The 62843-nt window shown below is 38.1% G+C and overlaps 5 protein-coding genes across 12 annotated transcripts; 2 read left to right on the top strand and 3 right to left on the bottom strand.

The window, feature by feature from the left end:
• Positions 1-447: 447 nt before the first annotated feature.
• Positions 448-9619, bottom strand: LOC306756886 (uncharacterized protein). Of its 5 annotated transcripts, none has more exons than XM_079241794.1 (5): positions 9441-9618; positions 5777-6719; positions 3637-3768; positions 3218-3561; positions 448-3127 (listed from the first exon to the last, which is right to left on the bottom strand). In XM_079241794.1, exons 3-5 carry the CDS (start codon positions 3746-3748, stop codon positions 2951-2953), a joined length of 633 nt encoding a protein of 210 aa, XP_079097920.1. In that variant the 5' UTR covers positions 3749-3768; positions 5777-6719; positions 9441-9618; the 3' UTR covers positions 448-2950. The 5 variants fall into 5 exon arrangements, with proteins under 5 accessions (XP_079097920.1, XP_079097922.1, XP_079097923.1 ...); XM_079241796.1 differs by lacking the exon at positions 9441-9618 and having other exon boundaries at positions 3637-3771; positions 5777-5880; positions 6564-8263; XM_079241797.1 differs by lacking the exon at positions 5777-6719 and having other exon boundaries at positions 9441-9619.
• A 7796-nt stretch (positions 9620-17415) lies between these two features.
• LOC306756794 (nuclear receptor subfamily 4 group A member 1-like) lies at positions 17416-23423 on the bottom strand. 4 transcript variants are annotated; one of them, XM_079241666.1, is made up of 8 exons: positions 23298-23421; positions 23026-23117; positions 21279-22096; positions 20709-20838; positions 20292-20455; positions 19987-20189; positions 19369-19547; positions 17416-19269 (listed from the first exon to the last, which is right to left on the bottom strand). In XM_079241666.1, exons 3-8 carry the CDS (start codon positions 22092-22094, stop codon positions 19007-19009), a joined length of 1755 nt encoding a protein of 584 aa, XP_079097792.1. In that variant the 5' UTR covers positions 22095-22096; positions 23026-23117; positions 23298-23421; the 3' UTR covers positions 17416-19006. The 4 variants fall into 4 exon arrangements, with proteins under 4 accessions (XP_079097792.1, XP_079097791.1, XP_079097790.1 ...); XM_079241665.1 differs by lacking the exon at positions 23026-23117 and adding an exon at positions 22223-22359 and having other exon boundaries at positions 23298-23415; XM_079241664.1 differs by lacking the exon at positions 23026-23117 and adding an exon at positions 22223-22308 and having other exon boundaries at positions 23298-23415.
• A 4685-nt stretch (positions 23424-28108) lies between these two features.
• On the bottom strand, positions 28109-39726 carry dgkab (diacylglycerol kinase, alpha b; the record flags this gene model as incomplete). Its single annotated transcript, XM_079241855.1, has 23 exons — positions 28109-28239; positions 30783-30843; positions 31035-31155; positions 31254-31434; positions 31519-31609; positions 32002-32066; positions 32197-32357; positions 32435-32524; positions 32611-32696; positions 32784-32858; positions 33030-33103; positions 34635-34685; positions 34782-34880; positions 34967-35077; positions 35841-35929; positions 36101-36218; positions 36348-36464; positions 36608-36682; positions 36953-37002; positions 37096-37170; positions 37434-37578; positions 38118-38194; positions 39654-39726. 23 exons carry the CDS (start codon positions 39724-39726, stop codon positions 28159-28161), a joined length of 2166 nt encoding a protein of 721 aa, XP_079097981.1. The 3' UTR covers positions 28109-28158.
• A 3322-nt stretch (positions 39727-43048) lies between these two features.
• On the top strand, positions 43049-51710 carry stx16 (syntaxin 16). Its single transcript, XM_079241695.1, has 8 exons — positions 43049-43454; positions 46785-46892; positions 47043-47183; positions 47312-47474; positions 47807-47895; positions 48333-48476; positions 49311-49391; positions 50326-51710. Exons 1-8 carry the CDS (start codon positions 43329-43331, stop codon positions 50425-50427), a joined length of 954 nt encoding a protein of 317 aa, XP_079097821.1. The 5' UTR covers positions 43049-43328; the 3' UTR covers positions 50428-51710.
• A 1392-nt stretch (positions 51711-53102) lies between these two features.
• LOC306757005 (EEF1A lysine methyltransferase 3-like) lies at positions 53103-55700 on the top strand. The gene is made up of 3 exons (XM_079241969.1): positions 53103-53311; positions 53448-53559; positions 55231-55700. Exons 1-3 carry the CDS (start codon positions 53150-53152, stop codon positions 55626-55628), a joined length of 672 nt encoding a protein of 223 aa, XP_079098095.1. The 5' UTR covers positions 53103-53149; the 3' UTR covers positions 55629-55700.
• Positions 55701-62843: the final 7143 nt, after the last annotated feature.

The following is a 62843-nucleotide window of genomic DNA, read 5'->3' as shown; positions in this document are numbered from 1 at the left end:
ATATATAATATATATCTACTTATTTATTTATTTATTTAACCCAGAGAAGATTAAGACTTGTTTGCAAATTACTCGAAACCTCAAGTTGTCAGAATCTATATATGCAGGAAAGAAATGCTTTTTTTTTTTTTTTTTTTTTTTTGTTCCATAAAACAGGTTTCACCAATTCCTGGAATTTACATCTGAAACCAAGATGAATAAAATTACAGGTAAAATATTCGTTGTTGTGATGCCTGAAGGCATTTCAACCTGTTTTAACAACACTAACTTCGCTGAAGATTAGAGATAAGATCACACAAAGTGAAAAGTTCTGCTATTTGTATTAGTTATTTCGGATCTTTAACCCTTACACACTCCACATCTCATGTCATAAAAAACACAAATACACACACAAAAAAAATTCCCTTTATATGGTAATCAAATCGTACTTTTTGACTGAAAAGAAAAACCCTGCATTTAATGAAGTAAACACCCTCCGCAGAACTTATATCCTTATAAACATGGAAGCCAGAGTTTGTTTTGTTTTTTTTTTTAGGTAGAGAATTTTCTTCACACCTGAGTTGGATCACAATCAGGGTTCACTAAGGACAGCTGCTTCCACCCATACTGGAAACTCAGACATGATGCATGGTGTCCTGGCAGAGCAGTTCATGAAGCAGTTTAAAAATACTTCTGTGGAATCTGGTCATGCATGCATGGACCCGTGACTGGCATGTTAGCCTACTAAGATAAAGTCCCACCAAGAACTGGTGAAGCACAACTGGTGGATGTTCCCCACCATCATGTGATTCATACTCATCTGTTATTACCAAATAAAATGATGGCTTCAGACTATTTCTGTAACGCAACAACATATTTTTTATATAATCTGGGTTAACAGCAATTTAAAAAAAAAAAAAGACTTTCACATACAGCTCAAGCTAAAAACCTTTCATTAGGAATCATGTCAGTGTCTGCATACACTATATTGCCAAATGTTTTCACTCATCAGCTTTTATTTACATGCATATGAACCAGTGACATCCCACTCTGAATCAATGTCGGCTCAGCCTTTAAGTTATAAACAGCTTCAAGTGTGTTTTGGGGAATTTTTGGCCATTCTTTCAGAAGCACATTTGTGAGGCCAGATACTGATGTTGAACAAGAAGACCAGGCGTCTCCACTCTAATTCCCCCCACAGCAGAGGTGTATAAAGTAGAAAGGCTCATCTACCTCGCAGTGGAGCTGAGCTGATTAAATTCACCTGGTTTAGTGACTGGTTGGAAAGAGCTGCTGGACAGTACTTCTACTTTATACAGCTCTGCTCCGCAGGTGTTCTGTCCGGCTGAGATCAGGACCCTGTGTAGGCCAGTCAAGTTCTTCCTCACCAAACTGGCTTTTACATGTCCTAATGGACCTTGCTTTGTGTCCCGGTGTGCAGTCAGAATGGATCCCAGACTTCTTTTATGAAGTTAGGAACATGGAATTGTCCAAAATCTCTTTGTACACTGAAGCATTCAGAGCTCCTTTCACTGGAACTACGAGGTCAAGCCCAGGTCCTGAAGAACAACCCCCCTCCATCAAAACTTCACACTTGGCACAAAGCAGTCAAACGGGTACCATTGTCCTGGCAACCACCAGACTGTCAGATTGCCAGATGGAGAAGCTTGATTTGTCACACCGGAGAACAAGTTTCCATCGTTCTTCTGTTTGCATATTGCCTGTATAAAGAGTCCACTGGTGGCGGGTTCCACACCACTGCATCTGACATTGCATTGCACTTGGTGATGTTTTGCTCGAATGCAGCAGCTCACCATGGAAACTAGGGGTGTGACGATATGATTTTGTCCCAGTTTGATTCCAATTTTTTTTGGGTGCCAATTCGATTTAAATTGCGATTCTCACAATTCTCCAATATTGCTGATTTTTGTAGATTAAAAACAACAACAAAAAAGGTATAAAACATTTTTTTTGCTTGTCATTTTCTTCATTTCAATGAGGAAAAAACAACGCAGTAGCCAGACTGCTGCTATAATGCCCAATAAGACAAGTAAAAAGATCAATAAAAAACAATAAAAATGACAAAATTTTTTCTAGTGCATTCATTTTATTTATTTAAAAAAAAAAAAAAAAAAAGATTTTTTAACAAATAAAAATAGATTTTAAAATTGTGAAGGAAAAAAATCCTAATTTCCGATTTTTCAATTCGATTTCCCCACCCCTAATGGAAACCCAACCGCCAAACTGTCTAGGCACTGCTGTGGAGCTAATCTGAAGACCACATCAAGTCCAGAGGTCTGTAATGGTTGAAAGTTGGCGATCTCAGCGCACTGTGCACTTCGGCATCTGCTGACCCTGCTCTGTCATTTTACATGGCAACCATTTCGCAGCTGAACTGCTGCTGTTCCCAGTTGCTTCAGCTTTGTTATAAAAACCACTGACAGTTGACTGTGAAGTATTTAGTCGAGAAAAATGTCACTTCTGGGCTTGTTGCACAGGTAGCATCCTATCACAGGACCACAGTGGAACAAACTGACCTCCTGAGAGTGACCCATTCTGCATACTGAGGTGCTGCATTTTAGCAGTGATCGGAACACCTGAATTGTATTATTTGGATGGGTTATTGAAGGCTTTTGGCAACATAGTGTATCTCAAGGGTGCCTAAGTTCAGTCCTCAAGCTCTACCATCCTGCAACTTTTAGATGCAACCCTTGTACAACACACCTGGATTGTTACCAGGCCTCTGTAGAGATGGATGACATGCACGACGAGTTCAACTTTTTGATTCAAGTGTGTTGGAGAACAGATGCATCTAAAAGTTGCAGGGTAGTAGAGCTGAAGGACTGGACTTGGGCACCCCTGGTGTACCTCATCATAATAAGAACAATAAACATTGTTCACAGCAACAAACGAGTTATCCTCAAGTCATCGCAGCAAAGGTCAGAAGACAACATGGGAAAGAAGAATTTGTTTAGGTGACGTGGGTGTGGAGATGCCGAAGGAACTCTCCTCCAGTGGTTGTATCTCCAGGAAAAACCGCCTGACAGAACTCACACACATGAGACTGCAGAGCCACATCTGACATCAGTGCTCCGCCAGCACCGCTGGGGAGGTCACCGGTCATAGAGGCGCTGTCGTTCCCAGGCATCTGACAGAAACATGAAGGACAGGAAGGAGTTTGAAAAGAGTTCAGTAAGAACCAGAGACAGTTTCCTTTGTTCAAGACACTCGCACTTACTTTGTACAGAGTCCTGTCATCAACAGGATGGTTTGGCCCCGAGCTTTTTGATTTGCTGGAAGAGCCTCTGTGGTGCGTTGAGGAGTCCAAAGTTAAGATGAACGGATCTATTTTCTCTGCCTTCAGATCCTGCTTCCTCTGAAAAGGCTCATTCAGCTTGAGCTTTAACATATCTTCTGCAAGGAGACCAGCAGCGGCCCCCACTTTTCTGGATGCGTGGTCAGCATCACACATGGCTGCTGCTTGATGATGAGGCGTTTCGTACAGACATACAGGTATTTCATAGGTGTACTGGACAGGGATGGACATCATTTCATTCCCTTCTCCATTATGAACAGAAGCACCTGCAGAAAAAATTATGATGTTTTTGAAATATAACGATGGACATATTGTTTATAAAGACAGAATCAAATGCAGACCTTGCTGTTTCTGCAGGGCTGTCGTGAGCTGATGGAGCAGAGCTGCCTGTCTTAGGCACAGTGACCTCAGATGTAGAAACTCCTGGTACAGTTCAGCATATGCGTCCTCCATCTTACCAACTCAGGGATCTCCTGCTAGACAAAAATAATGGTGGTAATGCTTCTGGATGGGTGAACCTCATCGTGATAGAGGACGAGGCGTTTCGTAAAAACATACAAGTACTTCAAAGAGTTGCAATGGACTTTCAGCAAATTCTCAGTCAGACCAGCAGAAACTCATGCATGCATTCATCTCCAGGAGACTGGATTACTGTCATGACGTAAAAAGAGCATTAAACACCTGCAGATGCTGCTGCTGCTAGAACTTTCACCAGGAATAATAGATCTGAAGATCTCACAGCAGTGTTAAAATCTTTACACTGGTTTCCAGTCAGGCACCAAATAGATTTTAAAAGCCTATTGATGGTTTCCAAAACCCACAACATTTTAGGCCCAGAATACGTCTGTGAGATGTTGATAGAATATAAGTCAAGCAGAGCTCTTAGAGCCAAAGACTCAGGTCAACTCGTCCAGACCAGAGTCCAGACTAAACATGGAAAAGCAGCATTTAGCTGTTAGCTGCAAACAAGAGGAACAAACTGTCATTGGAGATTAAATTCTCACCTTTACATCCAGGTAAAAACATTTCTTCTCTCATGCACCTATGCATGAAATCTGCATGGTACCTTCACTTAACTTATCTTGCTTTAATTTATGGTTTTAATGTGATTTTTCCAATTTGTTGCTGCTTTTTAAAGCCTTTCGCAGCATCTGTAATGCTCTTAATGTTTTATGTTAAGCCCTTTGAATTGTCTTGTACATGAACTTGTACAAAACAATGTACATGTATATGTTCCATACAAATAAACTTGCCTTGACTTTTATAAATTCAAACATGAAGAGATTATTGTGGGAAATTTAGGAACAAGTCCACACATATGTGGTCTGGTGTCACAAAGACCACACACATGCAGGTGTGCAGGTTATCTCTGTCATGTGCTCTTGTACAAATATAGATCCTGTTTATTTACATGATGTTTTTAAAGCGGTAAAGTATTTGCACCTGAGGTTTTGAGTGGGGTTTTTTTTTCTGAAACACATCTCTGTTTCTGTTCCGGTACATGTTACAGACCTGTTGCGAGTTAACCTAATCAGTCATGTGATGTTGTACCAGATGTTTTGACGGTAGCACTGCACAATGTTTCCAGTCTTTTTTCCATGTTGTTGAATTTGTATGTAAAAAAAGAAATGAAAAAAGTTTTAAATTGTCTACAAAACACTGGTTTTCTCTCGCTCTCTCTTTCCACTGGGACCTTTTTGTGTGTGGAGTTTTTAGGTTTGTAACACATGAATCTTTACAGGTACACCAGCTTCATCCTAAAGTACAAAAGCATGCATGTTAGGTGAACCGGTAACTCTAAATTCAGCTTAGCACAGAGGGTTTGTAGTTGTACAATCAGACTGTCATTGTGTTGGCCTTATGAAGGACAAAATAACCTGTCCAGAGTGCACAGCTGAGCTGTTACACTACAATAACCGAGTATAGAAAATGGATGTTGGCTTCTTTTTAGGTGCATTTTAGAAATAATTGGGAGTGCATTTACCAGCTTGACTATCATGATTTTAACAATAATCAAGACCGACATTTACCAGATGCATAAAGAAATAAGTATTGATTTGCGCCCATGCAGCATTCTTGCTGTTATTTCTGTTTATATACAGGCAAGATGCAGACAGAAAATATGGTGGAGAGACTGAAGGTGTACTGCTGTCATGACATGACAGAAGCATGCCATTACTTTGTTTTTTGGTTGTTGTTTTTTTGTTAAACTAACATGTAAACAGGTTAAAACCACAAATGAAACAACTTTAATGGTAAGCTGGATTCCTTGTCCTAATGACAGTCATTACAACTCCCACTGCCGTCCTGTCTTACAGCTTCAAGAGTTCTGGACTTCTCGTCTGTCCTTAGAACAGCTTCATTCAGAGATTTCTTTCACTGGGCCACAATCTCATTAACGCATTTATGCCATTACTACCTCATAATTTAGACCCAGATCAGATAACAGTCTGTCACTTATTTGTAACTTTTAAGTCTTACCTTCATTTGTGACTAAACCGAGCCAGTTAGGACAGGTCTGCCTCTTCTCTTGTTCACCAGCAGGAATTATGCTCAGTTGAGACCACACAACACTGAACTGGGAACTGCTGAACACCAGGAAGTAACTCTCAAAAAATAGGGAAGTGAAACTTCTTTAGTATAAAAAGAAACTGCACCATCTCAGTTAGACTCAAAGCGGACTGAAATAAGTTCATTTTTACAGTAAGTGAGAAAGAGTCCAGCCTCAGTCCAGGCTGGCTCTGAAAGGTAAATCATTCTTTACATTTCAGGGTTTAGGTTGATGCAACATGCAGAAAAATGTCATTAAAACAAATTTCCCTGAAAAATTCCTTCAGACATGTTTCAGTTGTGGTGGTATCCCGAAGGAATTACTCTCCTTTAGGATTTTTTTATTTATTTATAAAGTTCATGTGAGTGACCTCTGCTGACAATAAAGCTGTAAATCCACATTTTAGATCTTTAATAAGTTCCTTTTAAATAGTTAAAGTTGTCGAGTGTGCCAAACTATAGTTGTTTCCCCTGTAAGTGGGGAGTTTTGTTTTTTTTTTTTTAATATTGCTACATTATTTAATGTATGTAATTTTAAAGGACAAAAAGATCAGAGTAAGGTCTACCAAGTTAACCTGAGTCTGATGACCGTCAACCTTTCTCTGAAGGTTTGTTCTCTGTAAAGAACGCGGAACTAAACTCCATCTAGTTTTCTGTCTCTTTCCAGCATTTAGTCACGTGACAATTAAGAAATTATGATTAAATTATGTTTACTCACGGTTGCAGGGGTCGATCATTCCCAACAGGAAGTGAACATGTGGACGATCTGACGGAAGGGAAAGATCCGCCTATTTTTCCTTCAATGACGTCAGCATATCTGAGAACGAGCCTGCCGTGACGTCAATTTCTGTATGAACTCTTTGTGGAGTTGCTGCTGGGGGTTAAAAACGTGAATAATAAATCTGAGATGTTTGCAAGTTTTTGATGTGAAATAAACCTCATTTCCAGGCTAAACAGCAGCTGAATTGCTCTCACTGCTGCTTGAAGCAGGTTGTTGTTAAACATTTTGCACAGTTGTTCAGCGTTTTAGTGATATTTGAGATTTTACTCAGCCATTCTGTGCCCTCATTTGGGGTAATTCCATGATATCATGATGTGACACCTGGTAATTCATGCCCACAAGGGGGCTATAGTCAGCAAGGGGTGGGATTTATGGGTCATTGGGGGGAGCTGGATCTTGAGGAGCTGTTCATGTCAAAGAGCCATTAAAAAGACTGACTCTTGTCTCTGCTAAGGTGTTTTTTTTTTTTTTTTTCCAGTGTTTGTTTAGCAACTTTACACAACAGCTACTGGGCAGATTTTAATTATTTCTGTTCTGAGAATGGGTCTTGGTCTAACTTAGATTCTGTTAAATTTAGGGAGTGATCCAGATTACCATCTGGATCCAGGAATTTTTGGAAGGATTCTACATCAGTGTGAGATAGGGCTATTTTCAGGATGTATATAACTCCACAACAAGTGGTCAAAGTGCTTGGCCAAAAAATATAAACGCTCCCAACAGGTTTAAGATATCAAAGACAGATCTGAATCCTGGCAAAATTCTGGATACTACCATCCAAACAGGAAAAATTAGGGATCTTTAGGGAAAATCAGGGAATTTTCATCACTGCACAAGAGCAATTAGGACATAAACATGCAACTAACACCACAATATAGTCAAAATACTGTATGAAAATCACAGTTTGGATGGGAATTAGCTGTTTGGCAGATGTCTGTGCTCTTTGTGCTTTGCTTCTTTGTTTATTAATCAGAATTCAATCATTGGTAATATAAGGTAAAAATTTAGATCACAGTGACTGAAACTTAGACACCCACCCAATATATGGTTTGTTGGTGGAACTTATTCTGAAATACTGGTTATGTTTCTATTTGGCTTGGGTTTTTATTAGAACCATTCCATAAGGTGGCTCCATGCTTTGATATTGAGATCACTGTTTTAGATTTTCTCTCGCTGAAAAACTTTGTGGCAAAACAAAATCTAAGCTGGCCACAGTTCACTTCCTTCAAAAACAATTTCATTCCTAAATTTTCCACACATGAACATTTTAGTAATGCAACAAAACTCCTCACAACATATAAGGTGGCTCCATGCTTTGATATTGAGATCACTGTTTTAGATTTTCTCTCGCTGAAAAACTTTGTGGCAAAACAAAATCTAAGCTGGCCACAGTTCACTTCCTTCAAAAACAATTTCATTCCTAAATTTTCCACACATGAACATTTTAGTAATGCAACAAAACTCCTCACAACATATAAGAATTAAAACAAGTAATTATCAAATCAAATCAAATCAAACTTTATTTCTTGAGCACTTTTCATGCCACGGGCAACACAAAGTGCTTAACAAGATAAAATCAAGTCATACGGATTAAAACAAACAGTGGATAAAAAGGCATTTAAAAATATTAGACACAAGCTCTTTCCACACACTCACACACACACAAGGACATAGAGCAAAGAACCCCCCCACACACACCCACCCACATTCCCCGAAAAACCATCATTCACTGAATACTGTCTCTTTAACTGAATGCTGGTTAATAAAACAACTAAAAACATGAATTAAGTGATAAAAATTCTGACTATATATATAGTCTATAAATGTACTTTCTCTCTGTTACCTTATTATATTCCAGATATCACAAACACATTTACTTTAGTCTTTGGTATCACGCTGATATTAAATTAGGACATAAGAACAAAATCTGGATGCAAGTTAATGCAGTACATACATTTCCTTTAAAACTGTGTGCTTATCATTAATTTTTATGATACTCTTACAGTTATTACATGTAATCCTGGGTTGTTGCCTTGCAGCATCTTGGAGCTTAGAAACTGCACACCACAACTTTATGTTACAGCCTGGAGCCTCACGTTACAGTCAAGATTTGCTTTATAGCAGGTCAAGATTGTTCTTTTTCTGACCATAGACTCATGCAGTATGGTGTCAGAGTTACACTCATATCTCAGCATCATATACAGTAGTTTCAGTTAATTATTCTATTTATTATAATTATGAAAATGACAGAATATAAAATTTTGGATATTATCCCTTTCACTTTTCAACAACCTATTGTTGAATTAAAAGTCCCCATTACATGAACTCAGATATCCTATTTCTTCATCAGAGGCATAAATCAGTTTATTCTTTGTTTGATTTTTACACCAAAACATGACATTATGTATAAAATGAACATGATGATGATAGCAGTGGTGAAAAGCCACAAATTGATCAATAATTTCCTCCTCGTAACACAACTGTCTTGATCAGGGGTTTCCAGCTCTGGTCCTGCATCCTGCAGGTTTTCCATGTGTCCCTCCTTCCAACACACCTGACTCAAACCAATCACCCATTGTGGAGAACTTCATCGGATCATTTTAAATGAAGCCAGGTGTGTTGGAGCAGGGATACTTTTAAAAACCCTGCAGGAAAGCGTCCCTCGAGGACCGACTTTGGGCACCGCTGGTCTTGAGCAACTGTTTCAGTCTGAACCACAGTGGCATCACAAGCTCCTGCTGACTGAAGCCAGCCTTGACTAAATGAACCCAGCTGGTAAAATCATGCTGATCATTCGCATTTGACCGCATTACTTACATTATTTAACCAGCAGGGGATTGATGTGTTAAGCTGGAGCTTCTGTAAAGAGAACTCTTTGCCTCCGGTGAGTATTCACTGTGAGTAAGACTCCCTGGGAGTTCAGTCATGTGTTGAGTGTTGCTGATACGGATTTATAAATAGTCCCACATTAAGGCAGCAGTTGTAGGAGCAGAAGACTACCTTCTCTGCCACCCATCCAGGAAGGAGCAGCCATGAAGTTTGCCCTCATTGTCAATGCCTGACAGCCGCGTTCCCAGCCAGCACCTTGTGATTTTAGTTCACTCAGACTGGTTATTATATAACACTGTGTGTGGGCCTGCCAACTTTCACCTCTGTAACACATACTCTGAAAGACTCATGTCTTTGTCATGCCATCTCTCCTACAACTCATCAGTTTTGGAATTTTCTTTAGTTTTGTCTTTGTGTGTGAGTGTGTGCATGATGTTGTTATCATACTGTGTTGGTGTCTTCCAGTTGAACAAGTCAGAAATGCCTTTTTTATTGTAAATATATGTAATATTTCATCATCATTATATGTGATCTTACGGTCATATTCAGAAAGCGACTGACTATTTTGATAAGAAAAAAGGCTGTTGTTAAACATTGGTTTGGAAGATTTCCATTCAGACTATTAACATGAAAAGGAAGACAAAATTCTGACCTTTTGAAAGGAGCCAGTTGTGTATCCCTGTTTCAGCGTTAAAGCTGCTAATTGGCCAGGATCTTGCACACATAAGAGTTTATTTTAACGTCTTATCTAGCAGTGAGAAATCAGGTAAGCATATTTCCCAGCTTGTTAGCTGCTGTACTGAAATATGATTAAATAAACACACCTCCTGTTTCATCCTTGAGCTTCCAGTTGAGGCAGGTTGTTAATGGTGTAAGATTATCAGATGGTGTCATGGAGCTGCCAGAGATAGTGTACACCCACAGCAGTTTTAAGTTAAAACGATGTAACATGCATGGTGGGTAGTGATTTGTTCTCTGGGCAAAACATGAAGTTTTTTTTTATGTAGTGCGGAAGTCTGCATGCTGATGCAAATCTTTAACAGTTCCTGGTGTTTCTTGTTTCACATGTGATGTTTTACCACGTAACTTGGTGCAAGTTTTCACCACAGTTCAATACATATCAATGATCTTAAAACTTGATCAGTGTGGAAGAGGCTTCTCTTTACTTTTTTAGGGGTCGACGTGTGACTTGTTGTTATTTATGGATTTTGTACCTTCTGCCGTCAGCCTGTGTTAGGGTGTTTGCTGGTTTGCACCATGTGTTTGCTGTGACCTTGAACTCAGGCTTTCTCACCAACACAGACACTTACACACTGCACCCTGTGCACCAGACCCCTTCCCTACCGCCACTTGATCCCTGAGTTGGGGCTCTCTGAAGAGTGTGTGTGTGTTCATTGGGGAGGGTGGTTGCTGTGAATAACTTTTTGGCAAGCAGCTCGGATCTGTCATCTGCCAGTGCAACACTATCCATCCTGTCAATCTTGTTTTATAATTGTAACATTCTCATATTCTCCAGCCGAGCAGTGAGAAGTTTCCAACATACTGACACACAGACTACCAACTGTGCTTTACCACAAAGTTCAAATCTTGCTTAAAACTGCACATAAAATGTTTTTGGAAATAATTTTTATTATTGTAGAAAAAATTCAAAGTGTAAATGCACAAAGCAAATATACAAAAACTGCCAACACATAGCGACGGATTGATCTGATTAAAGAAATCTTAATTTTGATGGTTGACAGGCGAGAATGCAGAAAAAAATATTTTATGCAATTTAATTTGTATGCATGCAACATGTTTAAAAAAATGTTAGGACACAATTTATTCATTTATTTATAATTTTGTTATTTTCTCATTATTATTTATAACACAAATGTGTTAGTTTTCATTTGTGTCATTTTTTATTTTAAAAAGACACAATTTTAACTGTAAACGAAAGGAAAATTCAAACATTGGTCAGGAATTAAAATGTAGTACTTTAATTGAGAATAATACATATATCAAATATCACAAGAAAAAAAATGTTGTTTTGGAAAGTTAAATGCGGGTTTGTAAGTGTGCTCTAGCCCCTATCAAACAAAGCTGATACTGCTGTCTGAAAGCTCAGAGGAATTTCACGTCACACACAGAGTTGTTTGTTCATTCAGAAACACTGCAGTAAAACATGGTGGCACAAATATGGCAATTGCCATGTATAGGGACCATAGACCATTTGAAAGATGGATGGAGCCTCCAGTGGTTAAAAGTGAAGCCTATGCACAAGTTCATAAAACTTCATCCACTAGGGGCTGGCTGCAAAACAGAGCGAATCCCCATAGACTCCCATGTTAAAAAGGCCAACTTCACAGCAGAAATAAACATGTTTACAGCCTGGTTCAAAAATCCATTTTTGGTTTATAGGTCAGGTTTTCCTTCATGAAAACTGTGGAAGGAGTGATTTTTTTTTTTTTTTTTTTACTAACTCCCTCGTTTAAAAGTAATTTAATCTCACAATTCGGCTTTTTTAGGGGCGTGTCATTTTGATTGACAGGTAATCCCATTTCAAGTAAGAAGAACGTAAAACAACCGCGGTTTTTAGCCAGTTAACAACGTGATTTAGCTTTAGCCCGCTTACCTCCGTTAGCTGGTTAGCTCTGGGTTAGCTCTTAGATACAGGCAGCTCGGAGTTTGCTCGATGTCAGTCATCCACCCTCACAGCCCCCCTCTCAGCTCCACCTCTTTTCCCATATTTGTATTTTCTGGGCGAGACGACACGCATGCCCCTGCCAACATGGCGTCGGTAGGAACCGCCCACCGAGCTTCAATTCAGCTCTTCAGAAACCTATGGGTGACGTCACGGAGGCTCCGTCCATCCATGGCAAGTAAATAAGAGGAGCTCAGTCTAGGGAATAAAATCCCAACAGTTATTTTAGTAAAGTAATTAGATATAGTATTTAATGTTATCTGATTTTTTTTCTGTCATCTATCTTTATTGTTGTTACACACCACACCTTTAACCCTAGAACAGTAACATAGCATGAGTTGGCAGTCAAAATCAATGTAGCATCTGTGAAAATCACCCAACCTTAGTGTTCTAGGATATCCATAGATCCATAAATAGTGCCTCCTTCTCTAAGCCAGTACTCACATGGAAACAAAGAGGAAAACTGTCCTCTGGTCCATCAGTTCAAATGACCGTGGAAATCATTGACTCTGTGTCCTTCCGACCTAAGTGGAAAGGAACCATCTGGGTTGTTATCGCCGTTCAGTTGAAAAGTCAGTATTCGTGATGGTATTAGGGGTGCATCATGTGCATGACATGAATAATCTCTGAAGACACCCTTCATGCTGAATGACATATTCAAGTTTCAGTGCAACATATGTTGCCATTTAAACAAGACGTTGATCAGGAACACCTTGCTTATTTCAGCAAGACTATGCCAGACCACATTCTGCACGTATCACAACATCATAACTACATAAAGGGGTCCAGATGCTAACTAGGCCTGAATTCCAGACCTGCAGCACTCTGAAAGTATTTGGCACATCATGAAGCTAAAAATACTACAAAAGGGACCCCGGGCAGCAGAAATTCAGCATCAGGCAAGAAAAGAAAAAACTTTAAGAGTCACAGCAACTGTTGCTCCATACTTACAAAGTGAAGTAAAAGAAGAGTTGATGCCAATTCAATGAAAATATATAATGAAAAAACTGTAAATCTCAAGGTTATGATTTTATTTTCACATCTGCGTTTGAATGAAAACATGTCAAACATTCACGTCAAGAGTTTATGATGGGAACGTTTCATCAGTCTTTCACCTTTGTGAATGTCCACCCTTTGAGTTAATATTCAAGGACGTGATAGAGGAAATAGATTTCCACCATCACTCCCCCTGACATACCTCAGAATGATAATTCAGCAGGCTCACTAGTCACTTATGAATCTAATCCTGCTAGGAATAAGAGCTTAAGACAGTGATATGAAGTGCAGAGTTATCGCAAGAATAGCATGAGCAATGAGGTCCACCCTGTCATTTATCACTAAAGACTTTCATTGAGAGAGACCAGATCCAATTACTGAGGGCTCTGTGGGCTCAACAATGGCCTGCTATAAATACACACATAGAAGGTTTTCCATTCAGCAACCCATATACACTAACACTGTTGCAAATAGATACATGCATGTACACAACTTCACTAGTGGTGCATTTATGTCACACTCGGTAGCATACAGAAGCTATCTCGAACTGAACTGTTCTCTGAAACTGTGTGTTTATGTGTGATATTAAAGGTTTAGAGGAGAAAGACTAGAAAGGAAAGAAACACTGGAGCCCCCACAGAGCATCACACAGTGTCACAAATTTATTTACAGCTCAATCCATCAACAAATGGCAGGTGCAGCATCCTCACAAACAAACCTATTAGCTTTCCTCCCCCTGGAACAATATCATCTCCGGCAATCAGCTGCTGTTTTTCTACTAAGACACATACACAGAAACACACAGATGTTATTCAATTAGTCTGTGTTATACAGGGCCTCATTCACTTTTATTATTCTGCTGAAGAAAGGATTATTCTGTTGAAAGAATAGCTGAATTACAACTTCATTATGCATATATATTTCCCAGCAACATCAGCCACAACAATAAAAAACTACTAACAGGTGGCACAACGTCATCTTATTAGAATAATATCTTAAGTTTTTCTAAAAAGAACACATACAAAACCAGATATGAAAATGAAATTAAAAATGAAAACTACTTTATTAATCCCCAAAGGGAAATTCAATTATCAAGTAGATATCAACAAGAAATTAGTCTTTTGTTTGTTTGTTTTGTAGAAAAATGTGAAAATGACATAAGCTGTTATAAAATGTGATGATAAGTAACCAATCATTTTGTATCAGTGTGATATTTTGCTGAAAAATGCTCTATGCTTGTATTTACAAGAATGCTACTTTGACATTTCCTACATGCCCAATAATTCTGCAGCATATCACTCCATTCAGTAGCAACCTCCCTCTGAACAGGACAGCAGTGTGTTTGAAGGTGAACCAAGCGCAGTAGTTATGCGGTTCAAATATTATTATGCAAAATAACTACAGACTGGACTGGACAAACTTCTAAGTTAAACTCCTTAATTCAAATGGTTTTAAAACTTATCTTAAGACCCATTTTTATTCCTTGGCTTTTAACACAGTGTGAGTCTGCTTCTGGTCAGTGTGCTATATTTTGGTTTTATTGGTTTTAATCACTCTCTATTTATTTTGTTTTATTATTATCATTATTTTTTATTTAGCTTGTATGATCTATTGTTTGATTGTGTTATTTATTTATCTCTAAATTGTTTTACTCTGGTTGTTTTGGCTGATGTACAGCACTTTGTCCAAACTTTGGTTGTTTGAAAGGGCTTTACAAAGTATAACGTATGTATAAGGTTGAGTTAAATCCAGTGGTACATTAAAAAAATGTGGGAAAATACTTCATTTGAAATAAAAACTTAAAACTTAATCTGATTTGATACTTTTTTTAAATCTGTCGCTGCATTTAAGAAAAATATTTTCCACTACTATTTAAGTCTTTTACAACATGTACTGTTGTTTAAATGACCAAAAAGGCAGTATATGATAAAGTTTAACTATCTGTGTTACATGTTCTTAAACCTTACTTCTGTTTTAGCAATTGTTACATAAGCAAATCAAAGGGTTTGACATGCTTCTACACAAATCTCCCAGAGAAGTGTCCCACATGCTTTTATTTGCAAGAACATATCGTGAACATGCCATATATATAAGGGTGCAAGGTCACAGTTTGTTCCTGAGGGCAGTGTTGTATGTCAGGTCAAAATTTAGGGATCCAATGGCAGCTCCAGATGGTAACCTTCTTCTTTTGGAAAAAGGCGGTGTCAAGAAACGAAGCAAGTCCAAACACTAGACATAGTGACATGACAGTGTACTTTGAGTTTGGGTTTCGGCAATGTGACATGCCTAACTTGCAATGGATACATGGTCATAAAGAATAAAGCTTGACAGTCAGAAGGGATTTACGTGATTACAGCTCTGCCACCAGATAAAAAGATGATTGTAGTTACAGCCAAAGGAAACCTCTGTGTCGCTGCACTCATCCTAACTTTTGAAACCGGACCTATCTGCTCTTGCCATTACAGTACATCTGAGTTTTGTAGCATGTTTGCCATGTTGTAATGTAAGGAACCTCTCAATGCAAGCTAGCTTTCGTTTTACCCTGTCCTTTTTTCCATTCTCTCTGCCAGCACCAAAATCCAGATGACCAATGTGTGGTGTACAGTAGGATCAAGTGTCGAGTGGCTGAATGCAGGCGGTGTTGGAGTTTGCTGTGGCTGAAAGCGTGGTGTCATCTTCCTCATGAATGTTGCCAACATTAAAGTAAATACCATGTGTCAGGAAACAACACAGACTTTGTGAAAAAGACTTTGTTGGGTCAGTTTTCACTACATTATGTAAGCAGGATACTAGGCCCCATCTATGAGAAGCTTCAAAGTGCTATCCAGGCGGTCATTTCTAGTCACATCCTTTTAACAGTCTTCTAATGTTCTATATCTATTACAAACAATGAGCCGATCCAGTTGGACGTCGGATTTTGTCAAGCGGTGGTGGTTCTATGAAGGAAAATGAAAATGCAAACAGTAGCATGGTAACATGTTTACAATTGTTTGTCATTTCATTGTCTTATTGCAAGTTTTCTGATAATTAAACAGGTAATTAAGAACTCACCAGAACTGGTTAGTTATTACCTCCAGGCACACATGAGATACTTTATCAGGTTTAACGTTGGTCAAACAACATATGGCATTTAGTGAGTCAAGATAATGCATTGTTATCACACTGTAAATATGATCCTCATCATGAATGACATTTGATTCTAACTTTATAGCTGTTTTTGAAGATTATTTAGCTTTTCTAAAAAAAATATATGTGAATATTTCTAATAACTTGTCTTTAGATTCATGCACAACTATATTTTCAGCAATAAACAACTTCAGGTGAAAAAAGTCAGACTTGGGGCTTCATCTAAAGATCCGCTGTGTAATTAAAAACTATACGTAGAATTTTATTTTCTTTCACGATGTCTTGAAAGCCCTTGCTTCAACTTTCTGTTGACTATTACGATGGAGAGCATAAATGCAAGTATGCAGTGTTGGATGCCATGATGGGAGCTTTATCTGATAAGGATTAAGCTGTAATTGCCTTTGTTTATAGCCATTGTTACAAGTTTAGATTTTCTTGGCCAAAAACCTTGAAATTTGACAGAGAAAGACAGTAACAAAGTAAGAAAAAACAGATTGAAAAACATTTACCCTGGGAGTAAAATCCAACCAACTTTTGTACAAATTTATCAATGTAAACAAATAAAAATCCTTCCAGATACATTAAACAATATTTTTTACTTGAAGGAGTCATTGAGGATGTTATGAATCCCTGTATGGGTGGAAATCTAACATGGTAGACCTTGATGTTATAATTTGCTTTTCCGCCTGTTTTAAGTCGGCTACTGAAACAGACTGATATGGTTTACTTGCATAAACACCTCAAATGAACCCACTGCTGACAAGAGAGCTCTCAAGGACATTGTTGGTTCCAATTACTTTTTTTTTTTTATTGAACTTTTAATGATTTTAAGTCTTAAGACCCCAGTGGCAATACAAGATCTTTAAACTGTGAGCAATCTGTGCAAAAATTCCCAATAGATCACATACGTTAGTTCAAAGAAGTATTATTCATACTGCTGAGGCACTGAGGTGCAGCTCATCTTCTCACTGATGTTCATTGTTATTTATGTTATCGTTAGAGAAAAATCCAAACTAATAAAGGCAAAACATTAAATATATTCTTGAATATTTAACAGAGAAGGGGAAATTGGCACAATGATATTCAGCCAGAAACCAGACTATATAAAATCATATTCAAAGAGAATATAGGGAAATCTGACAAAAACTACAAATAATTACTCGTTTTCCAAATTTAAAGTGACATCAGCCAGTTCTTTATTTCCAAAAACATTTCATATAAAGAATTTCCTGCCTTTTAGCATTTCTGCACCATTTTACAAAAGGTCTGGCAGCAATTCAAATGTGCACACATTGAACAAAACATACAGTAGAGAAGAATTCCTCTAACGGTCTAAAACACTGAAGAGTTCTTAGCTGCTCATGTCATCACCACACCTTACTGTGATTCCTTAAGAAATATCATTTTAATTGCAAATAAAAATGAATCCAACACATACAAAAAAAAGAGAAAATGTCATTCTGCTAAATGTGGAAGACAGGGAGAGTTTTATGAGATGTAACGCATCTGCAGCAGACGACCAGCTGACCTCAAGCAACAAATGTCTGTCCACACATTTTAAAGGATCAGGTGTTTTACCTTTGACTTTTTTTATACAAACAAAAGATATGGTCATCTGTGTCTCATCTTGACAAAGACTATGACATCTTCTTAGATCTATTTTAATCCTCAGATGGGCAGTTTTACTGTAGTTACAACTTTCATTGCAGTAGGAGCTCGTGAACAGGATTGAGTTCTCACAGATCACTTCACAACATGTCATCACATGCTGACCTTCAAACTCACAGTGTGAATATATACCTCTGGCACTTCATGTCAAACAGGAGTTATGGTTCTAAAACCAAAGGCATCAGGTCAATCTGACTTCTATGTTTCATGTCAGTAATAAAGTGGAGTCTCTGTATGTTAGGTCTGGAATGAAAGCTCATTCAATATCACTCAGTGTGGATTGTAGACTGAGGCTTTATGAAAGGCACTTTGCATCAAGTCCACTTTCACTGTAAATGTTTAAGAGGAAACAGTTTAAAGGCTCTGCCAGCATCAGCTTTAAGCTGCCGCAAAATGGCAACACAGACATTTTTCTTTGGCTTTAGGCACTAAGGTTTAAAACTGACAGCATCAGACTTTGGTAAACTTTGGTCCAAGACCTTCCACGGCAGCACTTACATGACCACAGCTAGTTTTTGTTATAGACAGAATTCAGTGAATGTTTTCTGAGTGAAAAGTGAAATTTCACTCTTCATTATTACAAACTGGACAAAGATTTCTTTTCCGCTAAAAAACTTTACTTTCTTAGTTCAATTATAAACATTCTGAAAAAAACATGCTTTTTTTCTTTTCTTTTTTTTTAAGAAATTAGTGTGTTTGAGTGTTTCCTAGACAACTCCAATGTATCTGAACAAATATTCACATCTTGTAAGCTTCAGAGCAGAACAATATTCACATTTCCAGCACAGCAATAATCTTAGAAATGCACAAAAAATATATAGAAAATATGACGTTGTTATACATTTTTCAGCACTAAAATCAGTCTTTTATAGTGCTGAAAAAAAGTCTTACATTCATTTTTAAAATCTAACTATAAAAGAATCAATGGTCTTGCAGAGGAAATCAGCCACAGGTTAGCATACAAGTCAGTGTGCTAAGTGGATGATCAGTAGAGTTCAACGATAAACCTCACTTTAGATGCTTTCTTTGCACCTCCTTGCCATCGTGTTTAGTATTATTTTGTTTTTTGGTTTGTTTTTCTTCAGAATGGCAGTGTATCCATAAAGATTTTCTCCACTATTGGTGGAGGAGGAACCAGATCCTCCAGTTTCAGGTAGAAGATTCGCTGCAGGCCCTGTGTGCACAGAGTCCTCAGCTCGGGGAGTTTGCCCAGCAGACGAGAAAGATAGTTGGGGTGCGTCCGGCTTGGTTCTGATCCATTTCCACTCACATGTTCCCTTAAACAAGTGATAAGATTACTCTGAAAGTCCTCCACTCGCCTGGGCTCTTTCAGACCGTGGCGATCTAGGTACGAAAGACATTTCCATCAGAAACACTCTCCTACATGTGATCTTTGTAATTAAACGAGATTCACTGAATTGAAAGACGTTCACAGGCTCTTACCAGTGACAATGACAAGTGCTTCTAGGCAGGCAAACAATGAGATGTCTAAGTTCATGCGGTGAAGACTGTGAGAAAAATCCATGATGGAATCAATCCAACCACCAAAGCTGCGAGCACACTGATGTCGGTGGAGGACCACGCCGTTACAGAAGAATAGCATGTCCTTCTCTGGATTCGACCTGGACAGTTTTAAAACATTGTTTTACTGTTAGACACATTGATGTCAGGAAATGTTTGCAAATTAGAGATGTCTGATATTATCAACATAACGATATTATTGACCGATATCGATATTAAAATGCAATATCAGAAATTATCAGTATTGGTTTTTATTTTTTTCTAATGACACAACTTTTACACAATATGCACATATTATATATCAAACTCTTCAGCTAAGTCTCCTCTAACTCAAAATGACAAAATATAAGAGAAATCATGTTTAGTTTTCCAGATATTTATGTTTGTTTGGCATAAATCACTCCAAAATTATTGGTTTCGGTTGATACCGGAAATTAAGAGTGGACAAAATTTCATACCGGATATTGGTTAAAAAAAAAAAAAAAAAAAGCAGATATTCGAGATTCAAAATATTTATTTTCTGGTTGATAAAAGCCTAACCTGTATGCCAAGCGGAGGATGAAGAGCTCAACAAAAGCAGATTCAAGAAGCAGCTCCTGGTCCTCTGTGCAGAAGTCTGTGAAACCTGGAATAGCTTGAGCCCACTTTCGTATAACATCCAGGCTACCTGTCAGCAGGTCATAAAACTGCTGGATATCACCTGCATCCTCCTTTTCTTTCATATTATCCATCTTTTCCTGATACTGAGGAAGGAGACAGGAAAAGGACAAATACGGTTGAGTTAACTGTGATAATTCCCTTCAATTCAGTGGAAGTCTGGAATGACTGAAAGTCATGAGAAATACCTTAGAGTAGTCAAGTTTTTCGATGGTTGGGTTTGATTCTAAACTAGCCTTGACAAGAGAAGCTATGACGTTGACACTGGAGGTTGTGGATGAAGCCTCAACCGTATTCTTGGGTTTGGAGGGCAGGCGACCTCTGCGGCCTTTGAGGCTGTCTGTGCGGACAACTATGAAAAAGACAAGGAGATGAACATGTGTGTGATCCTTACATGGTTATCCATGCATCTCATGCTTTAAAAAAAACAAAACAACTGCTGTATCAGTTTCAGTCTCCCTTTTTCTGCAGCTGGCACTGTAAAGCTCTGGTTGCACGTCTGTGCTTCCCAGCTTTGGTTTCTCAAGACTGTCATTACACACCAAAGTTTGTCGTCGTTATACATTGGCCTCTAGAGGTTTTAAGAGAATCTGACATTGCCTTACCTTCTTTGACCATTCCCACACTGAGACATTTCTGGAAACGACAGAACTGGCATCGGTTTCTCCTCCTCTTGTCTACTGGACAGTCTTTATTGGCAAGGCACACATATTTTGCATTTTTCTGGACGGTTCGCTGTCAAGTAATAAAAATCAAAAGCACTTTACTACAGAATCATGATATGGAAAACATAGCCGTGCATGGTAGAATTGTACTAATAAATCTGCATACAGCTTTAAATTTAACTAAAAAAAAAACCAAACCATATAAAAAATTTAGACTGTTATTTTTGCAGCATTTACATCTACAGTAAATGTCCAAAGAACTGCTTAATGGGAACATATTTAATCAAACTGATTCTTCATTACTCTCATACTGATCACAGATATGTAATAAACACATCCTATGGCTGCTCCTAAGAACCATAGAGAAGTTGTCTATTGTCTGTAAAACAAACAGACAGTAAGTAAATACTGCATTTATGCATTTTTCCTACTATCCAATATTTTAACTTATTAACTTACTTGGATTGATTGAAGATGTCACAAGTAATATACTATATGCAAGGAACTTACCTTGAAGAAACCTTTACATCCCTCACAGGTGCGCACTCCATAGTGTTGACAGGATGCATTGTCACCGCAAACTGCACAACGGCCCTCATTGGATCCTGGGTTTGGGGTTTTAGGAGACATCATAGATCCTTCTATTAATCTGGAGCTTTCAAGACATCCATGCTCCAGAGACATGGGAGGGCAGTGAAGTGAAGAGATATGCTGCTGAGGAGATAGAAGGAAGGAGTTGTCCTGACTGGGTTGACCATCCTGATGCTGCCCCAAGGAACAGTGGTGCTCAGGTGCAGGGCTGAAGGTGAAAAAGGAGTGTGACTGAGTCATGGCAGCCTTATCCACTGGGGGGAAGGGGCTGAAAGGGGAATCCCAAACAGGTGCAGACTCCGTCTGAAAGCCTGGCGTTGGAGGAGAAGCAGTGGAACAGATAGGGCTGCCATAGTAGTCAGACCCACAAGATGAGAGTGTTTCATCAAGGCAGCTGAGTGCAAAAGACCCTGGGTAGCAGCCATACACCTGGAGATCATCCAGTTTGAAGGCTTGGTTCTGTGTCTGTGGGTTGGAGCTTTCAGCTTCAGTTTGGTTGAAAGAAATGGTAGAGGAGGGAGGACAGGTGGAAATCTTGCAGGAGTATGCATCAAACTCCCCCAGGTAGCCATTTCCTACCAAAGTGTTTATACTGGGCAGTGAAGATGAAGACAGCTGGTCCTTTTGGCCACTGATGTCCATCACCAGTTTGGCACTGAAGTCAGGATTTAAGAAGTCAGAGCTGAAGTAGTCGTCATGGGGCAGGGGTGCATGCTGGGTTTGTACACAGGGCATTGCTAAGAGACAGGACACAGTTGAAAATAAGTTCATGTTTGTCAATCAAAGAAAAAAAAACATATTTTTTGTGATGAATTCTTTATCAAACTTCTACATGTTATATGCAATAAATCAGAATCACATACGAGATGCATGAGGTCTTTAAATCAGGTGACAGACACTCTGACACCTGCATCATTTGGGCCCAAATCCTTCAGCTCTACCTCTGTAACTATGCAATCAGGAGACAGTGTTAACACCATGAAGGTCCTCTGTCTTTCAGCTGAAATGACATTTCAAACCCTATCAAGCCTCATTGGAAAATCTAAAGAGAGATCCAGTTGAGAACTAAGATATTGTCAGATATTGTGTTACTGGCTGTTAATACTTTGAAAACATCCTTCAGAGGAGGGCAACCCTCTTTTACAGCAGCTGTATCAAAGAGGTGTTCAGATTGTATTTCAGGGTAGGCTGGTTGCCAGCTGAAGTGCTAAAGGTGCCACAGCCTGCTTGTCTGTGTGTGTTGAATGGGTGTGTTACCATCTACATGTTCCATGTTTTTCACCACATGTGTGAACCACATTCAGAAAAGAGGTCCTAATAATTATCTTGCACATATCCAAATTAAAACTTACAATTAAACTAGTTTTAAGCGGAGTTAATAGTATGATTTTTAATGTCTTGTAATTACACAACTCTCTACATATATTCTGCTGTCCAGCAACAATGCAAGATGCCACATATCAATAAGATGAACACACATAAATAGGGGTCAACAGGTGATCACACTTGCAGCAGCAGGTTAGTACTAAGACTTATTCTTTAAAATAACCTAACATAAAAGTTGTTACTTTATCAAACAAGCTTTAACACTTCCCCCATATTTTTTTCCTACTGTCAAAACTTTAATTGTTTTTCTGGTATGGTGTTTGTAATATATGTTGCTCACCTCAGTGATATCAGTGGGTCTGGCACTAGTTTTCATTTCAACGAGTTTAAGGTCGGTGTACCCTATGAACTTGCGTCTGAGACTATACATTACTAGAAAAAAAGAACATAAACTCATTTGATTCAGATCAATAAATAATTTAAAATGTTTCATAATAACAGTCCTGTCAGTCTTGTCTTTGGAGCTTCATTTGTTATAATAAAAACAAATAAATAAAAATCCAAAGTACTGAAAAAATAATAGTTGCTGTAGTAAAAGAGTAGTCAGCTCACCTGTTTCATGCAAATATCCGAATTGGCGGAGCTTTTCGTTTATTCCAAAACCAGAGACAGAGATTAAATTACCTCTGCCAGCTGCTGTCAGTACACACACCCATTCAATCACACTCAAACACACACTGGGTTAGACCAACTCAGGCAGGTCCATACGCTCTCGCTTTATCTGGACTGCGTCGCCAAAAAGGCGGGTCTATGCCCAAAAATGGTGATGGGAGCAGTGGAACTTTCCGGGTCGCCAGCCAATCAGCTTCTCGCTCAACACGCAGACGTTCTTCCGTGTGACGCACGCACGGGATTCCATTGACGCAAAACCCGAGAGGCGTGCGTTGTGCTAAATATAACCTGACAACGAAAGCGGTGTTCACGTGGGGCTATTACTGAATGAAAAATGCTAAAAATAACTGCAGTTTGGAGGTGCAGACGTTTTGTGACTGGAAATTAAGCTTTAATGTACATTTGAAAAAGAGATGCGTGTTATCACAAGTCAGACCAGGAAACACCTGCAGTCTTTTTTCTTGAGTATAATACACCCCCTTAGTGCTGTTAGTGTCTGCCATTGATCTCTCATCTACACTACAAGAAGTAATTCTTACAGGTATAAAGAAAAATGGAATATTATTATTTATATAAAACTTAACAGCAGACATTGTGCCTTTTAATTCAGATTTAAACTCTATATAACTACACTAAACTTCCCCAATGATCCTAATGATCCCCCAATAGCTCAAATTAACTACATTTATTGACAAACAATCTTATTTCAATTTTTTTTGGTGGTTTTTTTGTTTTAGTTACCAGAGGGTTATAAATAAATAATAGACAATATGTTGTACATCTTCACTCCCCCAGTCAAACAAATGACATAAAATAAAAGAAACAAAAACAGACTAAAACATCACATTACGCACAAGTCTTAGTATTAACACCATGCCTTAGATTGGATTTAGAAAATTCTTCAAATCAAATTCTATATGAGATTGCCAAATTTTAAGAAGTTCTGAGGATCTGCCTTTATTCTTATAATAAATTGTGTCAAATGTAACATAGCTTGAGAGTTCATTCTACCAATGAGCTAATACTAGGGGTTTAAACAATAATATCTAAGTTCAAGTTCTATTAGTTTCAGATGTAGAGCTTTCAATTATCTCAAACCATCTCCAACTGCTGATGGAGTTTGCCAACTGTACACTGAGTCCAAGACACACTTCCAAACAGCCCACTTTAATGATGCCTTCAAATCTAAGCCCATTTCTATCTTGGCTCTAGAAACATCCGTTGACAACACAGATCACTTCAACGATCATTTAGTAGCTCTTGGGAGAGCTTTCAATCTTACAAAATGGCCAAAACATGCTGAATTCAAGTTATTGGAAATTTTAAAATGTAGCAACATCATTTAATATGACAGGACAGTGAGACTCGGAAAGTGACAGTAAAATTAAGTAAGATGTGATATTTTTAAATATCTTTATTTTGACCTCTTAAATATGATAATTACAACCACTTGGAGTCAAGTGATGCCATCGGTACTGTAATGTCAGCATTAAAGAATTTGCACTATGGGTGTCCCAGTTGCAGCTGCTGACATCCATTTGTCTGCATCAATTTAAGCATCACCTAATATCCTTTATGACATAACATCTCCACAACAACCAGACAAACTAACACACACTAACTCTGGAACCCTCTCAGGGGATATTTGGGTGTAATCCAGCTTGTGTAAAGAAGGCAACTGGTATCCTTTGCAGAGGCAGCTGAGACTTGCAACCTACCCAGATGGCCTGGAGTTACTAGAGATAATTACAGCGGTTTGAGCTTAATGCACTGCTAAGAATGCATTTAAGTAACTAACAGACTAGACATATAATCTTTCTATCATTTTCACTCCCTCACATCAGCTCACACAGAAATGTATTTGTAGAAAATTGTGCACACTGTTTTGATACATTGCAGCTGTCTATTACATCTATAATGTGGTTATATACATTCACCACATATTTCAGTAACTGTAGTAAAATATACTTGCATTTCAGACTCTTAATGATGCTGAATCCACTTAGAGAGGTCGCTGTAAAACACAGACCAGTGTGCTACAGATTCTGTGAAAACATACTCTGTTGAGGAGGTGCAGATCTTACTCAAGTATACCCAGTTTGGCATGAATCAGGGCTATTCATTTCATTCCCAGGAGGCCTGCAGTATCACAGTTTTGCAGTTTTTCAATGCTTTTCATCTCCAACGGGCCTGACTATTTTTACTGAGTCATCGTGCAGAACTTCTTAGACTGCTAGATCCACTGAATTTGAGTCAGGTGTGTTGGAACAGGAAAATATAAACAAAACTGTAGGACTGTGGCCCTTGTAGGACTGATTAACCCTGGCATTTTTCTTTGTGGGCTGACTGCAGTTCAGATGGTGAAGTGTTCATACACGTATTGTAACGTTGGTAGTTTGTAACCTGTCCCAAGCATGTAATGAAATTTCCATGCAAGAAACTAAACCCCACATTGTGTGCATGATAGAGAAAATGGTACAGATTCTACATTATTCTGTCTCTTTGTTGTCTTTGTATGTCAGAGTTTAGCTTTCCAGCTACACGTTTCCTTGTGTTTCAGTTGAGTTTAACCTTTCTTTGTTTTTGTTTTTGGCTTCCTCTTTTTGCCGCATCGCTCAAGCGCTTTACATTTGCTCCTAGAGTTTTGACATTTTGCACTTGTTGACTGACTCGTTATCTCTTTGAAAAGGATTTTTAAACTGTTTGTTTCCGTTATTGGGGTCTTTTACCTGTTTTCACAAACGTGTCTAAATGAATGGGTGAATAAAAATAAACCAAGGAGCACTTACAAGAATCCAGCCGGTTGTAAAGATAAGTTGAAAGGTAAAATAAACCCAACGGTCATTTGGACTGCTAACAAGTTTCTAAATACCTGAAATTTACCATCACCATGAAATAATCACTTATGTTCAGGAAAATTTATTTCATGATTGAAAAAAATGTTCCATTTGAAAGCTACCTCAAAACAAAAAAGAAACAGGCAGGATGAGGGAGGATGGGTCTTAAAGCAGTTCTTCATGTAACTCATTCAGAACTATAATTATCTTTCATTACAATCAGTTTCCTCTATGCTGCTTTTCTTTATTAACCACATTTCTTTTTGACAGTCTTCTCCATATGTTCACAGTACTCTGAATGTTTGCTTGTCATCTTGTTGTCTTCACCTCTGGATTAGCCTCCCTGCTCTCCCTCCCACACTGATGCAAAGCCTGCCTCACTGTGGGTTGACACTTCAATAATAAGATTTCACCAACTCGGATTTAGAATTTCATTAAACATTAACTGAGAAGATAACTTTCTCATATGTTCTCTGATCAATAAATGCACTGATTTGATCATTGCAAAGGTCTGGCACACATTCCTTAAGTCACAGAATGAATATACTTGGAATGCTTAGACAAGAAGTGTGTTTTTTTTTCTGAAGTATACTGCTGATTATCAAAAGTCTCTCCATAGCATGTAAATTAGAAGCTTGTCCTGCTTCTAGGGGTTATAGTCTTTCCACTATCTAAATAAAATATGTTACAAATACTCATGTTGAAAACTTAAATAGATGGGGAAAAAGAACATTTTCAGACAGTAACTACACTTTTTGGCTACAAAACACTGCAGGGTAATCATATATTTAGCTGTGATACGCAGAGAGAGAGGAGAGAGAGTCAAAAATGTCATAAAACCAATCAAGATAAGACATAATGAGAAAGCAGGTTTGCACTGCATTTTTTTCTATGTATTTGCTGTTTATTCCATCTTGTCAAGGTGAAGATGTACAAGCTTAATTAAAGATGAAAATACAGTCAAGACACATTCAAATAACACACAATTTGACAACATGACAAGATATTACATGAACAAACAAGCATGTTGCATATAAACATAACAACACTGACTTTTGGGAGCTTAGACAATAATAATAATAATAATAATAATAATAATAATAATAATAATAATAATAATAATAATAATAATAATAATGAAATCAACATATGGAATATTTTGGCTTGTTTAAAAACATTTTGGCATTGGTTTATGATCAGAAGTTTTTCATTCTGTGTGTGTGTGTTTTGACTGAACTTTTTTGGGGTGGGGGGGTTATTTTAAAAAGAGAACATTGCAGCTGTGCTCAGCAAAGAAGTAAATGATAAAACACATAATTCCATATCATCAAAGATGCTTATATAATTTGTGTGTGGAGTATGTTTCTGTTTTCAGTGTTAAATATTGTGATTCAGCTATAAATCCACACTCAGTTACATTCATTCAAGTCTTTCTTGTATTTTAACGGACATTATCTTAACTAGCTTCTTTTGTTTCACACTTGTATCACATAGATGAACACTGATGGTAAAAGACATTTGGTGGGACAGAGCTGGTGATCAAGGTGAGCTGCTGTGAGCTTCTAGAGAACAAACAAAGCCATTTCATTACAAGCTGCAGATGAATCTCAGCAAGACATTACTATAAGCATGATTCACCACAAAAAAAACCCCCCAAAAAATAAAACAAGACAACATCAAATCCAGTAATTGAGTTCATATTCCTCAGTAATGTACTACTGTAACACAACATTCTTTGCATGTACTGCATCACATTTAAGTTGGCACACAGTGGCAACAATCAGACTAAAGACTCGCTGTTTTCATTTGTTCAAGTGAAAATGTTAGCAGTGACTTAAAAAAGTAATAAGGGCTTAAATGCAAGGGGAACACACAGTAAAACACACTTACATGCTCAGCACTGGATATTTTCTTTTAAATACTCTACATGTCATCTCTGCAGACTGGAGGATCAACTGGAACCATTACTTGAGGTGAAAGAAGCCTGATGGTTTGGTTGGTGCAGCCATTAGCATGTTAGCTTGATTCTTGTGAGTTATGTGGATCTAAAATCAAACCAAAATCAAATGTCATTTATTAGGGGTGGGAAAATCGAATAGAAGAATCGAAAATAGGAATTTTTTGCTTTACAGTTTTTAAATCGATTTTTTTTTTTGTTAAAAAAAAGGGGTTTTTTTTCTCCAAATAAATAAAAATTATCGATTAAGAAATTTTTGTCATTTTTGTTGTTTTTATTGATCTTTTTACTTTTCTTCTTAGGCATTATAGCAGCAGAATTATTATCCGGCTACTGTCTTGATTTTTCATAATTTCCTAATAAAAAAAATGACAAGCAAAAAAGTTTTTTTTTCTTTTTTTTGTTTTTCATATACAAAAATCAGCAATATTGAAAAATTGTTAGAATTTTAATTTAAATTTAATCGGCACCCAAAGAAATTGGAATCAAATTTAATCGAGACAAAAGCATATCGTCACAGCCCCTATTTTTTATACACTTTTCATCCAAGAAATCAGGACAAGGTGATTTACATTAAAAAAAAATAATAATAAATAAATAACACCAATAGTTGGGAATCTATCCACACGGGAGAAACCCCACCCTCAACATACCGCCAACACTGTTACCATTGGGCTACTAAGGACCCCAAAACCACCCACACAAGCATGATTACCACAGCAGGGACAATGATCGAGCAGACAAGCCCCCTGGCACGCAGGATCTCAATAAGAAACACACTAAGGTTTTGTTAAATGAATTTCTTAAGAAGAACATTTAATTAGTAGCCAGGTTAAAGTAATTTCAAAATATCGTAACTACCGAGCTATTAGCTGCTACCTTTTTTTCTCATGATCAAAACCCTTTGGCTTAAACAATGATGTCTTCAATGTAAGAATTTTTACTGGCCCTCATCATTGAAAACACACAAAGAAATGCATATGATGCAGCCTTCAGGTTAAAGACGATCAATGTGGCTGTTGAAGAAGGAATTAGAGCTGCTGCATGATTCATGAAGGTGCAGCTTATAATCAGGTGCGCTATTAGTCTGGAAATTACAGTGATGTTAACAACACATATGTGACAAGTTAACTGTTAATCAGAAAAAAAACCAATGCAGTTAAAGTCAGAGGTACTCGGATATTTCCTTCGTAACATTAGAAAGTTCACAATCTACTAAAACTGCTTCACCAAAACATGAATTTCCTTCAGTCTGTGATTAAGTTAATCATGCTGAATTAGCCTACCTCAATTTATAAGCTATTCTGATGTTAAAGATGACTGAGGTTTTATCTAATTTATTTCAAGGTGGACATTACGACCAAACATCTAAGTGTGTTCAAGCTTATTGTAACATAATTACCCCCAATGAGCCATTTCCATGGTCCAGACACCTTTAAGCTAATAATTGTGATGAATGTGACCTAAAAGTCAAAGTTTTTTTAGATGTTGAGACTTTGTCTTAAACATTTTTAGACAGATGCATTTACTCCACATTTCTCTAAGTGACAATGTGATTCATGCACAGCGGGGATTCAAACTCTAAAGTTTCACATTGCAAACACTTCTCATTATTTACTGAACTAAAACAATATTGTTTGTATTCTGTCTGTGGACTAACTGAAGTTGTGATTATGGAATCAAGCAATTAAAGGATTGCCTGTTTATAACTTTTATAAACTTGGCTGTCCTGTTAAAAATCACCCAGTAGCTTCTTCCTGGCAGCTGCAGATATTTTAGCTCAGTAACATTTAAAATAAAACTTTAAATCCAATAAAAAACAAGTATAGAAAAATATCTCCATATAAACTATTAGTCTTCCTTCCATCTCACCACTAAACAACAGTTTATGTAATTTGTTAGTATATTACGTGTAGCAATGAAATTTAGAAAAAAAGGTAGGATTTAATAAGTTTTGTATTTATTTCTACTCCTTTTCAAACATGTAGATTAATTTTTTGTTGTTTTTTTTCTGCATCACATTGTGTGACCTTTTAATTTTACTTGCTTTGTTGTTTTGTAAGTATGTTTGAGTCATAATTTAAACTACTGTTTGAAATAAAGGAGTCATTTTTATGATTATTGTGCATCTTTGAAGCACTGATGTAACAACAGCAAGGCAGGTATAGGACCGCGGGTTTGCAAAACACAACACTAAAAGTCATGTTTGTGTTGTCTGGAAGTTTAGCCTGATTTGCAGCTTTTGTTTTGTTAATATTTCATATTTACGGTTGTTGCTGTGTTGTGCAATACCAGTTCATAATGTGAACTTATTCTAAATGAAAGGGGGGACTGATGCTTTATATAATTTACATAATCAATAAGAACTAGACTGTTTAGGATAAAAGTGGTCTAAATTTACCAGGAGATATTCATGGCTAAATGAGCTACATCCACTGAGTAAAATATGACTTCCATTCTCTGTGCTGCAGAAGTTATGTGGCGCCATTCGTGATCAATACGCATCAATGCAAGAGTTGAAATCATTGCATATTGCATTGCACTTTGTTGTCACCACAGCACTTCTGAAATAAAATACACACTCATAAAACTTGATTTTTTCTTACTGGTAAAGACTATTTGAACACTTACAGTACAAGGAGGCTGCATCCAGGGCTCCCCATCTATCTGCATGGGCAGAGCTTTGGTTGTCCTGCACGTGGAAAAATAGAAGACAGTGATAATCAGTTTTATAGTATGGTTTTCATGCAGATGCCAGTTCCTAAAGGATAAGCAAATAAAAACAAAAAACTTGACAAAATGACAACATAAAGAAAGAAAAAAAGACTACAGACCAGATCTATGCGGCATTAACAAATATTCTTGTTTTTAAGAGCTTGTAACCTGATGGTAATTTGGGAAGTCTGTGCCAGCCTGTGCCCAGCGCTCTTCAGTCCAGTATAGATTTGTCCCATCTCTATGACTCCCTCCAGCCCCACCACCTCAAAACGCTTATCGGTCATGTCTGAGGAGTCATGGAAAACAGAGATTGGATTCAAAGAGTTTGTAAACTATGAGTTTAAAAACTGATTTAGAAGAATCCATGAAAAAAGAAAGAATCACCTTGTATGACTGTTTTGAGAAGTTCGGGGTCAGTGATGACATCACTGTGCCCTGCTTCTGACACACCGTCCGGCTTCTTGGATTCACCCCAGAGGTTGGAGCCGCCGTGCATGCTGGGTATGTTGAGGATCGCTATGCCCTCTAAAGATGAGTTGCTCAGGTCCAGATGTCTGCCGCAGCACTGTTATCAAAAAGAAATTAAAACACTAATCACACATTGTTCTACCTGGTGAATCAGACAGATAACCGTAGATTAAGCTCTAACCTCAATCACAAGACAGTCCTTCAGCTTCTTGCAGGAGGCAGAGATGGACTCTGAAGTAGCAAACTCAAAGTACAAAAGTTTGTTCTTCATTCTTGAAAACAGAAAAAAACATTTTCATTTTTGTTTTTGTTAAATAACATTAACACATTACACAGTTTTTGAGAGGATTCAAAGTCTTTACAGTGTAGGATGTTTAAATGTAAAATGGAAGAAAAAAATATGATTTACTTATATAAGACTCTTTTTTTTTTTTTTTTTAGAGTAGTCAAAACACTTCTCTTCAGGCAGTAAAGCTGGTAAAATCTGGTGTTACCATCTGCCTAGTTTCAGTCAAAGTTATGATAGAGCCTTGTGAAGCGCAGTATAATGTAGCTAAGGACTGTTTCTATTTTTACTTTTGCAAAAGTACACAAGTGGAGCCCCAGAATAAAAATGTTCAGCAAAAAAAGAGAATAACAGATCAATTTTCATGTAAATACTCACCTGCTGTTGAACCTTTGGGGATGTTTTTCTCTCGTGGAGTGGAAACGGTGAGCAATAGAGGCATCCTGTAAACACACACATTGATGCAATCATAATAAATAAAAAAATAACTGTGTGTGTCAAAAATAGTTTATGATTAAAGCAGGCAGTGAATACTGTGTGACATTTAGACTCCCTGCTTAGTTAGCAGCTTACCACTCCAATAGAGAAGTAGTTGTTAATGATCTCAAAGGGTACAGGATCTCCTGCCTCTTGAGGGTCGTTTGGGATCACCTGGATGCTCCAGCGATCCATGGCAATCATCTCACTTGTCTCAATCTCCTTCAGGATTTCCCTCAAGTCAGACCCCTCATATCCTGTCATGGTATTACAAGAAAAATGCTGTTATTACCCAATAATATACCTGAGTTATATTTGTTGCATTAGAAATTACCTCCTCCCCAGCGAAGACAGCGAGCCAGGTCATTCCCAGTGCCAAGAGGCAGGACGGCTACTGGGGGATGCACCTGGAGGCCCGCTTTGTCTGAAATTACAAGTAACAACTGTTATTTAATTCAAGAGATGGTTATCTCAGTTTGCCTCTCGGGAGGTCTGAAGGATGTGGATTACCTATGGCATCCAGGAGCCAGCCGACTGTTCCGTCTCCTCCGCACACCAGGATCCGGTACTGACGAAGACTACGGAAGAAGTGCAGCCTAAAAAACATCAAAGTCACGCTTAATAAAAATGAGCTGACATGATTTAGATATTTAAATTACAAGCTTCTTAGCTTTATTAGTTACCCTGGAGCAGGGCCTCCATTGGACAGGTTGTACACCTGACGAGGGTTCAGCAGACCGTGAAACTTTCTGAGGACTCTGCAAAAGAAATGCAAAAAACACTTTTATATGAACTGAAATTATAATACACAGGGGGAAAAGCTTTCATGGAGATTATACATTTATGACATAATGCAAAGAAAACTGTATGTTGTCACTGGAAACATTCCCGCCGTTCCTTTAAACTATACAGGAGTATGTCTTACTTACCGTTCACCTTGCTTCCCTCCACTTGTAGGGTTTACAAACACCAGAAGAGGGTGGGTGTCAGGAATGGGGACAATCTGGGGAAAATAAAGCAAAATACAAGAGGGAATACATTAGATGAAGCAAACTAAATGATGCCAAAAGGTTTATGAAGGCTCATGGTTCTGAATCTTCCAGCCACAGGGATCCAGGGGGGTCCTCGAGGGCTGCAGTCCTGCAAGTTATGGATTTTTCTGGCTGCAGCGTACTTGAATGAGACTGAAGGGACCCATTTCATTTGAATCAGGTGTGTTGAATCAGGGAGACATCTAAAAGCTGCAAGCTGAAGGATTTTTAGTTGAGTTTGTTAAATTAAAGTTGGGATTCTATCTTCACTCAACCTGAAAGTGCACTCAGACCTTCTCGTTTTCACAAACTCCTACTACATTTGGAACGAGTTTCTCACCACAGGACAGTGAAAAGCATTGTCAGATGCGACAGTGTCATTTGTTTCCTCAAAAATCATTAGAGCAAGTTAAAGAAATTGTAAGTAAAGCTTTTTGGGGGAAATCCTGCAGTTAAACAGCATGACAGCGACAGAAAGTTTGAAGTGTCTCTATTCTGCACATTTCAGTCTAATTTATTTTAATATGCAAGTCCAGAAGAGCAAGAAATAATCCCGCATTTTTCACAAACCCCTTCATTCATTTAGTATTGATCCTCTCAGATCAGCCTCTGCAAGAAACAAGCGAACAGAGAAAGCTCCGCCCTCTGTCCTGCCAGCAGGCTGCATCTGATTGGTCAACTGCTAGGAGTAGTTATACTGAACAGTGAAGGTCGGCGTGGCTTTCCTCTCGTGAAAGGGCACAACCTAGAGAAGATGGTCCATCACTGAGTCCCTCCCTCGGGACGTCAATAAAATTTCGAAGTAGAAAAAACTCTAAAAACATTTTTCCTAAATGAGCTGAATATTTCTGTGTCTCAATGGTTTAAATATTTTAGTTTATGTTGAATTTTATGTCAAAAACAACAAAAAGCATATCAACAAGACTGAATGCAAAATGAACATATTCACACTGATTAATTGGGGGCAAAAAAAAAAAAACAAACAAAAAAAACAATTAAGCTTTTTAAGACTGCAAGTACTTGCCGTATTTACAAAAATAAGTTTCAGGTACATTTAATCTGACTCTTGCAAATAAGGTTTTTTCAATGACGGTACTCTTTATACATGATCACCAGCAACTTCACATTAAAGTTTCAGAAATGTGTCCTGTTTTCATACATTTCCTTTTGGTTATTCAACAACAGCCATTGTAGGCCTAAATGGTGGTACAGAACAACAATAAATACTGAGGCATAAAATGAAGAAGAAATCAATTAATTCATTGAGAGTAAACAGCAATATCTAATGTAAACTGATGCTTTTTGCCTGTCCAACACAAACTGAACTGAATTTAAAAAACACTCACAGTCAACATTTAAACTCTCATCAAATATTGAAAAAACTCTGCAAAAAAACAATGACATTAGCATGAACAATTTTAAAGTGAATGCACAGGAAAAAAAAACATACAGTTAGTCATGTAGCTGTAAAAAGAAAGGTAGGAAGGTGGAATAGACACAGACCTGCAGGATGTGGCCGTCAGGAGTAACATTCAACAGACTGGTATCTTCCTCCTGCAGCCAATAAGTAACCAACAAACAGCCGATCAATGTCCGAACATCCAATTGCTCTGAAACCACATTTGATTATTCTGGTTGAGACATGTTTACCTTTGAGACAGCATAGATAGCCCATGGAGGCAGTATGTGGTCTCTCAGTGCTCCACAATCACATTTCGGTAATCCAGGCAGAACACAGTCGTCATGTCGCTTTAAAACAAAACGGGACTCGGTGAGAAGAAAAAAACGCAGAAATTCATTTTTAAAAATGGTCATCGTTGTACACAGATGCTCACCATCTCCTGACACCACACACAGCGCTTCCCCGCCAAAGTTTTGATCTTCTTGAAGCAGACCTGACACTTGCTGGAGTTACAGTCAGCCTTGATCCAGGCGTGAGCAGCTTTCTGAAGCGCACAACGCACAAGAAGGTGTCATCCCACAAGTGCTACCGATTCGGTTTTGTTTTTCTTTCAGCAATGAAATTCTGCCAACTTTATTTCCAAATCCATTGTTTTCTGCATACTTTAACATTTCTTTCTGTGTTGAATTAAAGTAACACATCACTGCATGAAAGAAGCTGAATATTGTTTTAATATTGATTTAAAACAATCAGTGCAGATAGTATTCTCCTAAAGCAGCTGTTGAGGTCCTCACTTGTTTCAGATTTGCATCAATATGGACAAGGCAGATGGGCATCTCAAGATAAAATACCCCTAAAGCGAAAGGGTAACCTCACCAGCAAAGACAACTTACTGTTGTGATCCGCTTTTAGCTATAATGCTGCTATACTAAAAAAAAAAAAAAGAGAGAAAAAACAGACACTGACCAGATCATTGTCTATGCTTCTGCAGAATTAGGACATTTAACAGATGTACAGGTCAGACTGTGGCAGCTGTAATCTGCACTTAAAAAACACTGATGGGCTGCACTTAGTGGCTAAACCACCACCATGTTTCCTGTAGTTAATGTGTTTACTGTCACTGCTGCCAGACTTTGTGACAGTGAATAAAGAGACGTTTGATGAATGCAGCCTTTAAACACACTGTAACGTCATTCAACGTAAAATGTTAATGTGTCTGTAAATGTAACTGTAAATCTGAAAAGCAGAGTTAAACTTAAACCAGCAGAAAGATCTGCCACAGAAAAAGTGATCACTGGGTTCCTTACACCAATTTCCTGCTTGGATTTGACAAACGTAGGGGCGCAAGGTTCAGGATCCTTGTTCGCACACTGGCTGTGGACGGTGTACGTGCAGCCTGGGGAAGACAAATATCAGAGAAAAGATAAAAGTAATCTTCTTACAGGAAAGCTGACACTGTCAGAAATCAGGTTGTGCAATTAAAATGGAACTGGCCTGTCTGCTCCAGTTCACTTGTACAGTTTAATAAGTGCATGACTGCCCCCAGGTGGTGGCAGGGAGTTCTTACAGATGCAGCAGAGTCCCTGCTTCCCCAGGCCAAGCAGCATGTTCTCACACACACTACAGTAGGTCGGCTTGTTAAAATGCTTCATCCTCCAAATGTGCTGCCCGTCCTTCTCTGTCATCTGTGGGTGAAGGCGAGAAAGAGGGGAAGTAACAGAGAAAAGTGTTCTGTTCATACGAAAGTGGATGGTTAAATTCAAGCTGGACAAACCAGAGAAGGGAACATGGTGCAAATTAAATGTATTTTTCACCTTCAGGCCAAGCAGCACAAGCAAAGGCACATTGTTCATGCCTCCTTTCACCCACTCCTCCAGAGTGACGGTCCCACTACCATCCACGTCAATTGCAGTCATCATGTCTTTGAGCACCTTTCCAATCACAAAAGAAGAATCTTCCATCACACAATAACCTTCTCAGCAAGCTTCCTTATGCATCTTGCTCCCTGAAAGCCTCACAACCTGACGCAAGATTGCAAATAACATGACTGCAATAAGAAAAAGCGAGTGCTCACTGGTCTCAGTTCAGTCACATCCCAGCCCAGGTAATCAGCAGCCCGCATCATCTGCGTGATGATACGATCCACTTCCTGGAGAAGAAATAACACAGTTCTGGTAGGTTTGAAGAGCAAGTTTGGTGATAATACGACTGTTTTTATTGCCATAGCTACAACTTCTATGTTGCATATCAGTTAGTTAATTTAATGGGACTATGTTAACATAAACTGTTAAATGAAACTGCTACTTGTACGCAAATCATGCAGAAATAATAAAATAAAATAGAAAATCACCCTGGATACTTAATGATCTAAAACATATGATTGACATGTAGCTCTTTGAGAAGCCTGTCAGCAACTTACAGAACTGTCCAAGAGTCCGTTGCCATCTTTGTCATAAAGTTTGAAGGTAACTAGAACCAAACAAAGTCAGTAAGTGATATTCCAAGTTTCAATTTTCATCTTTTATTTTTAGTGAAGTAGATTGACAAAGAAAGTAGACCAACATTCAAGTTTCTCCCGCGGCTGTGCTTCCTCAAGCACTGAAAAGTAACAGGATACATCACGAAGAAAGACCGCACCTGTGAAAACAGATGCCTTTTGAACAAACGTGGAACTTTAACCAGCACTGATGTAAGATCAGTTTAGTTCTGTAGCAACAAGATGAAGGTGTGATACAGGTAAACTACACCTACAGCTTCATTCCTTTCATACTTTTTGAAGTTTTTCAGAAACTTTTAAAGGCCACATTTGGAGTTAGGCAGCACTGCTAATGACAAATTTCCTCCAAACATTTGCACCACTGTTTCAGCTGAAATACAAACAGGTATTCAAAATATTTTACCTCCTTTGGGTATGGGACACTTTGTGGACTCATCTTGCTCAACTAGTTGAAAATATCGAAAAAGACGTTGGCAGAAATCTGCAGGAAACTCCTCCACTTCCAGGTAGGTTTTGAGGAAGAGGCAGAAGCCCACAGAATCCACACACTGAGCAGGGGAAGGTGATATTAGACAAGATCAGCTAACAAATGGAAAACTTACATTCACCAAAGTATTCTTTTTGTTAGTTCTGTATAAATTATGTAGAAAGACCATTTTACTTGTAAACTAACAAGAGAAAAAGAAAACTGTGAGATCAACATATGGCAAAACTAAAAATTCTGATGAGAAATATTCATAAAATCATTTTAATTATGTACTACAAAGAAATGGAAATGGATACTATTACAACATAAAATACTTTTTCTCTGGAAAGTACTTTTTGAGATCATGAAATGATTTTCTTTTCTTTTTCCTTTTAATTTAATAAATTGATCCAATTAGGAAACGGATCTTTCTTCATGTTGCAGCTTATAAATCAGATGAGAACACAAGGTCAAGGACCTGGGACCAGATTATCACCTGGTGGTTCTGAGGTATGAACCCCAACTTGCTAATCAGTACCACAAGATGCTTTGCCACTCATCCACTACTTAAATAACTTTTTACATATAATTGCTCAGAATGAATCTGTGTGCTTAGGTTACCTCTCCAGAACTGTGCTCAGCCAGACGACCTCCAGGCTGAAAGTCCTTGATCACATCTTTCACCCTCAGATTACTCTCTGCAGGGAGAACATTGTAGAGGTCAGAAAGTGACTGGATTAAGGAGTCTAAATGAAGGAAGTGGCGTGCAAATAGAAAATACTTAATTAAACTGAAAACATGTTTGTTTTTCATCTAAAACACCAGTTAAAGTTAAAATTAAGTGTGAACCTTAAGAACATCAAGTCCAGGTTTGGAGTTTGTAGTCTGATGTAACACATTGCAATGCCACTCATGGATCCAGACAGGTGCTGTGTACATGTAATTATCTATTCATCCATTATCCAACAGGCAAATAACCCCAAAACGCTAAGAGCCTACAAACCCATTTAATTTCTTTCAAAGCCTTTGAGTGGACAGAATATTTTTAGCTCAGTTCCACTTTTTGTTTGGTGTCGACATGTCTATTTAATTCTCCATTCTCCAGGACATCCGCATGCACTTAAATTTTGTCTTTGTGCTTCTGAAAGACCCTTCATGGACATCCTCTGTCATTTATTTCACAATGTTACAAGTACTTATGGATTAAGGCAGCTTTGAATTGTTTAATGGCAATTTCCTGAACATTTACCCTGAATACCGAGGAGATTTGTCTAATTTGAGTGTGTAAACTGTTCTTGCTCTTACTGGACTTTGACTCTTGATCCTGATGCCTGTCTTATCTTAATTTGTGTTTATTAACCTTCATAAATCATCCCACTTCCAGATAGGTTTTCTTATTATTCTCTGCTACTACAGTCAAACATTTAGACACACCTAGTCTGTTAAATGACGTTGGATGGTGTCCAAACTATTTTCTGGGAGTGTATTATACCTTTTCCATTAAATATTTTATATTTACAATCTGATTAGGTAAATGAAAAGACAAAAAAGAAAAAAATAAGTAAATAAAAAGTGATGTTGATCGATCTATCCACTTTCTATACCTACTTATTTCAAATTGGGGTCAGAGAGAGTGTATCTCAGATGTTAAAAGGCAAGATCCTGTGTACACACTGGACAGGTTGCCAGTCCATCACAGGATCCGCACAGAGTCAAAAAATCAACACCAATGTAAAAACACCAATTAACCTGACGTGTGGTTTTTTTTTTTTTGGACCGTGGGAATAAGACTGAGAACCTGTTGAAAACAGATACAGGCACAGACAGAGCATGTAACTCACCAGCAGAGGAATGGCTCCTTGTCATTTTCCTATATGCTTTAATGTGCTTTTCTTAGCATTGCTAATGGTGCATTAACATAGATGTATCACTCATGTGCTGTAACCAGTCAAACTGGATTGGACTACATTATGTACAGCTGGGAGGTTTAAGCGGTGGCAGTGTGTTAGTCTTTATGAGCTGTTTGGAAATTGGTTATTGCAACATAAAAAAAAGGGGCATCTAATGATAGATGTTTGCAGGATTACACCTTCAACTGGTTACAAGTTACAATCAGCACCGATGTGGCTTTTATATCAATTAACACCCAAAACTCACCTTCCATGTAATGTTGCAGCTGGATAAAATCCACAGGAGTCAGAGAGCCTTCTGTGTCTTCGGAAGAGGCCATGTTGATCAGCTGCAAGAAAAAACAACAACTAACTTTCAGATGACTGGAACCACAACAGCCTCTAATCCTTATGGGAGTTTTCTGAAACAACGAGGTAGGTCTTTTACTTTGACTATTACTCAACTAAAACGGTTTAGTTCCATTCTTACCATTGCACATTACTCGATAGTCATCTACAAGCAAGTTTGCTACTCAGTCTTAGGATTCCTCCATATGTGAGGATCCACGTGAACTCCCCCAGTGTAAATCACGAACAAATGATTTTATCATGCAGATTTCTGTTTACATGTTAGAAAACATGGGTGTGGGTCAAAGTTTTACAACAACATCTGGACAGCTGAACAGCTGCCCAAAGTCTGATCACAAGACGTAAGTCAAACTGCTGTCTATAGTGACAGAAAATTATTTAGATAGCTGAAAACAGGCCAAGCACCATCACATTTGGACGTTCTGCTTGTGCAAGTGAATGTGTCCATCCACAGTTCCATCAGCTTAATCAGCAGCGCCAAACAACACATCGTTTTAAAACGCGCATCCATCAGACAGGATTAAAGAATGAAACAATGGTACCTAACTGACTGACATGTCCTGTAAACTTACCAGGGTTGAGATCTGAAAGTGCTGAACAGGTGTTTGGACAGGAAGAGGACAGATAGCACACCCTCCCAGACTTTTTTCTTCTTTTCTTTATAAACTTGTTTCAGAGCTTCAGAGCTCAGCTGAGCTGTCCCAAACACGCAGCAGCACGGACCTCTGATAGGTTAGCTGCCTGCTACTAGTGGGTAAATGTCTGCCGCAGTATTAGTGGATATAAAGGATTAAGACTGAAGGGAGGAGGGGCCTTCAGCGACATAATTACAGTTAGTGGCACAACCCCACGCGCGCACGCAGACGCACAGACAAATGCAACGCTCTCTGATCTGATCTGCTGTTCCCATCCAAACAAGTCATTGCATTTTCTACATATTCATACTCTGCTGTTCACAGCTTTAATATGTAAATATGTGAGTGTCTATACAAAATAGAATATGTAAATAAAATGCATTGACATGCAGAATATTAATTTATTTGTCTCTAAAAACTCTGGATAGGATAAAAAAAAATATGTTAAGTTTCAGCATATTTGTTCATTTAGCTCATTTGTATTAGAATGAGCCATCCACCTACAGCAGCTGATGATGTTACAAAATGCTTCCCATTGCAGCAATCAAATAAAAAAATAAAAACATAAGTGAGTAGACAACAATAGAAATGCAGTTGTGTGAGAACTATTTCACTCGGTATAAAAAAATTTTTAAAGTCTCAGATAAAATCTGAAAAGGATCATGGATAGAAATTAGGTTTTAATAAGATACTTTAAAAAGAAAAACAGTGAACAGATTGTTCCAGGCCTTAGGGACTTTGACAAGAAATGTTCTGGTTTAGGACCTCAAGAAGAATTTGAAAGGAATCTGCCAGAGAAGACCAGGCTTTTAAGGCCCATAGGGTTCTAAATGACAAGATAATTAAGGTCATGATGAACTAGTCAAGAGTAAGACCTTAAAGATACAGTGTGTAAGAATTACTAGCATCTAGTGACAAAGATGGGCACAAAAATTACTTCCAGTCATAAGTGCAGTTGTGAATGCACCATCACTGGAATCAAACTCTTGCAGTTCCAGTGTGTCAGGTGCAGCAATGTAAGGCTGGAAATTAGTCAGACTCTTCAAATTGTTTTTTTGTTTGTTTGTTTGTTTGTTTGTTTCGTTTTGTTTTTTGTTAACAACTTTTTTGTTAACAACTTTGTTATTTATGTATTTAAAAAAAAAAAAAGATGATAATTAAAAAAAATGCATCTCCTTATTCATTATTTAATTTTGATATCCCTGAGAAAAAAATATTTGACAAATGTTGGATATATATATATATATATATATATATATATATATATATATATATATATATATATATATATATATATTTTTTTTTTTTTTTTTTTTTTTTTTTTTTTTTTCCTGATGAACATGTAACCTCATCAGTGTGATGGTATTGGTGAAAGGTGATTAACTCTGATTATGGAAGAATTATGAGAGAAATCACCCAGATGCACTTTCAATGAAAAGGGCTTGTTGCTGCATCTGTTATTATAATTATGTTGCACATTGCATATATATACATATATATCACTGTTTTTGCACCTGTCACCATTGAGTGGTGACAGGTGCAAAAACCAGTACTTCATCAAAACCAGTACTTCATCCAAACCAGTACTTCATACTGGTTTGGATGATCTCTTGTGGAAACGTAATGGGAAGCAAGGAAGCGGAAAGTTGGTTTGGTGATTAATTGTCTTCTACTTCATCTACATCTGTAAGTTTATGAGTTTATTATATTTGTAAAGTTTACTATATGTGTCCATTTTTCTACTTGTCAGATTTTTTGTACCGTTTGTTTTATTTATAATTGTTAAATCCCTATTATTGTATCTTCTTGTCATAAATTCATAAATTTTACCAAAGTAAGTTTTGTTTTTCTTTTTTTTTTCTTTTTTTGGTTGGTTGTTTTTTTTTTTGTTGTTTTTTTTTTTTTTTTTTAACTTTACTCTTGTGTAATGACAGCTGTTCTGCCAGTCAGTCTCCATTTTGTAGTTGTTGTAGAGACTTGGGGGAATCAACAAACTGATCAAGAAAGCTGCTTCTGTGCTTGGAGTAACTCTGGAGCCGCTGGAGCTGATTGTCCGAAGAAGAATGTTGCACAAGCTGATGAAGATGATGGAAGGTTCTTCACACCCTCTCTACAATACAGTGATGAAACAGCAAAGTGTGTTCAGTGACAGGCTTCTTCAGGTCCACTGTAAGACTGAAAGATAGAGAAGATCATTCCTGCCAGCAGCCATCAGCCTCCAGAAAAAAAGACCTCCTCAAGTTATTTATATACTACAATATTGAATTTCCCTTTGGGAATTAATAAAGTATTTTTTTTATTTCATTTCATTTATTTAATTATGCATTTATTATATTTGTCAAGTTTATTGTATGTGTCCATTTTTCTACTTGTCAGATTTTTTGTACTGTTTGTTTTATTTATAATTGTTTAATCCCTGTTTTTGTATCTTCTTGTCATTAATTCATAAATTTTCCCATAGTGAGTTTGTTTTCTACTTTATTCTTGTGTAATAACAACTGTTCTGCCAGTCAGTTTTGTAGTTGTCTTCTTTTCCTATGCTGTAGGGGGCAATAACACCTTTTAGTTACAGATGGAAAGTACATTAATCTATAGTAGAAGAAGAAACGGTCTACGCAGGTGTTTACGTTCTTCTACTTCCGTAGCTCCGTTAAAGCGGAATGACGTTACCAATCTGATGTTAAAATCCAAATTTGACAGGAAACTCTTGATTATGTTACCTATATTTTAATATAATATTTAGAGATGATTAAATGGTCAATATTATTCAAATCGTTTGATGTCCACTGTTGGCGCTTTATGGCGAGTTTTCCTCGTTAATCGCTGAAAAAGCTAAAAGCTAGCGTTAAGTTAGCAGCGCGTCAGTGGACGTAATTTAATCATTCACCGGCTGATCCGCACTTTGCCTTGTGTTAATTTAGATCTCAAGCAAGGCAATCATGGCCACTAGGCGTCTGACTGATGCCTTCTTGTTAATGCGGAACAATGCAATCCAAAACCGGCAGATATTGGCAGAGCAAGTGAGTACATACGACCCCCGTCTGAGTACACGTAGCAATGCTGCGGTGAGTGGTCTGCATCGTTTTGACATTTTAATGTGTGTGTTTGCATATAGCCAGCCACTGAGCCCTCATAGCTAGATTTAGTTGTGTATAAATAGAAGATACTTATTAATCACAGCGTATTGTACGTGGTTAGTGCTGGTGTTGTCCCTAGGTTCACCTCTAGATAGATGTTTGTGGCTCTGAGGGGAGCGAGGAGGAGGATGCTGACTGTGCAGACATGTTTGCTCAAAGATGCCAAATCACGACAAAAAAAAAAAAAAAAAAAAAAAAAAGTAAAATAATTTTTAGAAAAAACAGAGTCAAACAGCAACTTAAGGTATTTAATAGGGCTGTGACGATATGCTTTTCTCCCGATTCGATTACGATTTTTTGGGTGCCAATTCAATTTATATTGCGATTCTGCCAATACTTTGATATTTCTGATTTTTGTAGATTAAAAACAAAATAAATGTATAAAACTTCTTTTTAGCTCGTCATTTCTCTTGATTTCAATGAGGAAGAAAACAACACAGTAGCCAGACCACCATTCTGTTGCTTTAATGCCCAAGAAGATGTGTAAAAAGCTCAATAAAAACAATAAAAATGTCAAACATTTTATAATGGATTATTTTTATTTGTTTGGAAAAACATTTTTTTTAAACAAAAAAATCAATTTTAAAATTGTGAAGCAAAAAAAATCCAGATTTTTTATTTTTCGATTGTATTTTCCCACCCCTAGTATTTAACGGGAGATTTATTAAAATGGACATAAAACACTATAATTTTGTCTAAATAAATTGTCACTCGAAACTTCATACATGTTTATAATGTCCACATGTGCTCCTCAGTAGCAGAAAGATAAATAACTATGTTGTGGTTTAGTCTAGATCAGTGTTTATCAATTCTGGTCCTCAGGCCCCCCTGCCCTGCCTGTTTTAGACATGATCCTCCTCCAAAACACCTGAGCCTGTTAACAAGCCCTTCATTTCATTCAGGTGTGTTAAAGTAGGGTCGCCTATAAAACATGCAGGGCAAGGGGGGCTGAGGACCAGAATTGAGAAACACTGGTCTAGATGAAACTGTACCTGTGATATGTATGTGAACTAGACTGGAGCTGGATGTCCTCTGCACACAAATGCAACATTTACTTTACATCCACAAGAAACGTACTGGTTTGGATGATCTCTTGTGGAAACGTAATGGGAAGCAAGGAAGCGGAGAGTTGGTTTGGTGATTAATTGTCTAATTTTCCCACACAAGCAGCCACAAGATTTCTGTTCAAACCCACAGCAAATGGGCCTCACATCAGGGAATGAGACATGAAATAGGAACTTGGAGATGCAAAAAAAAAAAGAAAAACTCCAAACAACTGCAAAGACGGTCTCTCAAAATATCCAGATTTCTCTGCTTTGTTTTTCCTGAAGTTTAGTCAGCCTGATGAGGCCGATGTCTCAGCTAGTACTGCTCAATCCTGAAATTTATGTCATCATATTACATTGTGCAAACAATATTATTCTCTCATTTTTAAGGTAAAACTTTATTTAGAGAGTAAAATGTAGCAACACAGTCTCATCTTATTCCCTGACACTTTTCCTGAGCTGCTGAAACCTTGCAGGTGTAGCCTACATGCGACTAGTCTCACTCCGTTGTGAATGTTTTAACTAGTTACATCCTTGCTGAGGTCGATTCAGCTGTTAGTCTTTCACAGAAATAGTTCACATGTGAGGATATTTACAATCATTGGCAATGAAAACAGGCTATTTGTATTCTGTCACTCATAGCACAATACAAACAAAATTACGAAGCAATCTTTGACAAAATGAAAAATACTTTATTAAGCCCCACGGTAAAATTCAATTTGAGCCATTAAAACAACTTAAATAAACATGCACACAAACAGAGTGAAGTCTTGTGTGCATCTATACAAAGCACAATGCAGATTGGCATTTTTGGTTTGTTACTTGAGGTAAACCAGCAAGTAATCCCTGATGAGAGGAAGATGCAATGAAAATCCTTCAGTAGAGCGTTTTTGAGCTTCAGATTCCTGTTTGATTTTAAAGGTTATGTTCAAACTCTGCATCACATATGAATTAGATGTAATGACACTATTAAAAGTGATCATATTAAGGCAAATCGTAAGTAGAATCTAATCTGTTTCTGAAGGAGGTCACTGGTGAGAACAAAAGAAACGCTCTGCTCGATCTTGTGACCACGGGACCTTCTTATAAAAATCTATTCACGCTACATGAATCTTTCCTTCCGCATTTATTACTCTGCTCCAACCAAACAAATTGCGTGTCTGAAATGGAGAAAAGTCAGAAGTCACATGTTCACAGTGTCTTGCTTACAGCCCCCCTTTTCTTCAAGTGTCTGTGTTCTGTGTTTGTAATCATTGTTGTAGATTTTATGTAGTTATTCATCAGTGTTACAGAAAACTGATAGTTTGTGGTGAATTGAATTGATTCTGTGTTTTGTTTTGTTTTTGTTTTGTTTTTTTAGAGCAATTTGCAATGTGGAAGGTGTTTCAAACTAAAGCTATTAAATAGTTTAACTGAGATGCTTTTTGTTGTCTTGTGACAGAAGAATGAAACACAAAGTGTACAGACTTAATTGAACCTGCTTATTTTGCTAGTACGAGATGAGCATTCAGCTTATTGTATCTGTCAGGGGTAGAATAGCCGAGTTTGCGAGAAGCTGGCAGTTCTGTTTGTAAGTTAAAACAACACACACAAACACACTGGAGATGCAATTATTCCAAACAGCTCTGAAATTTTAGTGCTCCTTCTGCTACTGTGGGTGAGATTGCATTGACTATACGAGACATATCCTTATTTTAAACACTTAAAATTCTTGTTTCATTCTTTTAATATCCACTTTGGACAAGCCTTTCTTAGTCATTTCTGCCTCTTTAGTCTCTATCTCTTACATGTTATGATTTAACCTGAATTTATTCAACTTATTGCAAAGTTCTGCATTTGTTTCTGCATCCACGCCAGCTGTATGTCTCTGGTTACGGCTAGAATGAAAACAAGCAGCCAGACTTGATTTATAGTTACGGTTTCAATTGTTTTGAGCTAGATGCAAAAACATCTTTTTTTCTTTTTTTTTTTTGTATTTTCCATTGACTTTTGGGCCTCTGTTTCTCTTACATCTGCCTTTCTCTCATTTTCCTCTCTTTGCTGGATGGAACAACTCTCCTCTCTGACAATCACATTAGGAGCTTGATGAGGTATTGTAGCCGCTTCTCTTCATGGTAGAATAACCTGCTTGGCAAAAATGGGACACCATTGTCATCACAGTTTTGCATTATTATATAAAACATGTTGATCTTTTTTTTTTTTTTTTTTAAAGTTGGCTGATGATCGAATGGCTCTTGTGTCTGGGATCAGTCTGGATCCTGAAGCTGCCATTGGAGTCACCAAAAAACTGCCACCCAAATGGATAGAGGGGGTTGATGAGGTAAAACTGCAATTAGATGAATATTAAAAAAGAAAATAGAGATCAGTAGATCAGTGATTATTAATTTGACTCATTCCTGGAGTCATCAAAGCACAAAGTGATTCTGTTGACAGTTTTTTGTTTAATTAATTGCTAATCATCGCCTTACAGATCCAGTATGAAATCACACGGATTCGGCAGAAGATGAAGGAACTGGCCTTACTTCATGACAAGCACATGAATCGTCCCACACTCGATGACAGTAGTGAAGAGGAACATGCTATTGAGATCACTACTCAGGAGATCACACAGGTGCAGCCATTCTACCAGCAGTGCAGCCGGAAAGAAGACTTTTTCCTCCACTGGAATACAAAGAGACTTATGAGTGCACGTTGCATTGATTCTGCTGTTTAAGCTCGTAACTCTTTTCTTCTTTGCAGATGTTTCATCGATGCCAGCGAGCTGTGACCAGCTTGCAGTCCCGCTGCGGCCACTGCACCGAGCAGGAGGAGAGACTCTTAAGAAACGTGGTGTCGTCTTTGGCACAAAGCCTGCAGGAGCTCTCCATCAACTTCAGACACACACAGTCGAGCTACCTAAAACGTAAGAACTGGTCCAGGCCTGGTCTCTAGGGCAGGGTAAGTCAGCTCAGTCCTACGAGGTCCAGCAGGTTTCATATGCATTTCTGCTTCAACACACCTGAATCAAATGAAGTGGATCAAGCAGCCTATCATGTTCGGCACAAAGGCTCAGTAATTTGAGGCAGCTGTGTTGGAACAAGGATACATAGAAAACCTGCTGGATTGCGGACTTCGTAGGACTGAGTTGAATACCCCTGCTCTAGGGGAAACTTACTCCTTTCTGTGCTGTCATTACTGCCGAATCTAAGACTACATTTCTTTTATCATCAAGTTTCCTTGTGTTTCATCCACCAGGTATGAAGAATCGTGAGGAGAGATCCAAGCACTTTTTTGACTCTGGGCCTTTAATGGAAGAAGATGAAGATTTAGCTCTGTATGACAAGGTGAGAGGCGTTGCCATATTTGTTTAAATAAACACAGTTAGATTTGGACAGTTTTACAATGGAAATATTACATGCATGAGCACAAAGGAAAGAAAAATCCATTTACTTTATTTTGTTTGTAAATGTAAAGCACAAGTGTCAAACTGCTGACCTCGAGGACAGGTATCCTGCAGGTGAGTTAGTGTCTCCATGCTCCAACTCACCTGGCTGGTGTGTTGGTGCAGGGAAACAACAAAAACCCACTGGAACTTGGCGCTTGAGGACTGGAATTTGACATCCCTGGTCTAATGCAAGAGCTATCATGACTTTAAATGAGCTCAAATGGATTTTAAAATAAAGCACTCTGAGTGTTTGCTGAGGGTTTCTGTGAGGAAGGAAGAGGCTTCATCTCCCTGCCGTCTATTTGTGTTAAAACTGTATCGTTTCCTGTCTTCCAGGGGTTCACAGATGACCAATTGATGCTGGTGGAGCAGAACACAGTTATGGTTGAAGAACGAGAGAGGGAGATCCGACAAATAGTGCAGTCCATCTCAGATCTGAATGAAATTTTCCGAGACTTGGCTGGAATGGTGGTGGAGCAGGTATTCGTGATGCAAACCAACATGCAGTTGTGTTTTGGAAACGCAGCTTTCTGTACTTGTCGCTGCAGAGCGAGAGCTGTATTCATAGGAACTCAAATGTAGGATGTTAAGATCAAGATAAGCAAGTCCTTTCTTGTTGTCATGCGAGTTGTCTTTTGGGAATGTTTCCTAGGAAATCCAACATACTGGAGATTTACTTTTCTGACTTCGTAGTCGGATTTAGAAAAGTCAAAGTCTCAGTTGTTATTAAGTCAAAAGGACTACAGGAAGTCTGAAAAACTGCATTTAAGTCAGAACAAAATGCTAAATCATGAATAAATACAATTTGAATTTATTAAAAATTCTTTAATGAAAACACTTTAAAACCAAGCATGTCTGTAGCTCCACATAGCTTACGGGAAGCAGCCGTCCACAAACTCGCAGCTCATATGTTGCAGCTCAGAAACATCCTGAGCAAATTTACACATTTCTATTCACTTTACACTCAACTGAAACGAATTAATGTGTCAGTATGTTGTTTTATGGCATATTTAACATAATATACCTTTTTTAAAGTAACTGATGACTATAAAGTCACTGAGATGCAAATGTTTAAAAACAAAAACTGTTGTTATTCACTCTGTATAAATGTGGGTTTCTTAATAAGTGTCATGATTTGTAAGATGTGTTCTGCATTTTTCATTTTTTATGTGAAAATATGTGAAAGGAAAAATACTTTTAGTTTTAAATGAAGCAGCTGTAGCAGTGACTAACATGACTGCGAACCTCCAGTACACTACATAACTCATACCCCGAATGATTTTCCTCTGCTAATGAAATCTCTTCCTCATTAAGGGCACCGTTCTCGACAGAATCGATTTCAACGTGGAGCAAGCTTGTGTTAAAACGGAAGATGGATTGAAACAGTTACAAAAAGTAAACACAGTATGGTCTCACTCACCTGTTATTGTATTTTACAGCGTCTGCCTGGTCAAATAGATGTTTGGATTAGGAAGGTTTGAAATAAACTAGAACAGGAGTGTCCAGCTCCGGTCCCTGAGGGCCACGATCCTGCAGGTTTTCCATGCGTCCCTGCTAAAAAAAAACACTCCTGACTCAAATTAATCAGCCATCGTGCAGAACTTCATTGTCTCCTGGATTCATTCAGTGTAAGCCAGATGTGTTGGAACAGGGATACATGGAAAACCTGCAGGACAGCAGCCCTCAACGACTGGCTTTGGACACCCCTGAACATGAAGTATCAAAGCAAAAGCCACGATGAGCAATGTTCATATTCTATGATTGTAAAGTAAAGCACTTCTGATAACTTAATAAGATATCTCACATCATAGCTTAGTGTCAAGAATGTTGTTTTTCTCTGTTTGCATAAATGAATAATGTTTCCTTAAAGGGATACTGTGTAACTTTTGTCTAGTAGAGGGGCTAAACCTGTAACTTCCCACTGGCCGCACAGCACTGTCGCAAATATAAACCGTTTCCATCCGTGTTTTGGAATCGTGTTTGCAGACCAGTTTGACCAGCTGATAGCAAAGTTGTTCGGATTCAGGACTTTTTCCAAAGGATCCTTCACCATTAGAGGATAGGGCCCTGGTGGAGGCTGATTAGGGAGTCACGTTAGCTTTGATCTGTAGCTTTCATAGTGCTAAATCTACTGATACATTTATTATTATTTTAGCCTCATAATCTGACAACTGGATGTTGACTGGGATTCAACATACGTGTTTAATTTACCTGACAGCAAAATAATGTGTTGGAGTTTCATGTCCTAATTGAGTTTTCACATAAAATTATTTGTATTTTTATTTGGAAAATTGACTCATATTTAACAGTTGTTTTGTTTTCCTTGCAGGCGGAACAGTATCAGAAGAAAAACAGAAAGATGCTGGTCATTTTGATCCTCTTCATCATAGTCATTGTTCTAATTATTATTCTTTTTGGAACAAAGTTTTAGTAATGCCTTCCGCTGGTGTCTGCTCTGTCTGGGTGTTTGTTGTGGACTTGTGTGGACTTGGACTCTGCTTCAAACGAAGGTGTCTGCCTTTCATACCCATCAGGAAACATCATCAGTTTCCAATCTCTCCAGGTTCCTTTTGGACAGTGCTGGGAGATGTGTTTTTTTGTTTGTTTGTTGTTGTTTTTTTTTGTTGTTTTGTTTTTGACAAAAGAAACAATCAGTAGTCAGGTTGAGTTGTGGCTGTTTTACAAAGCGACAGATTGTGAGAAGGTGTGTGAAATCCTGGCCATGATGACTAAAGTCTTAAAAGCAAACACATAGGCATGGGTGAAAATGGACTACCGATGTTAAACTGCTAATGTTGAGTGTTTTCTGCTTGAACTCGGAGCATTAGCTGTGATGTCGTACTAAAATGATGCATTTTAGTCTAATATCACGAAAACACGAGAGCGCATTTATGGAAAACATGCAGCAAGTCCAGTTTCTTGCAACACAACATCGACACCCTGTCTCAGTATTGAAAGATGTAAAGAGAGTGTTTTGTATTGGATCTACACCAGGTAAGAGTAGAATAGCCATTTAGTACCAAAACATATTCCTTTGGTTGAAGGACCATCTGTTATTCTTATAGCCCTGCATTAATAACAATAATAACGTGAAAGTTGTGGTTACTCCACCGCTGGCCTGAGGAGGGAGCACAAAGCCACGATGCTCTTCAACTTCATCCTGATTTTTTTTAATTGTACTCCACATTCGCTGCGCTTTACATGAAGTGCACATTTTAAAACACTTGTTTTTGTTTTTCCATGGTCCTTTCATTAAGTGCTACCTTTTTAAACTCTTGCAGTTTGCACATATTGACGCCTGGAGGGGATGTGGGTTATGTTTGGATGTAATACTACTGTCATCTGTTTGATTATAAAATTATTTATTTTCTGATATCTTCAAATAGTCCAGAGCTGCTGTTTGTGGGAGGTTTGCTGTTTATTGAGAAGAGTGTATGTGTAATATGAGCCCAACAGTTATTGTCCACTCCACTGAACTGTGATGTAGTCCAACACGAGATCTGAACGCAGCCTTATCATTTTTATTATTATTATCATTAGGGTTGAACACATTGCATTTCATTTGGGTGTGTTGGAAAAATACATGTTTTTGTGTTTAAAAACTAATCAACTGAAAAGAAATAGCTTTATTATCTGTATTCAACTCTACACTTTATACAACTGTTAAATCATCTTCGTCATTCATGTGAAGCTCTGTGGAAGAAAAAAAATGATTTTGTCGTAGTGGTACTACATCATGTTTTGGTTTTTAAAGTAAAACAGGTGAGAAGACGCAAACTTTTTAAAAAATAAACCTGGAATAAGATGGGCTTTGTGTTGTGTTCTGTACTGTAGCATCAAAACTGTGCAACAAATGAGATATTAACTAAATAAGGCTGATTGATCTATCTATCTCTCTATCTCTCTCTGCTGCAATACCCCAGATTCAAATCAATGACTAATTAGCAGACTTGTGCAGAGTTTGATGACAAGCTCTGCACAAGTCTGCTAATTAGGTCTGATGTGTGCCAGGAGTGTTGCAGCAGAGAAACTCCTATTTGCAGGACTGTGGCACTCGAGGATCAGAGTTGCCCACCCCTGATCTAGATCTACAGATGGATATTTCTGTTAGAATTTAAAAGTCCTTGTTTACCCTTTTTATTTTATCAGTAGTCTATAATGTGCAAAGATGACACCTTTGTGAGACAGATTCAACACAGTGTTGGAAATGTTCCTCAGATTTCAGTCTAGATTGACGCGGTATCGTCTCACAGTTGCAGCAGATTTGATGCAGCCAAGGACTCAGTGGAAAAGCTGAGAATGATCTGTTCCACCACATCCACATGGTTCTCTGTTGGAGGCAATTAGAGTACAGTGAAGTCATGTTCAAAGTCCAGTGTGAGATTATTATTTTAGTTTTGTGGCATGGTGTGTTGTCTTGCTGGAAGTAGGCATCTGGAGATGGTAAACTGGTAAGTTGTAGCTTTTAAACCATGCTCAGTTGGGAGTAAGTCTCACAAGAAAATATCCCCCACATTTTCATACTGAACTAACACAAGGCAGGATAAATCCATGCTTTCATTAAGTTAACAGCAATCAGTCTATCACCTTAATGTGGCAGATTATACTGAGACTCATCAGACCAGGTAAAGGTTTGGTATAGGTGTGAAATGTAGCATTTGGTGTGGTCTTCTGCTGCTGGAGATGGTATTCTGCATACCTTAGATGTAACTAGTGATTATTTTAGTAACTTTTCTCCAACCAGTCTTTCCATCCTCTGACAGCTGCTGCTTATTGGACATTTTCTCTTTTTCTTTGTAAACTCTAGATATGTTTGTTGAGCAGGTTCAGAAATACTCAGAGCAGCCTGTCTGGTGACAATAACCAGAATCTATAACTTTAATCCATTTTCCTCTTCATTTTTATACTCTGTCCGAACTTCAACAAGTCATTTGGACCATGTCTACGTGGCTGTAGGCACTGAACTGCTGTCAGACAGGTGGACCTTGTAAACTGTCTGCAGAGTGTGAACTGGGTTGCAGCTGACCCAACTTGTGACGTTATCTAACCCGGAAACACTGTTTGCGTTTAACGTGACCTGGAAAGCGACGACTGAAGCCAGGCTGCTCATCAGCTGTCATCTCCACTGAAACCGCTTTCATTCAGCATCAGGGATGAATGCTGCTGGGGAGGAAGACGACCCGTTCCCCGCCGAGGACTGCCTGTTTGCTGAGACGTTTTCTCAGGAGACTGTGTATAATTTAATGGGTGAGGAGCTGAAGATACGGCAGGTGTTCGGCGCCGACCTCGGCGTGGCTGCGCCGGTGTGGGAAGCTGTAAGAGCTGATGCTGTTGATCCGGTGCTTTGTGGAGATTTTGTTGTATCTGTGTAATATGTATTTGTGTGTGTGTGTGTGTGTGTGTGTGTGTGTGTGTGTGTGTGTGTGTGTGTGTGTGTGTGTGTGTGTACAGGCTTTACATCTATGTCGTTATTTGGAGGATCAGTCAGTGGAGATGAAAGGACAACGCATTATAGAGCTGGGAGCAGGAACTGGTTTAGTTGGGATTTTGGCAGCTCGTCTTGGTATGTCAGCTGTGGAAGTTTTTTTTTTTTTTTTTTTTTTTTAAAGCATGCTAGATTGTACTTTTATTTCCTTTGTTATTTTTGTTTATTTATTTCAGTATTATTACACTATTAATGTCTGTATCGATCGACACCAACAAGATTTTGATATTTTTCTTGCAGATGGCTTTGGGGTTGAAAAGCTACAGAATGTGAATGAGCCAACCAATACTGGGTTTTGTTAAGCTAATTTGCACTGTTGCACTTACTTTTCTCATGCAAACAATTGTTTGTGTGGTAAAAGGGAAAAAGTTATTTTTCTACATTGTTTACCCCCCCCCCCCCCCCCCCCCCCCCCCCCCCAAAAAAAGAAAAAAAACAACAAAATATGCATTTAAAAATGTTCTGGTCTGCCATTTAGATTGCTAATAAAATATGTTGTTTGACAAATGTAATTTTTATAATTATCTAAATTAAAGAAAAAAGAATTACATTTTAGATTGCAAACAATAAGTATTGGTATTGGCGATACTTGGATTTACTTGGTATTGGATCGATACCAAAGTTTCCAGTATCACTCAGCTTTAAGGGCCATAATATAAACTTGGTTTACCCTCAGTTCACTCGGTCGTGTGCCATGAAGCCAAATCCTCTGTTTTTCTTCTGTGCTTTTCGCTGAACTCTAACAGACAAAACAGTTGAATAACGTTGCAAACAAAAGTGTCAGACTAAAATATTAATATTTGGTCTCTGTGATGACAGCTGCACACTAAAAGATACTTGAATCATAAGTTTGACAGATGTTTGTTACTTGAATATATTGTCAACATAAAGGATTTGGGCCTTAGTTTGTCCTTATACATGTCTCCAAAGTGGTGATGATCCTTTTTTATTTGAATAGAACAATCAAATAACCCCAGTCAAGTTTCTTTACAGCGCTAAAAATTCAAGGATGCTTCGTGCAGCACCCAATTTTTCTTGTGCCGTGTACAAGCCCAACAAATGCTTTTTTCAACACAAAATGACCACTTGCAGCAAAAAAGACGAATTAAGATTAAAAAAAAAAAAAAAACAGTGAAATAAACAAATAGTTCACACACATTTAAACAAGAACAGAATATTTGTAATTATTCTGGTTATAAAATTACCATGAAGCAATGTAAAATTTCCTCAGTTAAACATAGACAAAACATGTACTGAACACAAGATGCCACATAAAAACCACAAAATGAATTGGACAAATGGATAAAATAATCATAATTGATGAATGCTTCGTAAGAAAATGGCAACAAAGAAATACAAAACATATTGCAAAGAATGCAGAATTACTTCAGAATTGCAAAATGATTATGCACTGATGTAAAACAACCATGAAAGAGAAAATGACCACTGAAACACAATAACCAACCATCACGAGGCACATGTGATGTTTTAATAGAAGGAATTTAAGGAGTTAATGTTCATACGTCTGCTTCATGGTTTGGTTGTTTGTGTTTGAGCTCGAGTATCGTACAGAAAACATTTTTCTGCACCTAAACTCTGCAGTTTTATTCGGTAGTTTAAATGACACCAGTGTTTCAATGTAGACAAATGTCAAGAAAGAATAATTTAACTCTTGTAAGGATTTGTCTTTAATGCCTGTGTTTGATCTAAGAGTTTTATAAACAGCTTTTGGAATATTATTTATTTCAGGTGCAGATGTGATGCTGACAGACCTCCCTCTGGCTCTTCCTCAGCTTCAGGCCAATGTTTCTGCTAACATGCCCTCCTGTGGCTGGCCCTCTGCTCCGCCCACTGTCCTCCCTCTATCATGGGGTGAAAACCATCTAAATTTCCCTTCGGACTGGGATCTGGTGCTTTGTGCAGATATAATTTACCTCCCAGATACATACCCACTGTTAGTGGAAACATTAGTTCATCTGTGCAGACAGGAAACCACGGTGTATCTGTCATCCAAGATGCGCAAAGAACATGGGACTCCTCGGTTCTACGATGATTATCTACCAAACAGATTTAATGTGGAGCTGGTGCAACGTGATGAGAAACAAAATAATCATATCTACAAAGCAACTGTAAAAGCAGAACCATGATGGGAGAGACATCCTGCTACACAACCGTAAAGTGTCTTTGGCTGCATTTTTATCCAACAATAAAGAAGGTCAAGCTCCATTAACAGATCTATTTATATATTTATGTTGGCTATTTTATACATTTATCTTTGATTTTCTGTTATGTTCATGTCTTTAATAAAGGTTTTAATGTAATACAAGTTAATGCAAAGTTGTGGAGATTTTGTTGTATCTTGATATTTGTTTTGTGTGTTTTTAGAGGTTCTCTAAATCCTCTTAAATCTGGTGGGAAGAAAAAGTTTCAGTTCAGTTAAACAGAAAATTCTTCCTTTTTTCTTTTTTTTATTAATTGGTTAAATGATCTGTTAGCCATCTATAAACTATCTGTACAATTAGTTTGTTTCACACTGACTGTAGACTAAAAGTTTGTGTTCATTTGCGTGAGTAACACAAAACTGAAGTAGTTTTAGTTTGACGAACTTGACCAATTTCCTTAGTTGTAAATAGATTAAAATCAAATTACATCGATCAGTTCAGCTTTATATTGCATCACTTCACAACAATGTTCTCTCATGGCACTTTCTAGACACATCAGTTTGAGCCGATTCATAATAAATAGCCTAATTAAGGAAATACCAACAGATTGCATTGAATATTAACTTGAATGCAATCCCCCATCCTGAGCTGCACGAGGCGACAGTGGAAAGGGAAAAACCTCAAGCAGAACCCAGCTCAGCGAGGACCGTGATCTTCCTCCATCGGGGTGGAGAGGACAGGAAAGAGAGACCAACACGGACTGCAACTTTTATCCAGCAGCGCCTGCAGAAAGAAAAGAAATATCTTAAGGATGTCATATGTTTCTATATGGAATATAAGGGATGAAAAGGAAGTGTTCTGTGCATCATGGGATGATGACAGCATACAAGGAATGGCGAGACCCTCCACTCCCAATTCACCTCCACCCACCGACCGGTTATAAGATTTATTAAGTCTTAAACATGATCCTAAAGGTAGAAAGGGTGTCTGGCTCCTGAATCCAAACTGGGAGCTGGTTCCATAAGGGAGGAGCCTGATAGCCGAAGGCTCTTCATCCCATCGTACTCTTAGAGACTCTGAAACCGCAAATAGACCTTCAGTCTGAGAGCCAAGTGCTGTTTGGAAGATACAGTATGGAAGATCTTTGACACGTTAAAGATATTCCATACTGTATATTACATATTCACTCTGCATGACCAAGCTCCATTATATGTATATAATAGAGCTTGGTCATGCAGAGATCTTATGTGAGAAGAAGAATTTTTTAACTTTATCCTGGATTTAACAGGGAGCCAATGGAGAGATGTTAAAAATGGAGGAATATCAAAACAAAGTGTACAGTGTTACATTGTACAGTGTGAGAAAGATGAAACATCACCTCCTTTTATTATTAATAAATAAATAAATAGATCTAAAAACTAAACTAAGAAGGTTTAAATCACTGAATTTTTTTCCTTTCTTGAAGAAAGTTGCTCTTCTTTAATTCGCACCCATATCCAAAATAACTGCAATGTTTTCTACGTTGCTGGACTCTCAAACACAAACATGTTGCCATGATGTCCAACGAACCCTTTTCTTTATTTTGACACTAAAAAGCTTCCATTTCCAGTAAATCATTGTGCCTGACAGAAAGAAATGAAACCATGAGTCATTAAATACAATTTGAAACCTTCTGGGCCATCAAAATAAAACATGTGGTGTGTGAGTGGATACCATAGATTATATATAAAAAGATGTATATGATGAGTGTATACATGTATAATCCTGTCTGTCCCGACATTTTAAATCCTGTCCAAATATAATCAAAACTCTGAACATGACTTTCTTCACTTACAGAATTTACATTGTTTTGTGTAAATTTATCACAATAAATATGTTTATGGTGCCACATTTGTAAGACCTGGTTCTTAGGACTTTAATCATCAGATTCAACCGGCAACACAAAAAAACCAGAGTCAACAGTGAGCTGTGTGGTATCGCAGCTTTTCAGAATCACAACCCACATACTCAACTGTGTCTCGCCCCACAAATGAATTTTCCTCATCACTACGGCACCATTTCAAAAAGAATGAGATTTATTGCCAAGAAACATTTGGCATTTTGAATTCTACTTTGCAATGATAAACCATGTTTTAATTTCCATCAGCATTTATTTTTGGATGTACAGCTTATTGCTACTCAGCAAAGCATTGCTTTACTGTTACATAAAACCTAAAACAAAATACTGTACATCCCACCCCAAACTATTCTGTCAAACAGCAACAGATTGCCATCCCTGCACCCTGCTGTCTGTTCTTCATCCCCTCTCTCCTGCACTCTGCTGATGTACAGACTTTCTGTTCAGAGAAGGAAAGCCTGTTTGTTACGCTGGAGAGTTTTAAAGAATGGGAGACGACCCGACTGCTGCCCATCACTCCCTCTGCTACAATTCAGCCGACAAAACAACAGATCCCTATCTCCATGCTCAGTCTGCTTGCCATCATGCCGGCCCAGCACCTCCCACGCGACAGTCGTGCAACGTGCAAATCTCTGGTTTTGTTGATATTTACCACTTCATGGACAAAGTAATAAAAGCTGTGAGCTGCTAGTTGGTGTTGCTGTTTTGATTATATCCATTTTCCATTATCTGTCCAGTTAAAACAAATTTTTACTTTGGCTTCTTCTCTTTAACTGCAGTAAAACAACAAATACAAAAACCATTGTTCAGACAAAGTTTAACAATTTGAAATATATACATATATGTACTGATATATACATATATATGTATATCGTTTTAATTTCAGTTTTGTTTTAGGTCAAATTTGCCAGAGATTGTTTCTGAAATGTCCTTTTCAAAACTGCAGTGGTATTTAAATTGGCTGCATGAAAGGAGGATGGCTTTTCAGTGGTGTGTGTTGTGTGCACGTGTGTGTGTTAAAAGAGTGGGAGGGGGACTGAAAACCAACATCCTCTTAAAACACGTTGTCCTGTTTGGAATTCATTAGACTTCATGTCACTTCATGAGCAGCAGGGACCAGAATTAGAAAACAATCTCAGAAGGTAGGAAGGTGTTAATGTCTTCTTATATATGAAGACCTTTTATTTTGGAATTCCTGGAAATATTCTTCAAGAAGTTTTTGTTAATTCAGGAAAATCTTGCATTTGTCGCATTATGCTGTTAAAATAATATTGCAGTCTTGTGTTAAAGCTTCTCTTAAATTCTTGATTAAAACATCTCTTGTTGTCACGCTTCAGATCTGCAAATGAGACCAAATGATGGAGTTCTGGTCTGAGAATCAGGGACAGCCCCACCTAAACTCCAGGTTTAGTACTATTCCTGGGAGAAATTGGCCACACAGGTGAGTTAAATAAGATAATTTTAGTCAGATTATGATAAAAGAATAAGCATCTAATTTACTTTTTAAACAAATTTACATTAACAGCGTTGACAATCGGCTTCTTGCGGACGAGATGCTTGCCAGAGGAAAGCCAGCTGCATGTTTTCTGTTTTGTTGTGTAGGCTAGCCACCCATGAAGTTCAGCTAAAGGATTTGAATAACTACAAATATTGCTCATCCTTTTTATAACTTTTACTATTTAAATTTCAGGCAACTAACATGATTTCATTTAAACATTTTCTTTTCAAGTTTCTGCCCTTTAAAAATAACCTTTTCTTTTCCTTTGGACAATGAAAAGAGGAAGAAGAATAAATGCTTTTGATAAATGGTTGAGGCATCAGTTAATAAATTGATGATAATAGTGAAATGGTCCAAATTTGAAAATGAAGTGGGTAGGAGTCTGACAATATACTTTCGTCCCGATTCAATTCAATTCCAATTTTTTGGGTGCTGATTCTATTTAAATTTGCGATTCTCATAATTCTTTGATATTGCGGATTTTTGTAGACTAAAAACAAACAAAAAAATGTACAAAACTTTTTTTGCTCGTCGTTTTTCTTGATATCAATTAGGAAAAAACATCACAGTAGCCAGACCATCATTCTGCTGCTATAATACCCAAGAAGACAGGTAAAAAGATTAATAAAAACAATAAAAAGGACAAAAACTTTATCATGAATTATTTTTATTAGACAAAAAATGGTGAAGCCAAAAATCCCGATATTCAATTTCTTTATTTGATTTCCTACCCCGGGTAATGGGATTACAAACGCTTGCTTTGGGTTACATGTTTTGTTTAGTTTTTTTTTATCAAAAATTAAAATTTATTATCACTGATTTTTTTTTTCTGCCAATTGGTTAATCTTCATATAAATATAAACAGTAAAGAGATGAAATATCAAATATTGAAACTAAGAAAAGATATGGCTTTAAACATTTTTTATATTTTGAAATAGATGCTTAAAAACAAAAAATGAAAAAAGAAAGAAAACAAGCACTTGGGTCAGTAATAAGGTAAAAATGAGGAGGGGTTAATCACTCTGGTTAAGATGGTGTGGGCAAACCGTTCAATTCATCATCTAAATCACATGATTAAAAGATGAATCCAAAAAAAGGCAAAAGTACAAATAAATACTGAATGGCCAAAAATATTATGTCACTATTCTGTTTGGACACAAACGTATTGAAGATTAAATAAAATACAGAATTGCAGATGAAAATCATTGATCCTACAAAGCAGTAAGATCATCAGGTTTTCCTCAACTTGCATTTAAAAACCTGATTTTGTGGTCGTTTGGAGATGGCTCAGTGATGTACTAGCACATCTGTGAATAACATTGTGACAAGTAAAAATAGGCACATAAATGTCCAGGTTTTGGAGCAACATATTGGGGCATTCAGGTGGCATCTTTACTGGGAAGTTCTTGCTTGTTTCAGCAAGACAGCAGCAAATCAAATTCTGCATTATTACAACAGCCTTACTCCATCACAGACAGAGTCTGCCATGCTGACCTATCACACAGTGACAACATTGGAAACTTTATAAAGCTGAAATACAACAAAGGAGATCCTAAATAGTTGAGTACTATATGAAACAAGAATTTGAAAACATGCTCAAAACTACAGCAACTGGTTTCCTCAGTTTCCAACATGTTAACAGTGCTTAACATCGCCTTGTCACAGATTGTCTGAAATACGTTGCTGGCATCAAACTCAAATTGTTGAAATACATTTCAGAAGGCAATAAAATGTCCGAGGTTCAGCATCTGATAAGTTGTATTTCTTTTCATCTCAAATACAGGATTTGCTCACACATGCTTCTGCCATTTTATTTCCAGCCATCATGACAGACATCAGGCAGCGCACTATCCCGTGTACTATGGAGAACAGCAGGATCAGGGAAGGGAGTCCAGCTACTGGGCTGGACCAGGATCAAGAGCAGGGGGAATGCAACAGGAATACACCCACTGGACAGACCCAGAGTTGACCTCCTCTTCTTCTTCCCACTTCCCTTTTATTCTTGATCGCCACGCTCAGAGCCACCAGGACATGGGAGAATATCAGCAACATGAAGCCCGAGACAAAGACTGGGCAACATCTCACAGAGCTGTGAGGGACTATGAGAGAGGATTTCTGCGGGAGGGGTATCAGAGGAGGTGGGAGCCTGGTAGTCCTGTCCGTTACAGCAGGGAGTTTTCTGCCAAGAGGAGCGACAGTAGCTTTCGAGAGCTGGAGGCTTGGGCGGCACGGTATAGTCACTCACTGCCGAGGAGGAGGCGCATAGAGGCAGAGTTACGGGGAGCCTCACAGGGACTGGTGGAGAGCAGCCGAACTCTGGAGAGGGACGGCAGAAGTGGGACAGATCCTCAAGTTACGGCACTACAACATGTCCAACAAAATCCAAACAGTAGAGTATCTGGGCAGTGGGACAGAGGTTGCAGACAGCAAGCTCCAAACTACTATCCATCACAAGCTCCTGCTCTTGACGCAAGCAACGCTCTGGACATGAAGGAAAATACCGGGTACCAGAGGAGGCTGTTCAGCCATCCTCCTGGATACATTGCTCCTCCACCCTACAACAGCCCACATAAATGTTCACCCGTAATGCAACACAGTCACGTCACACAAGAGCAGGGTGGCAAGAGGCAAGTCCCCTGGCCACAGGCCATGCTCAGAAAGCAGGGACTTCCCAAAGAGTTGCACGATAAGAGAAAGGAAGAGAAAGATGAAAGCAAAACTTGTCCAGAGGTGGAAGGACTGAAATACCACAGACAGGAAACAGGTGCAACACAGACGGTCGGTCCCTTCAATACCCAGAACACACACATGCATACTGAGGGTGTGTTGGCTCTACAACATCCACAAGCAGTTCAGAACTTAAACATGAACCAGAAAACATCCAAGATCATTGAAGGAAGGAAATTCAGATTAAACAAAAAGACAGGTGGGATGACCATATTCTGCCTGGTGTCTCGAATAGCTGGTGCCACCGAAGCCCCGTCTTTACCGCTCTGCACCTCCCAAACTAACATTCAAAGCCAAGACAGAAGAGAGGTTTCTCAAGACCTAGAGGGCACAAGTGAGATCCGTCAAATGCACAAGTTTGCTGATGAAGTAGATTTCAGATCATCAACACTCACAGAGCAGCCATGTGCTTCTGATGTGAGAAAACTCGCAGACGTTGAGACACTAACTTGCACAGGGAAAGAGGTGCCTGGCATTTGCCTTCCAAATAAAGACGAAGTAGACAATGTTTCTATGGAGAAAAATATAAATATTAATGATGGTGATTCTACAGTTGGGAGACAAGCAGGCCAGGCAGTGCAGCCTTCGTCTGGCAAGTATCCTTTGTGGAGGGAACCTGGTTCCACAAGCAGGGCTGAAACACCAACAAGCTGCATCACAGCAAACATTGGTGAAAAAGATGTTTTTCTAAATGATACCGCTGACAATAATTGCATCCCCGTAGATACTGAAATGAGGACAGAGGACATTGAGGAGGACACAAAGGATCCTCTTATTATTGACTCAACCAGTGTTGTGAAAATGGAGCTGATTCCATCACCCAAAAAAGAGCATGTTCACTATTTAGGCTCCATTGCAAATCCTGAAACCAGTCCATTTAATAATCAAACAGTCATTTCTTCTGAGTTAAACTGCCAGCTGAATCAAGATATGACAAATGATCAAGATGCAGAGCAGCTGAATGAAAGCTGTGAGACTGGTTTAGACTTAAAGCTTTTGGAACAAGAAGAACAAAAGGGGCAAAGTGAGGTCTCTTCCCCCTGCTTGCAGCCATCTTCACTTTCTGAAAGGGAAACCT

This window comes from Telmatherina bonti, assembly GCF_933228915.1.
Source record: "Telmatherina bonti genome assembly, chromosome: 6".
Lineage (NCBI taxonomy): Eukaryota > Metazoa > Chordata > Actinopteri > Atheriniformes > Telmatherinidae > Telmatherina > Telmatherina bonti.
This window is presented reverse-complemented; position numbering and strand designations above follow the sequence as displayed.

Bases quoted from the DNA above. Each gene is read 5' to 3' on its own strand.
- LOC306756886 (XM_079241797.1), bottom strand. From the start codon at position 3,748: ATGGAGGACGCATATGCTGAACTGTACCAGGAGTTTCTACATCTGAGG. The intron at 3,562-3,636 runs GTCTGCATTTGA...TTTTTTCTGCAG, and splicing joins AGCCCTGCAGAAACAGCAAG to GTGCTTCTGTTCATAATGGA. The intron at 3,128-3,217 runs GTAAGTGCGAGT...TGTTTCTGTCAG, and splicing joins ATGACAGGACTCTGTACAAA to ATGCCTGGGAACGACAGCGC.
- stx16 (XM_079241695.1), top strand. From the start codon at position 43,329: ATGGCCACTAGGCGTCTGACTGATGCCTTCTTGTTAATGCGGAACAAT. The intron at 46,893-47,042 runs GTAAAACTGCAA...ATCGCCTTACAG, and splicing joins GGATAGAGGGGGTTGATGAG to ATCCAGTATGAAATCACACG. The intron at 47,896-48,332 runs GTGAGAGGCGTT...CCTGTCTTCCAG, and splicing joins ATTTAGCTCTGTATGACAAG to GGGTTCACAGATGACCAATT.
- LOC306756794 (XM_079241663.1), bottom strand. From the start codon at position 22,094: ATGCCCTGTGTACAAACCCAGCATGCACCCCTGCCCCATGACGACTAC. The intron at 20,456-20,708 runs GTAAGGCAATGT...TCTTTTTCATAG, and splicing joins TGTGGGAATGGTCAAAGAAG to TTGTCCGCACAGACAGCCTC. The intron at 19,548-19,986 runs GTTAGGCTTTTA...AAAACTGTCCAG, and splicing joins ATCCTCCGCTTGGCATACAG to GTCGAATCCAGAGAAGGACA.
- LOC306757005 (XM_079241969.1), top strand. From the start codon at position 53,150: ATGAATGCTGCTGGGGAGGAAGACGACCCGTTCCCCGCCGAGGACTGC. The intron at 53,312-53,447 runs GTAAGAGCTGAT...GTGTGTGTACAG, and splicing joins CTGCGCCGGTGTGGGAAGCT to GCTTTACATCTATGTCGTTA. The intron at 53,560-55,230 runs GTATGTCAGCTG...TATTTATTTCAG, and splicing joins GATTTTGGCAGCTCGTCTTG to GTGCAGATGTGATGCTGACA.